The following is a 72,089-nucleotide window of genomic DNA, read 5'->3' as shown; positions in this document are numbered from 1 at the left end:
TTGGATTTAAATGCATATGTGGCGCAGGCATCCAATCTGTTAAGATCAAACATAATATTAGTGTTCCTCTCAGAGGAACTGTAAGTTTAGCTGCTCATTTTAGTCAAAATTTCACATACTTATAAAATATAATTGCATATATTTTTTTCTCCTAATAAGTGACCGTAGTGATTACAATAGAAACCATTACCAAAACCAATAGAAATTGTAATAGTTCAATTTCAAAAATGATGGTTTATTGTGCTAACAATTAATTTTGAACACGCTTTTCATGTCAGTAGATTTAGCGGATTCAAAGTGCATTTAGGTCTCAGGTTTTCAACTGATGGGCTGCATTTCAAAAATGGGGTTTTGGACTGTTATGACAGGGTCATGGAAAATTACCAACTGCTCAAAGTAAAAAAAAAAAGAAAAAATGACCCAGATCAAATATGGGTCCAATTGCAAAAATCTAAATGTGGTTTGTGTCAACCACATGATGTGTATGGTGAATTATAGCCTGCAGAGAGCATAAAAATATTGAAATTCAAGACACATTTGGAAAATAATCATGTAAATTATTTTGAATATCATTGTGTCTGTGCAGTTCATAATGATATATATTCATTTTTGTTGACTTTTGTACCATGAACAATTTGGTGCTGTGTTGGGTAGCCACTTCTCCAAAATTCCAATTACAATCTGGGTCTTGAAACAAAACATGTTGAGAACCACTGGTAAGTGTACACACAACCAACCTCAGTATCCATCTGTTCGTACAGCATGATGGCGGTGAACTTCAGTGATGTGAGCCTCCCTGGTGCTCCCGCTTCCTCAGACAGCTGAAGAGAAACTCTGGTGAAGGACTTTCCCAACCTGACGGCTGGTTTTATGGAGCCCCGGGGTTTAGGCTTTGGCTGATGACTGTAGCAGGCAACCAGGTGGGGCTGAGCCGTGAAGACGGGTAATGAAGTTACATAACTCATCTGTCCTGTGGAATCGGAGAAGTGGTGAAAAAGACATCTGTGTCTTTCTAAAGTGCATGCAATGAAAGTGATATTATAATGTTTAATAGTAGCTTGATTATGTTACAGGCAAAGCTATATGCCAGTTGCAACATCATACTGTATAACATACTTTTAACTATAATACTTTAAAGGTGCAATACAAAATACTTTTTGATTAAAAATGAACAAACAAAGTAATCATGTTCAAAAAAGAGTTTACAAGCAAAGAGGGAAAGTAACATTAAAGTCAGCATGAAATTAAAATTGGCATTTTGTTTTTCTTTTTTTTTTTTTGCAATCACATAATTTTTTAAAAAATCATGTTACCTCATAATCTTTAATCAAAATTACTTCCTCTCCATCTTGCAACGACATCTCTTCTCTGATGATGTGTTTACTGGCGCAAGGGCGGGACAACCTGTCACTCACATGACATCACAGCAATAGCAAACCACAACAATCCAATGATCCAATCAGTTCCCAGTGTACAAAATCAAGTTCCGACCTACATTTTTTCTTGTTCAAGAAGTTTTGCTTGTTCAGTTTTTTTCTAGTTCAATAAGACTTTTTACTTAGACATACATTGCAATAAGGGAAGAAAAGACTATGACAACTTTCACTAAGACTTTAAGGCATTATGGATGTTTTTTTTTTGTTGTTGTTGTTTTTTTTTTTTGGGTGTAAATTAATCACATAATTCTAAACTGCCCATGATGCGGATCCATTGACGGTTGTAATTTATTGTATTGCATTAATAGAAAGTCAGTTAAAATAAAGATGTTTTAATATAAAGTATTTTTACTAGTATTTTCATACTGTGACCGGGGTGTGGAAACCTTAATAACTACAATAAATACAGTAAAAGGTCTGTTTTGTGTACTGTAGCTTTTACTTGTTACTACTCACTGTTGTTTAGCTCTTATTGTTAACAGTCAATTTCATCATATGTCTACATATTATTCAACCCCTCTCATGAGAAAATATCTCATTTGATCATCTATAGTTCAGTATGAGTAGAATAATTTTAACTTCAGCTAATGTTTTCGACAGAACATATAGTGCACTCTATACAAGTTATTTACAATTTCAATAAGGATAAGAACATTTCATCCTGTACTGAACAGACTCCAAACCTCTCCTAAAAAGCTTTTAGCTGAGTCTCAGCAGAAAGAAGCAAATGTTTTGTGGCTTCCACCATCAATTTGGGTAAAAATGTCAAGGAATCCACAATCTACACAACCTACCTGAAAGATAGTTACTTTGTTAAGCATACTTTGTTAAGATAGTTAAACATAGTTACTTTGTACTTTAGAATGACTATTATGCTTTAAAGCTCTGTATAAAAGGGAAGCAATCCCAAACGGTACTGTTGTATGGAACACTAATTAGGAAATTCAATATTTTTTGGTTTGTTTATGATCTTCTGTCAGCATCAGGCTGAGATTTAATTTCTGTGGGTTTATACTGTGCTTTGATATTATGATATTTGAACTATCATTCCAGGCTTAGAGAAGGAAATCTGTTGTTTCAGGACCACCACTAATACCACTGATACCCACTGGAGGGCAGCAAAGTAATACTTATGGCACAAAGTTACTTTATGGCTTGGGCATAATTATACCAAGCAAGTTCTCAGTCAATATATATATATATATATATATATATATATATATATATATATATATATATATATATATATATATATATATAGTATCTGCACCAGATGTGTTTCTAGCTAATGTTTCTACAGTGAGAACACAATGGGCTCAAGAGACACTTAATCTCTCTCAAACTCTCTCATCTGCTGGGGCCAATTGCATAAACATAGCCGCTAAGTTACGACTAGTCCCACCAACTATTAATTACTTTTAGGGCTAATCAGTCTTACTTTTCAGATTCAAATTAGACCAATCCACCTTTTAACTGACTTATAATTATATAAATTGTTGGTAACACTTAAGACAAAACAATGGCACTGACATATTTTGAGATATGTCAGTGCAAGTTGCTTTCAGTTGAAACAGCTCACACATGCATTTCAGGTTATCAGATATTAAGCAGACTACTACAGTCTACTACTATAATGACTGCTAGTTGACACATAGTGGCAACTATGTGGCAACTTACTTAAAGTTAGTAGAATCTCTAAAGTGGACCATCGGAATAAAGTGTTACCAAATTATTATGACCTGTCTTGAAGAAAAAAATTAGATGACCAACTTAAGACTAGTCTGAGCAGTTTATGCAACCAACTGATGACCAATAAAAATATTGACAGCTCAAAATAACTGTTCTAATTTAATAATTTATTCCTATGATGGAAAAGCTGAATTTTCAGCATCATTACACCAGTCTTCAGTGTCACGTGATCCTTCAAAAAATCATTTTAATATGCTGATGTGCTGCTCAGTTATTATCAGGTATTATTGGTACTCAACTATTAATAATATTCATTATTATTATCAGTATTGGAAACCGTATTTGTGGCTCAATTTGTTTGTGGAAACTGTGATACAACATTTGAAATAGAAATCTTTGTAATATTACAAATGTCTTTACTGTCACTTTTGATTAATTTAATGTGTCATGCTGAATAAAAGTATTAAAGGTGCCGAAGAACATGTTTTCAAAAGATGTAATATAAGTCTTACGTGTCCCCTGAATGTGCCTGTGAAGTTTCAGCTCAAAATACCCCATAGTTTTTTTTTTTATTAATTTTTTTAACTGCCTATCATTATAAATGCGCCGATTCAGGGTACGCGGCCCCTTTAAATCTCATGCTCCACGCCCCAAGAGTTCGCGCTTGCCATAAACAGCATAAACAAAGTTCACACAGCTAATATAACCCTCAAAATGGATCTTTACAAAGTGTTCACCATGCAACATGTCTAATCGCGTAAGTATAGTATTTATTTGGATGTTTACATTTGATTCTGAATGAGTTTGATAGTGCTCCGTGGCTAAAGCTAACATTACACACTATTGGAGAGATTTATAAAGAATGAAGTTGTGTTTATGCATTATACAGACTGCAAGTGTTTAAAAAATGAAAATAACGACAGTCTTGTCTCCGTGAATACAGTAAGAAACGATGGTAACTTTAACCACATTTAACAGTACATTAGCAACATGCTAACGAAACATTTAGAAAGACAATTTACAAACATCACTAAAAATATCATGATATCAATGATCATGTCAGTTATTATTGCTCCATCTGCCATTGTTTCGCTGTTGTCCTTGCTTGCTTACCTAGTCTGATGATTCAGCTGTGCACAGATCCAGACGTTAATACTGGCTGCCCTTGTGTAATGCCTTGAACATGGGCTGGCATATGCAAATATTGGGGGGCGTACATATTAATGATCCTGACTGTTACGTAACAGTCGGTGTTTTGTTGAGATTTGCCAGTTCTTCGGAGGACGTTTAAACAAAAGAGATTTATATAAGAAGGAGGAAACAATGGTGTTTGAGACTCACTGTCATTTCCATGTACTGAACTCGTTATTAAACTATGCCGAGGTAAATTCGATTTTTGAATCTAGGGCACCTTTAATTATTAATCTTTCTTACCACAAACATTTGTTTGGTAGAGTAGCAGCTTGTTTTCAACATTGATAATAATAAGAAATGCTTCTTGAGCAGCAAATCAGCATATTAGAATGATTTCTGAAGGATCATGTGACAATGAAGACTGGAGTAATGATGCTGAAAATTCAGCTTTGTATCACAGAAATAAAGTAGTTTTTAAAATATATAAATAAAAGCGTTTTAATTATTTAATTAGATCAAATCAATCACTGACAGGTCATCAATCATCATCCATTACAGCCTGAACTTTCTGTGAAGGGCAGGAGAAAATGTCAATCAGTGTCAATTTCATAACAGGCCACGCATTTGGGACAGATTAATCTGCACACATCCGTTCCTCGCTATTCCCAGCATGTCTGCTTTGGCAAGCAGCGAGAAGGAGGCCGGCCAATGACAAACGAGTTAAATTATCCCCAATGTGAATTGGAGAGATGCTGTGTGTTGCGCTGAGACATGCATTGCTTGTGGGAAGAAGCGATCAATAAGGGAGGCAGCGAGATGGGGTTGTGAATAGTGTGTAGGGGTCCGCCGAGACCAGGGTCTTCATTCAAGTCATACTGTGAAGAATGGCGTCGTTTTATTTCATACATGAACATGAGCTCTATATTGAGAAAAATATATGATAAATGAACAGCATTTATTTGATAAAAAAAAAGCTGAAAATCTGTAGAAGGGTGAGAGAAAACAATTAGTGACACGAGGAGAAGTGAATTAGATGGGAAGATAAAAATCTATTGATATCATTGTTAAGGATAAAGCCAGGAGAATACAGGGTTCAATATTAGATTAACCAGCCTGTCATCAAGCCAAGAAGGTGCATTGATTAGCAAGGGAATTTATAAACCCTGAAGACATTAATAGCAAGGATAGATCAGCTGGAATCTCTGGACTGGTGAAAATAAAATGCAGGAAAAGCAATGAATACAAAACCTCCTGTGTCCTATGGGCTCACTGTAAGCTTTTCATGATCCTTTAGATATTAGCGTCAGCGCCGGTTGGATGTATTAGTGGGTAAAATTGGACAGATGCCACCATAGAAGACACAGCAGGTTGTTTTGAGAATGTATACAAGCAATCTTATTCATCTTTCCATAGCAATGGCAGTTAATGTCTTTCTTCTGCAATTACACTGGGGAAAAACGGACAGCCGGGAAGCAGTCAGTTGATTTGATGGGTTTTGCCCAATGAACATGCATAGCTTTGTGAGCAGATGGAGATCAAGTAAGATCGCTGCTGTCAGTCACATGAAATAGGGACGAAATACAAAGCAAATTAGATGCTGACTGAGTTCTGTTTTTGTGCCCCATATAGTAGAATATTAAGCTCACATCTTTTTTGAAAAAAAAAAAAAAGGATCAATGGGTCCTATAGAGAACCCTAGGTTTCTTGACTCAATTTTAAAGAACCCTTTATGCCAAAACGGTTCTATATAAGGAGAAATATCTAAAATTATACATAATACATAATACTTTCATGTTTAACAGGTTATTTCAATTTTTTCTAGTGATAAAATCTGTTTACGAGCTGTTTAAATCACGAAATTTAATTACAATGAATAATTATTATGTAAATTTTTGCCACTAGAGGTCACTTATTTAAAACAAAGGAGTAGCTTGATGACGCCTTGATTTCGCAAAATCATGGGAGGTGTTGTTTTCACGTCTATAACCGGTGGAAAAAAATCAGGATGGAACTCGGGCAGAAATCATGTTCATGGATGAGATTATTAACGTTACTGTAGTATGAAGCTGAGCAGGACTGAGTGCTGTGAGAGCAGAAATAAGGCCGCTGGAGCGATTGCTAATGAGAGACAAGCGCGACACACATCTCGATGGCAGAAGAACTTTTATTAGGCTGCAGTCGCCGCTTTTGCTTTCATTTCTCCCAGTTAAGCGTATGCAGGGTAACACAATGCTGTTTTATCATATTAGATCAATTTGAGTGTTGAAAGATGTTATAGTGCTACTCTGCGTTCGCTCGGCGGCTACTATGAGACACTTGTTGCACGCTGCAGTAAGCTAGATTGATATTAGGCATGATAAAACATAGTACTCGCTGTAAATCAAGAAAACAAGATTTGAACAATAAGACATACTGTGTTGAGCTATATAACATATAACAGCTATATAACAAGTTAACACAACACTGATGAATGTATCCATCCAAACAGTTGCTCACCTGTCTAATAAAACACATAATATATTAAAGCGTCTTTGGTGTTTCCATGGTTTCTACAAAATAAAACCGGAAACTGAGGGTAACGCGGGTGTGATGTCATTGATAGGTGACGCATGGACACGGTCCGTGTCCTGGTTAAAATTGCTTATTTCTCTGGATTTAAACATTCTTGGAAACATATGGGATAATGTAAATTCAACAAAATATATAACATTGTTCTAGTGGTTTTTGGATATTTTAATCCAAAAATCTTACATATTGTGACTTTAAAACAAAATTATTTAAGATTAAATTAATCAAAAGACCCCATGATGGGAACCCCTAAAAGTTCTATATACATGAAGTGCCTGACGGGACCCTTTAAAGTCGGCATGAAATCAAAATGGACCATATTTACTTTGTTAGTGCATATTACTAGTCTTGAGGTGAACAATTAATCCATGCAGTTTAATACACAGAAAAAATTGTTTGTCGCAGTAATCTTTAATCAAAATCTGAAAAGTTACCGGTCTGGAATAGAGTACCCCAGGGATGACGTGTTTTTGTAGGCCAACCCGGAAGTTACCGGCGCACAGGTTCCCTCGATCGAAAGCCAATGCATTTTTCCCATAGACTTTTGGAAAATCGCAGAAAATAAGCTCTGTGTTTAACAAAGGGTTATGACACTTACACGTTTTGTCTATCAAGATATAATCTTTACAAGTTAACACAACATTTATAGATTTTGAAGCCTAAATAAAGTCGTCAGATATAAAAGGCTAACAGTAGGCTATAAACGGACTACAGCACACCATGGTCGCGGATCAACGTCGTCACCACCAAGCTTCCTCAAACTTTATTTAGAAAACAACTTTATTTATAAACATGTTCGCTGATTATGATCTGTGCTGTTATGAATACTTATCCACTTTTTCATGAGAAATGCTGTCCAAATGTCCCGTTTTTAATGATGACGTCTAAAGTCCCCGCCAAAGGAAGTAGTCCCTTTTAGCAATTTGTTAGCAACCGCCGATTTTAAGACACAGTAAAAGTTTAAAAAAATCACAAGTGGGTTATAACTGGTGTGTTTTATGTCATAGATCAAAACGTGAAAGTATTTAGAGGCTTTGTTAACCACAGACCTTATTTCAGGCGATTTAGCAAAAACCCATTCAAAAAACCCATAGACTTTACGGCGTTGGAACCGGAAGTCCTAAAATGCTAACTCGCTTCCGGGTTTTGCCTACAAAACTGCATCATCCCTGAGGCACTCTATGGCGTTCCTTCTCTGATGACGTCAGTTTGACGGCTTGGGTTGAAAACGCTTAAACCACTCCCCTCCACCCGTTAGTCTGCTATGAGCGAGAGATGGAGAGGAGGAGCACTAAAGTAAAACTCTGCATTCTATTCAATATTCCATTTGATTTGGACATACGTCACAACACTGGAGAAAAGTCCATTTTTTGCAATTTCCGGTTCACGAGGACTTTAAAGTGTTATTTTGACGATTTTAAACCTGCTTTGTATTGTTACAATGTCGGGATGTAAATGAACAATGCTTAGGCCTACTCATTCTTCATGTTACCTGGACTGAGAAATTCCCATATATTTGTCACCAAAAGTCTTTTGACAGCTCCATGGCTTTTGTGAAAACTACACATTATATTTTCGCATTTTTGTATCCCTGCCCACGGACAGTCTAGGCCTAGGCCTACAACGTGCACTGGAAACTGCAAGTAACTCCCTCCGCTAAACATTTATTCTTTGAATTTCTTCACCTGGCTGGACACCATTATGACTAAAAGTTTGCTGGCACTGGAGTACCCAGTACAAATTTACATTTTTATAGTTTATACGTTTTCATAAACTTGCACTTTGAAACCCATTTTCAAAAGTTTGCGTTTGGGCACATTTTCGCGAGTCGCGAAATACGTACCAGTGAGTAGCCTACATATCGCTGCTGTTTCGCTGCGAAATGTCCACTGAGCGGCGCTAAAAGCGTGTTTTTTGTTGTTGTTTTTTCCCCCGGAACAGATAAGGGTGAATGCGGTACGTTTTTATGACGTTGCTTTTTAGACGAATCGCCGCGGTTCTCGATTTGACATTTGCGCTCCGTTTCATTTTAAAATAACGTCCCACCAACGCTACACCTAAACCTACCAGATGGCGTTAACAAAAGCAAATGTGACGTAAGAAGCGTCTGCTATCGTGTATCGTTTTTCAGCTCGTTTAGATTTTTTTTTTGCCCCAGTCAGTCGCCTTTCATGGGATTCGTACCCAGGCAGGGGGAGTCGACGCCTCGTCGTAAGGCCAACTCCGTATCGGCTGAGCTACCGAGCAAGCTTGGTTATGGCCAAAAAAAAAAGCGAAACGCGTAGAGCCGGAAAGTCCAAAGTACGTTCGTTTACAAATCGGGCACTCCGGTAAGAAGCGTTTTGAAGTCGTGACATGATATTGCGCGAGGAGACGTCAAAACGAGGTTTTACGAATCCATAAACCGTGTGTGAAAACGGGCCAAAGCGCTCATTGACGTTTTACCGGCCTCTAGCGTTCGTTTCTGTCGGAAACTGCAGCCAGACGTACGTGCCGGTACGTAATTTTGTGTCTCGCGAAAACGTGCCCACGGGTACGTCTCTCCCACGAGACCTCGGCTGCGTTCCAGTTCGGTTTTTAAATGCCCTTCCCTCGCTAACTTCACTCGGTCTCGTTGACTCGGATGTACGTCATTGCTTACGTTGCACGAGTGCCCACTTCTGGCGGAACCTTTGTATGGGCTGAACTGGAACGTCCTAAGCCCTTGATCACTTGGAATCCGCAATGGAGCTGATTTATTATTTATTTTTTCCCCTTACAAAATTGTTTAATACAGCATTCTATATGTATATATGTGTGTTTTAAATGTTTAAAAAATAATTAATATATCATAGAGTTGTTTGTGGTGGGGTAAATTAAACGCGATATGCGGTGACGTCACAATCGTGCTGCATTGTGGGTAATGGAGCTGCCTGAAGTGTACATATGAAGTAGACTTGCGGTTAAAATCGAGGGAGCGAGGGTCTGTCCATGTAAACTTCCCTCGTCGACTTCACGAAGTGGAACGCACTTCAAAATGGCGGCAGGGATTCCCCCGAGGGGAAGTGTGTAGGGAAGTTCACGAGTGCGTGTCTAAAACTGGAGTGGAACGCAGCCCAGGTTGAAAACGCCATGTATAAATGAACAGCCAAAATGCATAAAAAGTTTTCCATTTTAGTTGAAAACTGTTCTGTAAACACCCCCTAAAGAATCCCCCCCCCCCCCCATTTTCCTAATCAGACACACCTTCAACTCATCAGGTCATTAGTAAAAACTCCAAGACCTCAGATAAGAGAGACATCAAAAATGTGCAGTGTTGAGGGTACCCCAGAGCCAGGGATGAGAACCTTTAGAGGACTTCAAAATTCACGCATTAAATTTGATAAAGTAGTCTTATAGGTTTCAAAGCCTTATGCAATGACGCCATCAAAATCACACTCCACTTGCACCCTTTTACACCAGGCTACGTGAGGACAGTCTCTTTCTCTCTCCCTCTTTTCAATCTTTCCCTTCTGCTTGATGAAACAGACATGAAAGCAATGCTGAGCAAATGGCAACTACAACTGAATCTAGAGATGCTGATCAAAATTGGCACAGCAATCTCAAGGGGGCATTCAAGTCCAGGCATATATGACCAAGGGCATGAAGAGAGTCCACCAAGGGTGCAGTGTGTGCTCTACTGCTGCAGACTAGAGAAAAACAAGAGAAAACCCCGCTGACTGTGTGATTAAATGGTTATTATTGCATCAGATAACTTTACGCAAATCATAAAAAAGTATTATAAATCAAATAACTATCAGAACACCACAAAAACACACTTGTTTTCCTGTGGTTTTCCTGTAGCTCAGTGGTTAGAGCATGGCACTAACAATGCCAAGGTCATGGGTTTGATCCCAGGGATTGCACACACTCAGATACAAATGTATAGTATGATGCAATGTAAACCGCTTTGGATAAAAGCATCTGACAAATGTAAATGTTTTCATTCAACTGTAGAAGAGTCAACATAACTGTAAATGTAAAGATGGTTATAAAATGGTTAAATATATGCTAAGGAAGACAAAAATAAAATCACAAATTAGAATTAAGAAAAAGACAATTAACTTTCCAAAAACAAATATCTTATTTTGTGATTTAAAGATAATCACAATGAAATAATCAATGATAGATGAATGGTTGTCATGTTTACAACCCATATCAAGCAGGATATTGCTATTTGCTAATTATGAGCCTTTGAGAAAACCACAAAGTGCAAAACACATCTTCTTTGCTGATGCTCTGTTTATGTTGAAAAATCTCTCTTTATGACCTCAGCTCCATTATGTGTTATTGGAAGAAGAGTATTTAATGTAAATGTGATGACATTTAAGCGTGAGATGTGTTCAACTCATTATTTCTCATAATGTAAAGTGCTGGAGGTGGACATTATTGAAAGAAGCACTCTCACTCACATTATTTGCTTCACCATCAGAGCCCACAGTAACAACAGGCTGATAAGATGGCAAATCTCCCAGAAGAGCTGTCATAAAGCATGATTGGAAGGAGAATAGAATGAATTGCCCTACTCCAAGCACCTGGGGTCTGTCTGCCTTTTTGGCACTGAGATAATAGGAGAACTGCCTGACGAATGTCCCTCCTGGCTATGAAGAAGGAAGTGTATACTTGAAAGAGTGGTGTGGTCTAAATCGATAGTCTTGCCTGTTCAATTAGTTAATTTACTAATTGTGGAGGTTTTACAGTGATAGTGAGATTTACAGCAAATGTACATGTCTCAGATGAGGTTCAAACGGCACGGTCGAACTGTATTTATGCATGATCCTCAACTAGAACATTTTGGTAACACTTTATTTTGATAGGCTACTAAATAAAAACTACTAAATATAAGTCACTTTGCAACTACTGTACATGCCAACTATTAAAGTATTAGTTGACTGACTGCTTAATATCTGCTAATACTTTATTTTGATTCTCCCCAGACATTCTACTAACTATAAGTAATTTTGCATGTACATGTCAACTTATTTTACCAACCCTAACCTAACAGTCTACTATAATGAGAGTTAGTTGATATGTAGTTGCAAATTAATGAGAATTAGTTGACATGTAGTTGCAAAGTTACTTAGAATGTCTAAAGTGGATTTAGTTTCTTTCTTTATGTTGGTTGCACCACATGACTACAAAAGCCTATATGACCATATGACTGTAAAATATGATTAATTTTAATTTTAACAAATATTATAAATGTCATGCATTACTAGCACAATTGTTCATAAGGTTAGGGATGTGAACTTGCATCTCACTGTTTATGCTACAGACATGATTGATATCTCAAGTAATGCGGCTTGTTTTGGAGCGGTGTGCTATTACTTGTAAGCGTCATCTACTACATATGTAATTCACTTTAATACTTTCTGGCTGCCTTTGTGATGAACGGTTTCTACATGCGCACATGGGTGGAGAGCTGGCAGACAGAGATTGTGGTGGGGAGTGTTGGAGAAGTAATTGTGAATATGCCTTACCGTACAGTCATTCTAAGAAAGGACAAAAGTTCCAGAGCTATAAAAGTACCATAGCTGACAGGTCTCAAGACTGTAAAATGGCCTCATAAGCAGTTATCTTGAAATATGCACACACTTTTCCATTTCCTAACATTTAAAGATGACTAAAAAAAGATTTTTCCTCCAGGAAGATGGAGGATTTCAAGGTCATACAAGTTGGGGAAAGAAAGTGCTTTTAAAATTGAGTCAAATTCGATTTCTCAGAGTAAAACAAAATAAATTTGAAATTCACAAGAACCTATGTTGAGTCCTGTTTGTAACTACATACAATTCACTGCAGCTTCCAGCTCAAATGAACACCAGTAGCAGTAAAGCACCAACGTTTATTCCTTTTCAGATAAATTGTTTACAGGGGTATTTTATTGATTAGACTTACTTCCTTGCACAATACTATGACCTCAAAACACTTTCATCATAGATCTAATACATTTTGACGTTTGCATCACATAACTAGTTCCATAAATATGGCTTTTCTGATAAAGTACCCTTGCTCGTAGCTTACCTGGTACATTATTGCACTTGCGATGCGGAGTACTTGGGTACAACCTGCCTCCGTTTCTCTTGAAGCCAATACATAAGTGACTTAAACTGCAATTCATCAACTGGCCAGTAGAGACAGGCTCCAAAAGATAGCAGAATCTCATTGAGCTCCATGTTAAAATGCCCAACTTTATAGCAGAAAGAAACATGCTTACAGGCTGGTACAAATTGTGGTTTTGGTCTATACAGCTAATTTTACCCTTCATGACAACTGTGAGGGGGGTGAATTTTTTTATAACTCATCCGTTTAAATTATATTAAGCCTTAAAGGTGCCGTAGAACGTGTTTTTAAAAGATGTAATATAAGTCTAAGGTGTCCCCTGAATGTGTCTGTGAAGTTTCAGCTCAAAATACCCCATAGATTTTTTTTTATTCATTTTTTTAACTGCCTATTTTGGGGCATCATTAAATATGAGCCGATTCAGGCTGTGCGGCCCCTTTCAATGCTCACGCTCCCCACCCACGGAGCTCGCGCTTGCCTTTAACAGCATAAACAAAGTTCACACAGCTAATATAACCCTCAAAATTGTTCTTTACAAAGTGTTCGTCATGCAGCATGTTTAATCGCTTAAGTATGGTATTTATTTGGATGTTTACATTTGATTCTGAATGAGTTAAAGGCTAAAGCTAACATTACACACTGTTGGAGAGATTTATAAAGAATAAAGTTGTGTTTATGAATTATATAGACTGCAAGTGTTTAAAAAATGAAAATAACGACAGTCTTGTCTCCGTGAATACAGTAAGAAACGATGGTAACTTTAACAGTACATTAGCAACATGCTAACAAAACATTTAGAAAGACAATTTACAAATATCACTAAAAATATCATGATATCATGGATCATGTCAGTTATTATCGCTCCATCTGCCATTTTTCGCTGTTGTCCTTGCTTGCTTACCTAGTCTGATGATTCAGCTGTGCACATCCAGACGTCCTGCCCCTTTCTAATGCTTGAACATGGGCTGGCATATGCAAATATCGGGGGCGTACATGTTATGGTCCCGACTGTTACGTAACAGTCGGTGTTATTTTGAGACTCACCTGTTCTTCGGGGGTCTTTTAAACAAATTCGATTTATATAAGAAGGAGGAAACAATGGAGTTTGAGACTCACTGTATGTCATTTCCATGTCCTGAACTCTTGTTATTTAACTATGCCAAGATAAATTCAATGTTTAATTCTAGGGCACCTTTAAAGTTCTGCATAATTAAGGGCGCGGCCACTTGAGTGACAGGTTGATTGCCGCTACTGTCACCTCTAGCCGTTTGTCTGCTGCCATCACGTCACCTCAACTCCACTCACGTCCCACCTCTTTGCCCATTTTCTGTTATCCGGGAGTGATGCGCCGTGACGCACTGCCAAGATGGCAACGGCCGGCTTTAGGTTTCAAAACTGCTCTTCAGAAACCTACAGGTGACATCACGGACAATACATCCATATTTTTTTTACAGTCTATGGTACAAATCCTGTGAAACACGAGTCACGATAACAGCTCAAAGAGTTGTAGAAGCAAGCTAAAATGCAAGCCGTTCATCAACGCACTTTTTGAGGGCAAGTGTGTTCACCTAGACTGTTTCCATGGGCCAATGTGAATAAACAGATTTAAATTGAAAGAAGATAGTCTATTTCTATAGTCTACCTGACATTTTATTCTTATCCAAAATGAGGCGATGTGATCGTAAACAATCTAAAACCTCATGCATGTTTCATTCATACTCGAAGCCAGAGGGCGCTCTCATGCAGAAAGATCAAATTGGACTCATAGAGGTAATAACCAGTTCCAGGAAATCCCTTATATGGACAAGGCATCCAGCTATCGCTAGCTGATCGGGATGTGAAAGCAACGGATAATAGCTTTAAACGAAAAACGAATCCTCGTGTTTGCTGGATAATAGGTGAGCCAGTGTATCATAGCACAATATTATAGGCTACATAAACTCTAAAATCACTATGTAAAAAGTGAAGTGAAGTGAGAGTAAACTTTATGAATTAAATTAGCACAGCACAATCACAAATCAAATTGACACCTTGCCATTGTGCGTCTTTCAGAAATCAAAGCTTTGACAAGAGTGATATCAACTAAAATACCACATCTTACACATTTTCTTTTAGCCTTGTAGATTATGATATAATATGTTTTTCTGACTCAATCACTCCAAGAGCATTTATGTATTCTTTATAATTTTGTTCAGATTTGCATTTGTTTGCATAGTAAATGTTGTCTTAGCAATTTTCAACCACTGAATAGGCCTATTTTCTTTCATGTTATTGGTTATTTTTCAGCAATGTATGTGATTCTTCAGCCAATTAAAAGCAAGAGATAAGAAAAAATAAAATCTGATGTTAAAAATGGATATTATTGTTGGCACCCCTCACTTCTGAAATGATGGCTACGTCTCTCCTAAAATGGCATGGTTATTTCAGCAATTACTTTTTATGTCCTTTGTCTGCTTTTGTTAACATAGTCGGTTAGGTTTAGGGTAGGATTTAGTGCAGGTGTGTTATTTACAAGACAGAGCATTATATTTTCAGACATACAACAACCAACATGATACAACAATGCCAGATTCAAATTCAGCTGTTTCAAATAAAACTGAACTCACTTTTACCTCCACTCACTGTTCACAATTCACTTCAAAAGTGCGCAAGAAGCAACCTAATGTCATTTTTCAGAAATGTTGCATCAGACTTTTTTCAGTAAGCCTGGTTGGCTGATTCACTCATAAATATGTCACATTATGGAAGTAAAATGGCTTGCAAATGCCATTCCATGTTCAATCCAACTCACCATTCCACAGACAATAGCAATTTAGTGATTACCATTCAGCATTACAGATGTTAAAAAAGTTTAAAGTTAAAACATGAAACTAATTTGAGTTTGGCAACACATTGGCATTATCTCATCAGATTCATACCCATCCTTTCTTTAGAGCCATTACCATCTAAGATGCCCAATCGCTGTTACTAAATCTGGCTTTTTCTGGATTGTCTTTCTCCACCTCCATTACTTTTTCTTCTAGTGCCCCCTCATCCATCATTCCAGTAGTGGGAGAGGCAGGGGGTGTTTGGATTGACCTTAGAGACTTCTAAATGTGTTTCCTTGTGTTATACCTCCTCATACCCTCCAACTAAAGGTGTGTTTAACTGAGGAGACAGCAGCCAACAACAGCATCATGTAACCCTCCATGTGCACAATCGGATCCATGAGATTAAACTTCATAATTTGAATCCAATCCAACGCATGATGTGTACAGAACACAAACTCTGCATGGTGTCTGTCCTATTACCTTCCAACAATGTGCATCTACATTACCAACATCTGTGAAGTAAGGCTCATTTTGTGGTCTTAATTGTAATGTATGTTGCAGTATGACCATGAGGCTGTAAAAAATAAAATGCAGTTTCTAAACGTAAGTTCGGGAGGAGCCTAAACATTCAGTCCTGCCAATCATCATTACGAGCGTATATAAGCAGCAGTCACTGCGTCAATTCTTCCAGCATCCCTCCTCCTCCTCAACTCCTCCTCTATTTTATTCTCCCTCTGCACAGTACTGTTCTAGGGGGGTTTTGCTCGGAGCTCGAGCTGAGCCTCGGGTTCGAGCCTACTTCGATGACAGCAAGCCAAGTTTGTTTAACATTAACTATTAAGACTGAACGGGCAAGCGAACTTGTGAAATAAAAATAAAATAAAGAAACTACATAAACATTGGTTATCATAAAAGAAGTCTGACTTTGTCTGCTTTGACCCGCCCTCAAACACTCAACATGTCAAGATGACGCTGTTTTCTGTGCTGTGAAAGCAAATTCTTTTTGCACTTCCAAAGGACAAGGATGTGAAGAGTCAGTTTTACAACGATACCACAGCAGTATAACTCCAACCTTTTGTTGTGTTCGACTGCTTCTCAAATCTTGGAGTTCTGCTAATCAGCTGTGGGCCCACTATTACCTATTATTGTGTTGATTCATGCAGAATGTCCTAACTACTGTACCTTGAGTAAGATTTTGGTTTACAAACTGTAGTGTTACATCAGTCATTCACGTTAGCGCTCTGCTGATGTACTGTTATTGTTGGGAAAGTGTTTGCTATTAAGTTGTGGGCCAGTTTTTCTCACATAAGTGTAATACAAAGAGTTCTTTCTCTGAATCTTTATTATTAGAACAGAGTGAAGGACTATCTGAATAATAATAAGATGTCAAAATATGAGTACTCTTTTTGTAAACACCCCAAGTAACGCCCAACTTACCATTAAGAAACATCTTGCTCAAGTTGTGTTTGCAATGGAAGTTTGGGTTGATCAACTACAGTACAGTCCAAAAGTTTGGAACCACTAAGATTTTTCATGTTTTTAAAAGAAGTTTCGTCTGCTCACCAAGGCTACATTTATTTAATTAAAAATACAGTAAAAAACAGTAATATTGTGAAATATTATTACAATTTAAAATAACTGTTTTCTATTTGAATATATTTCACAAAGTAATTTATTCCTGTGATGGCAAAGCTGAATTTTCAGCATCATTACTCCAGTCTTCAGTGTCACATGATCCTTCAGAAATCATTCTAATATGCTGATCTGCTGCTCAAGAAACATTTAATGTGTACAATTGCACAAAATATTTGTGTACAATATTTTTTTCAGGATTATTTGATGAATAGAAAGTTCAAAAGAACAGTGTTTATCTGAAATCTAATCTTTTGTAACATTATAAATGTCTTTACTGCCACTTTTGATTGATTTAATGCATCTTTGCTGAATAAAAGTATTCATTTCTTTAATTTCTTTTCAAAAAAATAAAAATAAAAATTCTTACTGACCCCAAACTTTTGAACGGTAGTGTATAATGCTACAGAAGCTTTGTATTTCAGATAAATGCTGTTCTTTTGAACTTTCTATTCATCAAGGAATCCTGAAAAAAAAAGTACACAACTGTTTTCAACATTGAAAATAATCATAAATGTTTATTGAGCAGCAAATCAGCAAATTAGATTGATTTCTGAAGGATCATGTGACACTGAAGACTGGAGTAACGATGCTGAAAATTCAGCTTTGCATCACAGGAATAAATTACTTTGTCAAATATATTTAAATAGTACACAGTTATTTTAAATTGTAATAATATTTCACAATATTACTGTTTTTTACTGTATTTTTAATTAAATAAATGTAGCCTTGGTGAGCAGACGAAACTTCTTTTAAAAACATAAAAAATCTTAGTGGTTCCAAACTTTTGGACTGTAATGTAGTTCTTCCAATATTTGATCATTGGACTTGGGCTCGAATTGATATGACAAAATCAATGCAATTGTTACTGTCCTTACAGTGTGTACAATTGCTGAGGATTAAGCAAGCCTCCAGAGCTGAACTTATATGGTAATAGGCGCTTTGTTTCCGACATGACATGCGCTGTCAACGGTAGACCAATCACAACTGACTGGGCTATCTCACCAATCAGAGCAGAGTAGGCTCACGGAAAGAAGGGGTTTAGAGAGACCGAATCTTCAAACAAACCATTTCAGACTGTTTAAGAAATGAGGTGATGTGTAATGTGTATTACAAGAAAATTTAAGTGTTTTTGACCTTGGATGAATGTAAACCTACTGTAGAAGACATCTAAAACAAAATTCGGAGCCTTTAAAATATCATAAAGGGGCACTTTAATGAAACCGGAGAGATTTCTGTATTTCTGTAAGTCTAGACACTTTTCTACTGCATGGTACGACTCGGCTTTCCGTTTGCTTTTCCACTGCAGTTTAGTACTGCTTCAAAGTGGGTGGGATTATAGACTGATTGTGTAGTTGCGCTGCCTCTACTGCTGTGGATCCGCTCCTCAGCTACAAAGGAGTCTGCACCTCGTCTACTGACCACGATACAGCCATTTATTTTTTTCAAGTTGCATGTTATTGTCATTTAAACCAAGTTATTTAAAAAAGTCGCACGAACAAATGATACTGGTGGCTGTTTCTGACTATTTAAATCTAGCGGGTTTGGTGCCTCGTGTTTCAAATTCAACTGATGATTCTCTCTGAATAATCAGTGATCTGCAGTGTTTACAGATTGCATTTAGTATCGGTACGGCATGCTTGGAACCTCAACCGAGGTGGTACTATTTAAGCGAGCCTTGTGCAGTGGAAAAGCGCCATAATCCATATGAATCAAGCAGTTTAAACCAAGTTGTCTGAAGAGACATGATTGCTTTATATGATGAACAGATTTAATTTAACCTTTGCTTTTATTCATATAAAAACATTGGTCAATGGCCAAACATAGAACTCATCAAATATGGTAAGCTCAAACGTGCATGCTTGATACACGAGAACCAATGAGAGTTTGTGTTTAGATGAAAAGTCGTGTTTGGAACGAGATGAGGGTGTGTAATCGATAATGGAATTTTCATTTCTGGGTGATCTATCCCTTTAATGTCTATCTAAATATGGGGAGAAAGGAACGTTTAAGAGAGATGACCCATATGCAACACAATGTCTAAATAAAGTTGCCTGTACAAGCCATTTCCTACATTTGCAAGATTTATATTGCTCTTGGAAGAGCTGCAGACACTAAGAAGCAACATGCACTAAATTGCCTGTAGTTTTGAGGAAAGGAAAGAGCCATTCAAGGCTTTCATTCAAATCCCCATAGGGATTCTTAAAAGGTTTAGAATCACAGCTGTTTCTTCTCTCAATCCTTGCTGTGTCCACCAAATTGCTGACCTGTACACAACAGTAAAAGACAACCCATCTGAACTACATGATTTCTGTTTGAGAAGTTTGCCAAACTAAAAGCCATTTTTTGATGTTAAGCTAAAGCTCACTGATACCTTCTGATCTGTTGGTTTAAGGCTTATGCTGCTAGAGACATGTGGTCATCTGTTCACTAACGTCAACATGAAATCAAAATTGACCCTATTTGTTGACATCAAAAATTTTTGTCGATTTCGGCTGACATCAACATTTTTTGTAGATAATACTACACTGTTTACGTATATATATATATATATATATATATATATATATATATATATATATATATATATATATATATATATATATAAAATAGGTAAGTTTAAGTTAAGTTTACAGACATTTCCTATAACCGTAAAACAACACAATGCAATGTGTAATTCAAAACATGGGTAAAACGCCTTATTATCATGGATGGCTTTTCATGTTGCCTTCAAATAAGTTCAAACTTAATCTGCTGAAAAGATCTGTACAGCAGTTAAAGGTGCTAAAGAGGATCTTTTCGTCGACTGAGAAACCAAACTGTTAGTGAGTTTTTGAAATGAGCGCATGCGTAAGAACAACCCCCCTCCTTCACAGCTCATTTCAAGGGAACGCCTCCCAAAACTCGTGCATGAGTATTGGAACACGAGTGTTTACCACCGGCATTCGCTGTGTTGTGTTAGTGGATTCATTATGTCGGACTCACCGCAGGTAACTCATAATCTACAGTTGTTACTCCTGTCTCCTGACAAAAACATTGCATGCGGCGCCTGTAGAGTGTGGAAACTTACTGGAGCGCGCAGCCGCGCTCGTCTCTCACAAGGAACGTCATGGCAGTGATTGACAAGCCAGAGGGCCAATCGTTTACGCGATGATCGCTTGGCTGATGTTTTTAAGGCACTACCTCGTGCACAGATGATATATATTAATATTATTCCTTTCAGTGCACCTAATAAATAGTCTTTTAGCAGTTAGTAAAGACAGTTTCAAGTAATATTGCAAAAATGTATAAAACAAAACATCCTCTTTAGCACCTTTAATATTTTGTATGTTGATCTTCAGATTGGGAGGCTGGTGGGCTAGGGTCCCTTACCATTGTAACCAGCTAAACTAGTAAGACATTCATGGTCAACCAGCTTTGTTAACATGTCTATGCTGAAACAGCAGCTAGACAAAACACAAACAGCAGGGAAATGATCTATGGCATGAGTTATTTTCTCAGTCAAGTAAATTGTCAGATCATTCATGCAGATCTTCACTGTCCATGAAGCAAAGCAACAGTTTTTGATGTCTTTTGAGGATGATTGGCTAAGTTTATGAATAATGTATGATTCTGAGACATTTCTGCAATGTTCCTCAATGTTATTTAAGTGGAGGACCGCATTGGGGCTCTGCATTGAAGAGATACATACAGGAGAGCACTTGTCTTTATGTGCATAATTTAAAGAATCTCGCCCCCTATATTTAATGATTAAACATCCATGAAAGCACACTAAAGGGCATGAGATGGAACTTTGATGCATTAATTGAGTGTAACACAGCATAAAATCAGAATAACTGTTGTAAAAAAACAACACGGATACAGAGGAGAAAGGTGTCTCTTCAATTATAATATTAAGAATTATACATTTATAGGTCACACTTTACTTTCTTTTTACACATTTATGTGTGGGTCAGGGGGCATGATTTTAATGTTATTTTTATGTTAATAATTGTATTTAAATAACAATGACAACCCTTGTATTAAGAAAGAATATAGGGTCAATGCAGACTTTAAAGAAAGCACTGATCATTATAACCCCATCTGATCAGTATTTGGCATTTATTCCTCTTGTTTCACTGCCCTTTATCAGCCATGCATAACTCTTGTCTGAGTGGATCAATACACCCCAAAATACCTGTCTTTTGGCACACCTCGAGGCGTTCTCCCAATGGCTCTTTACAATCACACCACAATGCATTTAATTAAAATTATACATTGCTACTTTCTGTGTGTGCAAGTAGCCACACATATTAAATATTCACCAGCTCATTTTCTAACTGACCTTTGTTGGCTGCCTGGCCATAAAATGAATGCCTTGAGAGGGAAAAAATAAAGAGAACTGGTAAGAGGGTTTGTTCAAATTCCTAACCATATGTGCAGTATTGCTCGCCCTAGCAAAATCTACTAATAAATGTAAAATCTTTCCCTAAAAACCCTCTCATTCTCTCTATAACATCTAAGCGTTATCTTTAGCGCACATGGAATATTTGTTCCAGCTGGAGGTGTCTGAAGACACTGATCGTGAAGGTGACCCATTCAGTCTGGGAAAGAGAGAAGAGACTTCAGGTTACTGCTCTCCTTCAAGCGTCCCTGTACATGAAATGTTCGATAGCCATACTGTATGACAGATATTAAAACCTCATAGTCGATACACGTGACATCAGAGAGCTCTGAAGGCATGCATACATACATTTGGGAATTGAATGTTTAGATATAATAAGGAGCATAGCACCGCATTCATGAATTGTTTGAATATGTAAATACTGTATGTGAGGTCTGACTGATTCATTTGCCTAAAAAGATTGCTTATTCAATACAATGGCCCTGACAGTTCTAAATATAGAGGCTTAACAGCCACCTGCCTCATTAACCATGATAGCCCTGACCGAGGAACATGCTATTGGCTCCTGGAATCAATGAAAGTTGAATTCTAATCTCCTCACGTTAGCGTTTTAGTCAAGTGCAAAAGAAGGTCGTATTTACAGCGGATGGAGCTGTTAATTTGAGCAGAGTCGTGATCTAATGCCAGTACTAGGCCTACCAATCCACCGACTCTCAGAAAAAGAAGGGTCAGCAATATTTTGAAAAGAATCACTGCGGCTTTCAAATACTTTATGCCCTTTTCTGTTGAAAATGGAGGAAAATGACTTATGGTAGAGTATAAAGGGGAGAAAACTGAGAACATTGTGCCAGACTATTTGGGAAAACATGCCTGTGGTGGCATTTCTGCAAAATTATAGACATATGTTGATTCTTGCACATTTCGTGACACTTTCAAAGAAATGTCTAATACTGGCAGCGATAAACGCATGTTCGGGTTTATCCGAAACAGAATGTGAATCTGGCAATGTTTTATTTCATTAGCTGTTGTACGTGTCTCGGCAGTTTGAGTGGCTCTAAAAGGTTAATGCTCTATCACGATTTAAAATAACGCTACATTAAATCCTACCCTAAACCTACTGATATTGTTAACAAAAGCAGATGTGAGTTAACACATTTGTTGACACAACCATGACATTTTATCTTGCTTCTAAAAGTCTTTGAGCCCTTTTTTCGTGACTGATGTTTCACGGGATTCGTACCCAAGTGTTAAGTGCACACCGTGAGCTATAAGATGTCGGAAAAAGTCATACATATGGAGCTGATTATGTGATGCAAATGCCAAAATGTAGGCTATTAATTTTCAAGTTTTGGACAATGATAAAAGATTTTTGAGTTCATAATATTGTGCAAGAAACCAAGTATTTATTAATCGATTAATCTGTGTAAAAGGGAATAAATGTTGTTTTACTGCCACTAGAGTTCATTTCATTTCTGGAAACTGCAGGGAATTGTATATATACATACATTTTTAGAGTTTTGCAAAAATGGTAGAGGCATAGAGCATATATATTGCAAAAGCCATGATAAACGACGCCCACTAAGGACCTTTATGGCCTTAGGGACCCACAGTACTGTACACAGTCAATATTTATTAACTAAACTTTATTAATGTAAGATATTAGCATTTGATTTGCCTGCCTGACAAACCAAGCATCCATCTTCCTTTCAAAGATGGCCTATTGTCTAGTTTGTAATTAGAAAGACTATTTTTCTTTTATAATTACATTTACACTTATGCATTTGCATGTCGCTTACAGTACATTGCGTATACATAAGCAATACTATGCATGCTGAGCTGTTCTGATTGGTTTCTAGATTGTTGCTATGCAGTTGCTGTAGCCAATGTAATCTTCTGTCAGGCAAAATTTGTTTGTTTAAAAAAAAATAATAATAACATTCCTCTACTCAGTAAAAAAAAGTTTAATTTGAGGTATCAGTCATGTCCGTAGCACAAATGGTGCAGGATAATTTACTTGTCAAAATTTAATATTTACAAATCCCTAACCAATAGTATGAGCAATAGTCAGCAAGGCTCTTTACTCAAGATCTGATGGATTAAGAAAAAGAAAGCCAAGAGGCAAAATCAAATTGATAATGTAAGCATAATCTCAGACTTTTTCGTAATTAGTCTCTCTCACTAATTTAGTTGGAATCAATGTCACTTCCGTATCTCATTACAATAGACTCTCTCTCTCTCTCTCTCTCTGACAGAATATCCTTCCTGCGGCAGCTGGACAGACGTCTCAGGCTCCAGTCACGCATTGAATGTCTGTCTGGTCTTTTTCTGATGATGAATTTTTGTTTATCCTCTCTCTCTCTGAGGGCAAATGACAAAAAAAGACATAACAGGAAAAAGAAAGAAAAGTTCAAAATTATACAATATGCTTTACCCATACAGTACATTCACAGGGCATTGGCTGCCTAGCGATTTATTGACTGAACCATGTCTCTTCTCTGGGCAGAGAATCCATGGTAAGTGAAGAGGACAGTCATTTACGGTCCAACCCTTATTATCATGCTGAAGACCTCTTCGCTGAAGCAATCTGTCTGACAGCACTCTTACAAAACAGAGAGAGCAACCAGACAACCACTATTTTTGATTACTGCTGTTACTTTACACCATTACTCTTTGAAGCACGAATGATAAATGTGTGGTTACAGTCTGTGAATACTAAGTAACATTTAATGTCAAGACCCAGAATGTGTTTGACAAAACCAAAAGGGCTTGAAAAATGTTCTTACAGGTGAAATGTATCATTTCTGTACCAAATGAATGATTTTCCCAACACAACAGTACTGCTTCACTGCTTATTAATATTTTAAAATACTTTTTTGAAAAACTTTTGTGGGTTACATTTTATTATAAGGTGGTGTTGTTACAGTGTAATTACACAAATAAGTAAAGTGTAAAATTAATTAATTGCATTTATTTACTATATGGTTAGGGTTTGGTTAGTTGCTTGTAATTATGGACAGTTTACTGTTATTACTATTAAGTGTTTAACGTGTAATTACGTCATGTTAATCAAAGTCATGTGATTTGGCCAATATGCATAAAATATGGCGAAATGAAACAAAAAATTAAATGAGAAAATGAGAGGACCCCTTAATGTCAAAGTCTATAAGAAATTTTAGTTTTTTATGTCAAGGCAAGTTTAGTCTGTAAAATGTCTCCAGAAACGTGGTGATATTTGTGAATTAAATAATTCATGATATTTGTGAACAAAAAAATCCTACTTTGAAAAGTATAATTAAAAATATTTTTAAAGTATTGATTAGACAAACGTTTTCAATGTCTAAGAAAAATATGTTGGTTTTACTCAAAGGTTACACCACATGACAGTTTTAAATGAAGAATTATTAAATATATTTTCATAAAAAGTGATTCAAATGTTTTTGAAACCATATGAAACCAACATGAATACATATTGGCCCTGATTCAATTATTTACATTGAAAATAAATGGTATTATATTGTTTTCTGTTCCAAAATTACAGGTTACACTTTATTGTAAGGTGTCCTTGTTACAGTGCAATTATACAATTAATGAGTAGCATTAATTAGCAGCATGTAGGACACTGTAAAATAGTGTTACCCAAAATAACTTTGTATTTCATTGGCTATGCAAAAAACGAGCTGAGATTGAATGCATTCTGAATGGTGTAGAAAAGTTCTGGGCTTGAGTGTCGTAAGTTGCTGTTGTGGCCACCAAACAACCATAACAAGTGTGAAGAATGGTACGAGAGAGAGATAGCATAGCAGGCTGGAAAGAGAACAAAAGGAAACAAAGCAATGAGCAGAGCAGATTGGTTTAGCCAAGAGTGAGGAAAGCGAAGCTTATAGAGTCTGGCGCTGTAATTGGGCCACATATGAAACTCAGCATGTGTCCTTCTCTCACAGGAAATCCAAGAGCACCGTGAGAAAATTCTCCTTCCTATGCCAGAGATCAATTTCATACAAAGTGCTAAGGATTTGCCGCAGAACCATAGAGGAGTCACTGAAATAGACTTGGCTTGTAATATTGGACTGGGTTTGGGCTGAACCTCAGCACTTTTACTGGATGTTCAAGAATTCATTGGCTTTGAGCGGAGGTGCTTGAGGCTGAGACCAGCAACTTAAAACTTGCATTCAGAGGCACTTTATAGTGCTTTGTTCTAGATTTGAAGTTGTGTTCCTACTTACTGCCATGGGAGAGATCCAAACTATGTGGCTAAATGAAAGTGAAAACACTTTACAACAACAACTGTACCTCTGTGGTATCTCAAACCTGAATTAGCCATTATTGTATCTCTCACATTAACAATCAGGAGTGGAGAAATTACCCTTGAACGCAGATTCCGTGAAGCTAGCTGAATCTAATTTTGTTGGGCAAAATGGCCTTGTGGCACCATCTCAGAGCTACACTCTCACTCTCAAAGCCTCATAAATATTTGAAGAAAAACAATAAATAGAGACACAGCCGCAGGACACTAAAGTATTAAAGTGTAACATATGTGCACTAAAACACAGAGAGAGAAATTCAAGCAAGAAATGGACAAACACTGTCTCTTCACTTTTGCTAATGTGTCCACACTGTTGACACTGTTGAAAAAAAAAACAGCATATGCTGTTTAGGTATGTTTTGATGCATGGAAGCTGGTTTGAGCTGGTTTATGCTGGTCCTTAGCTAGAGCTAGTAGCTTAGGACCAGATAAGGACCAGCACTTGACCAGCTTAAAGGGTTAGTTCACCTAAAAATGAAAATAATGTCATACTCACCCTCATGCCGTTCCACACCCGTAAGACCTTCGTTAATCTTCGGAACGCAAATTAAGATATATTTGTTGAAATCCGATGGCCCAGTGAGGCCTGCATAGCCAGCAATGACATTTCCTCTCTCAAGATCCATTAATGTACTAAAAACATATTTAAATCAGTTCATGTGAGTACAGTGGTTCTACCTAACAAAATAACCACTTATATACTGATGGCCGATTTCAAAACACTGCTTCAGGAAGCTTCCGAGCGTTATGAATCAGCCTGTCGAATCATGATTCAGATCGCGTGTCAAACCGCCAAACTGCTGAAATCACGTGACTTTGGCGCTCCGAACCGCTGATTCGACACGCTGATTCGACACGCTGATTCATAACGCTCCAAAGCTTCATGAAGCAGTGTTTTGAAATCAGCCATCGCTATATAAGTCTTTTTTTTTTTTTTTTTGGTGCACCAAAAATATACTTGCTTTATAATATTAATATTGAACCACTGTACTCACATGAACTGATTTAAATATGTTTTTAGTACATTAATGGATCTTGAGAGAAGAAATGTCATTGCTGGCTATGAAGGCCTCACTGAGCCATCAGATTTCAACAAAAATATCTTAATTTGCGTTCCGAAGATTAACGAAGGTCTTACGGGTGTGGAACGGCATGAGGGTAAGTAATTAATGACATTATTTTCATTTTTGGGTGAACTAACCCTTTAAACCAGCTCATGACCAGATAAGGACCAGTATAAACCAGCTTCCATGCTTCAAAACATACCTAACCAGCACATGCTTTTTTTTTAACAGGTAAAAAAAATCAAAAATCAACCTATCAATCAATCTATCTATCTATGTTTATATGTGCCTGGTCCAAAGCATTTTCCTGAAAACATACTGTTCACTGTCATGTCCACTTTTCATTCCCGCCTTTTCTGTTGAATATTTCAGTGACTCCTTTAGACTTGCATATACCACTAGTTGGCATGCAATACTATAAACTGCATAAGATCATGTTTTGTCACTGCAGTGCCTTGAGCGGCACATAGCAACAATGCATGTTGAAATATTTTAGGGAGAAGCCCAATAGTAGCATGATTACGGCACGACGATAAATATACACTCGTGTCTCCTCTTTTGTAATAACGACAGCACTCCACTGTGTCCACTCTACCGTGATATCAGAATCTCGAGCGAATAGTTCTTTTGAACAGGTTCTTTTTAATGATTCATTCAAACCGAATCGCGCAGCGTTTGTAAATCACAGGAATAAAACTATGAGGTGTCTAATAATATTAACCAAAAAAGTACCACAAAAATAAAACGATGATAAGTGAAAAGATTTGGTGATTCGGTTTTTATGGAGCTGTTCACTGAAACGAACCGATTCGCTAAAACGAATCGGACCTCCCAGTGCTTACTACCATCTGTTCGGAGCAGCGTGACGCCCCCTGCTGTCTGATGCACGAAAGGCGCTGGGCAAGTTTCACACAACCCTGAACGACTCCTCAAAGCAATGTGTGCAGGAATTTGACTCGGGTGATGCTCTCAACAGCGGGTTTCGTATGGTTATTGCTTGTAACCTAAAAGCTGCCGTTTTGCCCGTCTTGAGGTAAAATGAGCAGCACGGATATCCTGGAGTCGGGAGAGGAGCCCTGCTTTCGCCTGGAGCACCTACCGGGCAAGAGTCCGCACCTAGCGGGCAAGGCGTCTCCGCAGGTGAACAACCGCTGGGATGCGCCTCAAGTGACGGCCAACGGGGTCCATGACATTGAGGATCGGATTTTACGAATTACAGGCTATTACGGCTATAACCCCGGGTACTCCAGCCACAGAAGTAAGTGTTTAAAACACACGCAATTACAAATGTAACAGTAATGGTGTCGAGATCAAGTGGTGGCCTTGAACGATGAATCTATACGATGTGAATGTGGAGGAAACGCATGCTGTGCGGGCTGTCTTATTTTGTTTGTATGGTGCTTTGTTCATAAGTTATGTGCTTTCTGCATAAATCTGATCAACAAATGAAATTAGTCTGCAGAACTTTCTGTCCAAGTTTTAGAAAAGGATAAAATGTAGAATTAGATGTAGAATAGGTCAGAATGGGGGTGAAATAACAGAATATGACATAGGATGTATAATATATAATAAATATCATATATAAAAAATAGGGGGAAAATGTAGATTTGAGAAATAAGATTAAAACTATTAAAAATGTAATAGATGGTATAACAATAAATGAAAATACCACTTTGCTTTATAGATAGCTTAAATCCATAATTTATGTCAACAAATATAAATATCTTACAAATGTCTGCAGACAATTGTGTGGTAGGCTAAATACATATGGCTTTTATTGGCTTATGTTTTATGAAACAGATTTGTTTACAAATGATATAGCCTACTTATATATGCAGTGATAATAAGCCATTGTGCAAACAAGAAATCATGAGCAATATATATATAAAGCAAGATGTGTGGACAGAATGCAACAGTAGTAGACACTGATTTACTGCACACATATTAAAATGACAATGTGAATGGAGTAGAGTGATGATTGGCTCCTTATTATAGGTCTCTGTGCCTTTCCTGAATTTCAACATCCTCAGTCTATTGTAATGCAATCGAAAGAGTCTTGACACGGGACAGATTTGAGGATCAGCTTTTGTTAGCAGCATGCATTATTATTGCAGCCAAGTGTAAATGCAAGTACATGGCGAATGCATGAGCGCTGGTGTAGCCTGTGTCTCTGGTGTGCTGTTATTACATTGCTGCAGTATGTAAGTACATGAATCATGTCTTATGAATATCAGTATGTATGTGTTTATGCATTTGTGTGTGTTGAAGTCCCTGAGGATAATGGATACGTTACGTTAACTCTGTACTGTTTTCATCGTTGCCACTTGTTGTATTACATAAGCACATCACACATAACAGGCCGTGCCAGATATGCCAATTAAAGCAAAAAACAATAGGGACAATCATATTGAAATGGATTTTCAAATGAAGAAGGTGATTCACACAAAATGTTCTTTTTTATGAGAGCTTATTTGAAAGCTCAAAGTTACTGTACTCAGCCACATATCAACTGAAAAGGTTTTTCGGAAGATTTTTTTTTAATGCAAAGATGTCACATTGATATGTTTCCTCTGAGACAATGCCTTGCTCATCACTGTTTAAAGACCTGACTCAGCACCAGTGTTGGGGAAAGCCACTTTTAAAAGTAACTGGGCTGGGCTTGCTTGTTTGTTTTTTGAAAACAAATCAAACACTATACTATTTTTGGCAAATGTAAAGGCCCTTTCGTACCAGTGAAATGAATAAGCCTCAGGCTGAAGTCAGTCAATAAATAGGAAAACAAAGTAACTTGCATTGCATTACTTATTTGAAATAGTAACTCAGATATGTTGTAAATTTAAAAGTAATGCATTACTTTACTAGTTACTTGAAAAAGTAATCTAATTATGTAACTCACGTTACTTGTAATGCGTTACCCCCAACACTGCTCAACACTATATGTAGTGAATTAAAGGTTTAGTTCACCCAAAAATGAAAATTCTGTCATTAATTACTCACCCTCATGTCGTTTGTAAGACCTTTGTTCATCTTTGGAACACAAATTAAGATATTTTGATGAAATCCAAGAGGTTTTTTTATCCTTCATTGAAATGACCACATTCAATGTCCAGAAAAGTAGTAAAAACATCGGTAAAATAGTCGACGTGACTACTGTGGTTCAACCTTAATGTTATGAAGTGACGAGAATACTTTTTGTGCGCAAAAACAAAACAAAAATAGTGACTTTATTCAACAAATTCGTCTCTCCCCTGTTATTCTGCTACACTATTTTTATTGCAGCGCTTCCAGGTTCTACGTCCAAACGGCGGCTCAGTATTGGCCAACGCCCGTTCACGTGAGCAGCACGAGGCATGTAATGCTGATGCAGGAGCCAGCCAATAATGAGCCGGCGTTTGGACGTAAACATGGAAACGCAGCACTGCACCAACTGACAGAGAAGAGGTAAAAATGTTGAATTATGTCATTATTTTTGTTTTGTTTTAGTGCACAAAAAGTATCCTCGTCGCTTTATATAATTAAGGTTGAACCACTTTAGTCAAGTTGACAATTTTAACAATGTTTTTACTACTTTTCTGGACATTGAATGTGGCAATTTCGTTGCTTTCAGTGAAGGATAAAAAAACCTCTCGGGGATTCATCAAAATATCTTAATTTGTACGAAGATGAACGAAGGTCTTACGGGTTTGGAACGACATGAGGGTGAGTAATTAATGACAGAAATTTCATTTTTGGGTGAACTAACCCTTTAAAGTGTCAGTCGTAGACAGACAAGGAGAACAATGTGACACTATTATTTAACACAACCAGCTGTTATCACCATCCTGCATCCTTCCCAAAGAACTGTCTGTTTGTACACTTTGTAATTGACGTGTAAGCCCAAAATTGATGCTTTATAATTTATAAACTAATTAAGTGTTGGTTTTGCACAATAACCCTGAGGAAATGGGCAAAGGTAAGTCTTACATATCATGACTGCTGAACGCTACAGTTAAATTTATTAAAGTCAAGATGATGAAAGGGCATTCGCAACCCATTTTACTTTTTTTAATGGTGAATGTTTTGTAAGTGAAACATGGTATTAAATGAGAAAAAATGTAGAGCAGGATTATTTGGATTGTGAAAAGTGTCCATTCCATAGCCAAATCTGCTTTCAATGTGAACCTGAAACACATCTGGCATTTTTAGTGAGGCTATTTGCCTGGGACATGGAGGTCAAGTTCACACTCAAGAGCATCTCAACTAATAACCTGTGGTGCATCTTGAAATTTCCTGTAGAAATTGTGGTCCAGCTTAATTTGATATTTATTGTGTAAAAAAGCAACATATACTATAATATTTTTGTATATTTATCAGATATAATTTATATTTTTTTTTATTAATTTATACCTTTAAGTAGAAATAAACATTTATTAATTAATATAATTATTGTCTGTGGTTAAAGTTCTAACACAGTCAGTTCATTTTAAGGAATGAAAGCTAAATAAAATTCTAAGTATTGGATTGGCCAATTTGTGTGGGTGACACTCATTGTGTAATATATGTGCATAGCTATACACTGCCCTCCAAAATTTTGGAAAGGCCCCAGGCAAAGTGGGGTTTTGGACAACATCAGCATAAACCCTTATCATTTTGTGATGACTTTACATTGATAAGGGACAACACAATCTATATTATTTAATAACCATTTTATTAAATAAAAAATAAATTCACAAAAATACTAAAGCTGTTGATAAATCATCTTTAAACTGTGTTCTGATTGATCTGTTGTGCACTAACTTTAATTGGCAAACAACCAGTAAAGCTATAGGTGACTTAAGAATCCAGAGAAAAGAAGCCTTGGCCCTGTTTAGTCCAGTAATCAGGCATCAAATCTGCAAAAGGGCCATGTCTGACTATGTGCAGCCTATATTTCCATAACTGTATCTCATTAACAAGAAAATCATTTTTCTGGTCTTCAGTGACAATTGCAAGTTACTTGCAGAAATGATAATGGTAATTATCAAAACCAAAACCACACTTTGTCTAGGGCAGGGGTTCCCAAACACATTTCATTTCCCCAACACTGCACATTTTGCATGTCTCCTTTGTCTGACACACCCATTTCAGGTCTTGGAGTCTCGACTAATGAGCTGATGATCTGAATCAGGTCTGATTGATTAAGGAGACATGGAAAACTTGCGGTGTTGGGGAGGCTCCAGGAATATGTTTGGGAACCCCCTGGTCTAGGGTGTTTCCAAAGTTTTGGAGGGAACTGTATACTGTTTAATGGCAATGGACAGAGGCAGATTTATATAATATCACTCGAAAAGTAAATAAGTGTGTGTGTGCAACTTCCAATAACTTTCAGTCTTTATCAAAAAAAAAAAAAAATCATTTTCCCTTAAAGTTTGAGTTTCAATAGTTTGCAAGAGCACGATAATAAACACAATGAGGCATAAAAGTGGACTAGTGAGTAGATGAATTTACCAGTTTGGCCCGATGATGTTCAATATCCCCAGCAACCTCTGTAATTCGATTTAGCCACTTGTTAGCAAAAAGTAAAAGCTTTAAAATCCCAAGGGGTATTACCAGGACTTAATTTGTGCCGGAACAAACACAAAGATATATATATATCTTGAGAGAACTTGTTGTGATGGAGGCCATTGCTTCAGAGAGAGTTATTTGTGTTGTTGGACATTGTTTTATTAAATGCTGCGAGGAGACGCAGAACAACTGATGAAATATGGGGCCTAAATGGCCACTATGCCCATACGCCGGTCTTGTGCCTAATTTCGACTCTTTTTTACATTATTACCCCCTCGTTTAAGACACTCCCTGATTGCCTATTCCTAACCTCACCCCCTAATCTAAACCCCTCCACAACACCTAATCTCACCTATACTCGGGATTTAGGGGGTAATAATCTAGTGGGGGTATGAATTGGGCACAACGCTAATAGCCTCCAAAATTACCTGCAAGTGCCCACACACAAAATGACTATGACTAGAGTTTAAACTTCAGAAATCCATATGTATGCCAAGGGCTATGTTTGTCAGACTTTTGTTGGGCCTAAAGGTGCTGTATGTTCATTTTTTTTTTGGGAGTGAACTAAAGCACAAAAAATACAATAATATGTTTGCAGAGATTTAGGAAACATGCTAAGTTCATATACAAAAACAAATCTACAGCCAGTTACTCTACTTTGAAATGCGTGTTTCATGTCGGAATGTCTGTTTTTGTTTTGGTCTGTGCGATCCCGCCAAAGTCCCTTTCAAGGAAAGTCTGTTCACTCGGCAGCCATATTTGCAATGCCGCTATTTCGGGCATCCAAGACCAAGTCATATCTATTTGAATGGGGGGATCCTGAAATCTCAATAACTGCTTGGCGAACTCACAATTAAGTAACATATTTCAAATCAGCAACAACATCTGACATGAACTGTCCCATAAATGTTGTTTCTTATGCTCAAATAGCGTTAAAAACGCTTATTTTTCAGGCTAGAAAAGCCAATGCGCATGTGCAGTCCTAAGCACGAGTGTCAGGTTTCTATGGGAACAAGAGCTTCTAGCGGCAGCTGCAGTGACGCTATGACTATATCAATCAGCGATTGGCTCTTTTACTTAGAAGGCGGGACATATTCTGCCACATTACAAGTTGCAGTTTCTCTAATAGGAGTGAACCGTCTTTCTATATCTGTAGTCTTTGATCCCGCCACTGCCAATTTACCCAATAGTATTTCGACACCCCGGGTTGCCAGTCATTTGGAAAACAGCAAACAAACTATGTTAGAGTACAGTACCCATTTCAACCACTAGATGACAATATTGCATACTGCACCTTTAATCCATAATGCCATGTGTGCTACGTACACAAATGGTTACAACGCAAGATAATCTGCATCTAGCTCATTAAATTTCTATGTTAATTCTGAGAGTATATGTCCGTTTCCATTCAGGATTTCTTATGCACATTTTCAAACACAGTATGTTGTCCCTTATTGATGTTTAACTTGCCGGATAGACTCTACAAACAGTTTACTTTCTCTCACGAGTTAAATGTTAGGGGAGTATAGCTGATGCCTAAATGTGTAATGGGATGCCAGAGCCGTGTACTGTGAACAAATGAGTCCCTCCAGCACCTAACCAACCCAAGATGATGCTTCTCTACCAGCTGGATGTAACTGCATCAGATCAGACTGGCTGAAATAACCACTGAAGCTTTAGAACATGCTCACGCCTTCTTGCACAGATCCTACAAAGCTTATGCTCCCGAAACTTTTTGCAGCCGTTTGCTAATTGCCCGAAAACCCCCTCTTTCATAAGAGCAAGAAAGAATCATCCAGCATAGCCTTTGCGAGAAACAGTCTGTTGGTGTCATGTCTTCTGACCTCTCAGATGCCAGAGTTAATGTGACCCAATCATCTAAATGTATCTGCAGCGGGTGCTCTGACTTCAGACCACCTTGCCTAGAGAGCTATTTTTAGCTACAGGCCTAATGGGACCCTTCTCATCTACTTAGTCAGAGAGGCGCTGTTAACTGTGGGCTCACATGGGAGCTTTACAGACTTCAGAACAGACAGCTGACGCAAGTAATCATCCTTGAATCGTTAACCCCAAAATAATAATAATAATAATGTTCACACTTTAAGTCAGTGTTATTGTAGGGGCATTTTCATTTTAGTTCTCATTTAGTTTTATTATTATTATTTATTAAAATTTATTAAAATTTCAGTACCGACTTGGTACCCCAGGTGAAAAAAAAGTACACTTCTAAAATGTACTTAAAGTGCTCTATTTTCACGCACTAATTTTGTACTTGATATACTAAAAATTCTTCTTTAGTACTAATTAAGATCATCTTAAGAACATCTTAGTGTACTCAACTGTGCTATTTTGAGACACCATGAAATATGGACTAAAAAGTGCTTTTAATGTACTATGCTTTTTATGTGCTTTTAATATAGCTGTATTTAAAAAATGTATTTAGATAGCCCTTATAGTACATTTGAACCCATAGTGTACTACAAGTGGTAACTAAATACATTTTTTAAATACAGAGATAGTTTATTAAAAGCACATTTTAGTTCATATTTCATGCATATTTCAGAAGAATTTTTAGTATATTAAGTACAAAATTAGTGCGTGAAAATAGAGCACTTTAAGTACATTAGAGAAGTGTACTTTTTTTCACCTGGGACTGAAGTCGGTACTTTTGACAACTCTAGTTTCTGGTATATTTCTTTAAAATAAATGCCACTAAAATAATGCAACTTTAACACATTAAATGTGACTTACTGTAAATGTCCAAATACTTTCGGAGCTACTGTTTATTTGAAACAAATATATTTTTGCACCTTTCTTTGAATAATATACACAGTAGCATGAATGATCCATTTTAAAGTAAATCACTTTAAAAAAAACAAAAAACAGAACTGACACTTTTGCTGCGTCCCAATTCGCCTACTTATACTACGTCCTAAAAGTATGTACTGTTTTTGTAAAGAAAAAGTACATACTTTTGAGTGTGTAGCAGAACAGTATGCAAGCTTTGGGACATACTACCTCGTCATAATTGCGTCTTTAACGGACGTTCTGTCGCTTAGTTACGCAACCTGTAACTGTTTAAACTGTCCTGTCAATCATCTTGTCACAGATAAAATCCTCAACATTCAATTAAATTTAATTTCCTACCATTTCGGTGAGAAATGTAGTTGCACGTTTATCTGCCAGTCATGGGTCTTTCATGCAGAGAACTCTCCCCATCTTCGCATAATGATGCATTTAAAAGTTAATGACCAAACGCATCGTTATAAAAGTTCACAATGCTGTTGCAGATGAAATATAATGTGGATAACATTTAATAAATATCTTTTAGTCCGGTTATACTGATTATTAAACATTCAAGCCCCTTTATCTTAACCGCTCTGCTTAACCGTACGTCGGTCTCGCATATCCGTCATGTTTGTAGTTTTTTGACACTTTTTATTCGTATTTGTAGTTCTAATCGGATCCTCCTCCACACCGCAATGTGTTATGGGCAATATTAGCCGTTAGAAGTGTGCACGAATCTGCACTTCGAATTCTAAACGGAAAAAGTACACCATCCGGGTATCTTTGGAATACTCATTTCAACATACTACGATTTGGGACATACTAATTCTTTTTTCAAATACTATTTAGGACGGATAGTATGCGAATTGGGACGCAGCATTTCATTTTATTAAACAGATCTGTGTCACATGTCAGTCACAACTACAGTGTGAATGTAGCCAGTATCACTCAACAGACAGTGTTGGGGGTAATGCATTACAAGTAACTTGAGTTACGTAATCAGATTACTTTTTCAAGTAACTAGTAAAGTAACGCATTACTTTTTCAATTTACAACCAAAATATCTAAGTTACTTTTTCAAATAAGTAACGCAAGTTACTTTTTCACATTTATTGACTGACATGTTGTCCCCATGTTGAGAGAAATAAAGTGCAGAGGTGTTGTGTGCTCTATGTGAGCATGATGGTTATTGTAGTTTTAGACTAAATGTGAACATGCATTTACTCATCTCACTTGCATGAAAACATTCAGTATTCCTCAAAATGAATAAAAACAGTGAAATGCAATCTCAGAATTTTTGCAAACCTGTAATAATTAACTATATTAAATTAAACAAATATACTTTATGTATTTAATCTCAATTATTAACCGATGTCTTTGCTGCTGACCTTCAGTATACCTAATTCAACCATACTAATAAGCAGAAATACTTTAGATTAGATTTAGAAATAAGAACTAGAACTTCCTTCTTCTGTATCCAATTCTTCTTTGATTCAGAACTGCAGCACAGCTGAAAGGTTTGTTTGAGCTGCGCCCTCTACTGTACAGGTGTCAATATGCTTTTCCTTCAGCCTGAGGCTTGTTCATTTCACTTTTGGTGTGAAAGGGCCTTTTTGCCAAAAATAGAACTTTTTTGTTGTTATTAAAAAACAAACAAGCCCAGCCCCAGTGAGAAAAAGTAACGCAAAAGTAATGTAACGGATTACTTTTCATAAAAAGTAACAAAGTAATGCAATTAGTTACTTTTTTAGGGAGTAACGCAATATTGTAGTGCATTACTTTTAAAAGTAACTTTCCCCAACACTGTCAACAGATATGTGATTTTCAGAGGTCAGAGGTCATGGTGTGGAGGGATTGAATTGAAGCAGGTGGTATTAAACAATGTGCTCCATCAACTAATATGACATGGAAACCAATAACTTTTTATTGACATACAGTGCCCTCCCATTTTGGAAACGCCCTGAAGTAGCGTTTTTGACAATATCAGCATACATACTTATCATTTCTTGTCATAAATGCATTATAATAACTTAAATTATCACTAGATTCACTTATCATTTAATTATCACTAAAGAGCAGCAATAATGATTTTCTTGGTAACACTTTATAATAACATTCCATTAATTAATGCATTAACTAACAAAACATTTGTTACATAATAACAGCAATACATTTGTTACAGTATTTATTAGTCTTTGTGAACATTAGTTAATAAAAGTACAACTTTTCATTGTTAATCATTACTAATTAAACTTATACATAACAGACCAGTCAGAATACAGTTTAGAGATGATTCATGAATAGCTCTAGTGTTTTCAGTGTTGTGAATTCATTTTTTATTGAATAAAATGTTTGCATAATTTGTGTTATCCCTTGTTAATGAAAAGTCATCACAAAATGATAAGGATTTATGCTGATGTTGTCCAACCCCACTTTGCCTGGGCCCTTTCCAAACTTTTTGGACATCTCTAAACTCCTCTTAGAGTCATTGAGATTTTCAGACGTGTTACTAACTTTTCTGATCAGAGATTGTTTATATGCTGCAAGATCAGCACAAAATTGTCTAAATGCTTTATACTTTATGTGCGCTCTTATGCTGCCCCCATCTGGTCATTTGACATGTATCTCTTCACTCGTTCATTGATTAAGGCTGATGTAGTGATGATCCTAATGACAGACATATTGTGAATCATTTTACTGCATATTTTACTTTATATTTTACTTCATATGTGGCTGATTCTGAGAGTAGCTATCAATGCAGATCAAGGCTAGATGGGGTAAATCTTGATCGTGCACATTTGCTGCAACCAAGGTTCAGTTAGTGGTTAGCATTAGGGTTAGGACTATCTGGCCACAGTGAATCATAAGCTTTGAGTTCAGAGAGGAGCTGTAACCCCTTTACCTGGACACAAGATGTCACTCTTCTCTTTTTACAGTGTGTACAGAGGTATAATACTCTTGTAGAAAGCAACTGTTATTCTTATTTGTGCATCCTACAAAAAGTACTAATATACAAGGGGCCTTTTTTACTCATTGGCATTTATATTCTTTTGTTGTGAGCCAGTCTCCTGAGCCATAAATATAATATTTTATTAACAGTTTTTCCCTGTATAGTGCTGTAGTTACACCATCTACCAGCAGTGCTAAACTGCTGAAACTATCCAGCTGAACATTGACCCCCACATCCAATTCACTGGTCCAAACCGCAAGATGTTTTGATAGCTAATTATCTGAAATTCAAGATATATCCTGCTGCAGAACGACAGCACCAGCAGTTTCAGAACAGCAGCCACAGAATAGAAGTGGGGGCGGAGCTCATATAGTCTTAAAGGTATAGTTCAGCTTAAAATGAAAATTATGTCATAATTCACTCACCCTGGTGTTGTTCAAATGCTTCTTTCTTTTATGGACCACAAAAGGGGAATTTTTTTTTTTTTATGTCCCGGTTGCACTCGTCCATATAATGGCAATGAATAGCAACCAGCATCAAGCTTTTTAAAAAAGATGCAAAAGTATCACAGAATACTTTTTTGCGATTTCTAGGCGTTGTGTTTTGTGTTGTGCTTTTGTTAATCTTGATTTATCACAACTTGTGTGTTTTTTCTGGGTGAGATGGAGTGAACTGCGGCACTAACAGAGTCACATGAACACACACGTCACACAGCCATGCACAGAAGACCAACGGCCAAGGTCAGGATTTTTGTTAAATAATACATTAAATTTCTTATCATATACCCCCAGAACACTTGGAATATACGACACGTGTCACATGGGATCATTCTGTGATACTTTTGCATCTTTTTTTAAAAGCTTGATGCTGGTTGCTATTCATTGCCATTATTCGGCTTCCGGGTCCAAACGCTCTATCTCGTACCACAAGAAAACAACAAACGGTGCTAATATACACACATGATGTGGTGTAATACTACCAAAAAATTATAATCATAACCTTTATCTCCATACCAAAATCCCAGATGGCCAGACAATGATTCATCTTATAAATCGTTAAAATATTAATGTTTGTGTGACGCATTAGAACAACACCAGAGTGAGTAATTTATGACTTAATTTTCATTTTAGGGTGAACTTTTAGGTTGAACCCTTTTATAGAGTTGCACAACCTATACATGTACATGTAATTTTTTTTTTTTTTTTACTAAATATGAGATATTTTCACATGGATTTTTGATTTTGATTGGATCGATATCTACAATATTTATTGACTATTTTTAAATGTGGTCACTTTTCAATTCATACAAAGATATCATGATGTACACTGAACATTATTTTAAAATCATGTTAATGTGTAGTACAAACACAATATTGTTTGTTCATACTGCATGATGAACAAATACTTTTAACTGTAACATTTTGAAATATTAATAAATGTGTAACTGCACTGTAAAATGTATCCCTTTTGACTGACTGACTTTGTTTTCATGTTCGTGTGTTGTTACAAATAGTACTTAAAGGTGCCGTAGAACGTCTTTCCAAAAGATGTAATATAAGTCTAAGGTGTCCACTGACTGCACTCAAAAAAATGAATTGTTGGATTTACTTAAAAAAGAAGTGTCAAGTGGTTCCACACAACTAGATTGAGTAATTTGTACAAATAACAATTTAGTTGTATGAACAAAAGAAATTCAAGTAAAGCTGACAAAATTTCTTCGAGTAAATACAAATAATTTGAATGTCACTTACATAATATTTATATGTGCAGTTTACTTAATAATGTTATGTTTATTACGTAAGGTGAACACATATGCAATGTTAAGTTGACTGAACAAACACTTACTAAGTTAAGCTGACAATACTAATTTTTAGTAGAAACAACACAGTTAAATTATGTTCATGTAGTTACATACAGTTTTTTAAGTAATGTGAACGAGGGTGATTTGAGTGAAACTAACAACAGTGAAAGTTCTTTTTTTTTTGAGTGTGTGTCTGTGAAGTTTCAGCTCAAAATAGCCCATACATTTTTTTTATTCATTTTTTTAACTGCCTGTTTTGGGGCATCATTAAATATGAGCCGATTCAGGCTGCGGCCCCTTTAAATTCTCCTGCTCCCTGCCCACGGAGCTCACGCTTGCCTTAAACAGTGCATAAACAAAGTTTACACAGCTAATATAACCCTCAAAATGGATCTTTACAAAGTGTTCATCATGCAAAATGTCTAATCGCGTAAGTATAGTATTTATTTGGATGTTTACATTTGATTCTGAATGAGTTTGATGGTGCTCCGTGGCTAAAGCTAACATTACACACTGTTGGAGAGATTTATAAAGAATGAAGTTGTGTTTATGAATTATACAGACTGCAAGTGTTTAAAAAATGAAAATAACGACGGTCTTGTCTCTGTGAATACAGTAAGAAACGATGGTAACTTTAACCACATTTAACAGTACATTAGCAACATGCTAACGAAACATTTCGAAAGACAAATTACAAATATCACTAAAAATATCAAGATATCATGGATCATGTCAGTTATTATTGCTCCATCTGCCATTTTTCGCTGTTGTCCTTGCTTGCTTACCTAGTCTGATGATTCAGCTGTGCACAGATCCAGACGTTAATACTGGCTTGTGTAATGCTTGAACATGAGCTGGCATATGCAAATGTTGGGTGCGTACATATTAATGATCCCGACTGTTACGTAACAGTCGGTGTTATGTTGAGATTCGCCTGTTCTTCTGAGGTCTTTTAAACAAATGAGATTTATACAAGAAGGAGGAAACAATGGAGTTTGAGACTCACTGTATGTCATTTCCATGTACTGACCTCTTGTTATTCAACTATGCCTAGATAAATTCAATTTTTAATTCTAGGGCACCTTTAAATGCGGTCACTTTTCAATTCATACAAAGATATCATGATGTACACTGAACATTATTTTAAAATCATGTTAATGTGTAGTACAAACACAATATTGTTTGTTCATACTGCATGATGAACTTAGAACAAATACTTTTAACTGTAACATTTTGAAATATTAGTATTTATTCATATAAAATTCAAAATAAACATTTAATGCAAAGCCTCTGGTTTTCAATCAGTAAGACATTTGACAACAGAACAAGCAAATTTCAGCAAATTAATACATTGATTATTAGGGCACGAAAAGTCATAATTATGAAATAAAAAGTAGAAATTATGAGATACTAAGTCTTAATTACAAGATAAACAATTATTACATAAAAAGTCAAATAATATTGTCATAATTATGACTTAGTATCTCATAATTTCGACTTTTTGCGATAATTGTCATTTTATTTCGGAATTCTTTTTATTTCATAATTGACTTAGTATGTCATAATTTTGAGTTTATCACATAATTATGACTTAGTATGTCATAATTTTGACTTTTTATCTTACAATTATGACTCAGTATCTCATAAAATCAATATTTTATGTCATAATTATGACATTCTAATTATAATTCACCAAAGCATGATTTTTTAATGTGGCAGAAATTGGCTTCCATAGTTGTTCACATTTGTTAACAGGAAAGACCAGGTGGCGTCCAAACAGCAGAAGTCTGACCTTTAGAATTTCTTTTTGAATTTTTTAACAGTGAGTATAAAGCGATAAAGATGAGAAAGGTCATATTTATGCAAATCACGCAGCTCCTCAGCTCTTGTAATTCTTTTATGGGGTTTTGACAGATTGGTTATGAAGTGTGTGTAACACTCATAGTGTGTGGGTGCACTATTCCCCTCTCGTCTCATCTTGTCTCGCTCTCGTCTCATAGAACACAGCTAATAGACGTGCATAAAGGACGCAGCAGGTCTGTAGACAATGCTGGAGGATCATGGCACTGATCTAAATGACAAAGGTGCTGAAATGGGGCCGCGGTGGCAATGTCGAAGGTAGAACACAAGGGCCAGGCGTTGCTATGGCAGGGATGTAAGAGGAGGGGGGCATTGGGACAAAACAACAGGCATCTCAAATGGCAGGTGTCCGTTTGAAAAAGAGGGTTGAAAATAAGACTTTACTCAGTATTGGTCCATGTGTGTGCTTTTTATTTTCTGTACAGGAGTGCATGAATTCTGTCGCTTAATGGAAGTAGAATGAGTGACTGCAGTATATTAATAATATATCAGCAAGACAAAAGTTAAGTCATTAAAAAAGCTGTGGTTTAATTTTCTTCTTGGCATCACAAAATATATGCAGCCTTGACACAAAATCCATCATCGATTATGTGTGAATATGTAATATAAGCTTATACTTGAACTGCGGAAATATAATCTCATATTTTATAGTCTCTCTCTGGGTGTGAAGAGCTGTATGCATGTGCTGCAAACACAGGAGAGATATTGATATACATGATTGAATGCAAACTCAATTGACTGGAGGGAAAGGGTTGTACATGCACTTTGTGTGTATGTGTAAAGACACAAGAATGCAGAAGCGGCTCATGGTCCACTAAAACATTTATGTTAAATTGTGTTAAAGTGGCCCTAAAATCTATTTGGACCATAATGATAAAAATAAAAAGTTTGTGTTCAGAAATTAATACTTTTTTTCAGCAAAGATGCATTAAATTTACTAAAAGTGACAGTAAAGACATTTACATTGTTACAAAAAAAAATATTTTTAATAAATGGTGTTCTTTTCTATTCATTAAAGAATTGTAACTTAAGCACCAAATCAGCATATTAGAATGTTTTCTGAAGGATCATGTGACGCTGAAGACTGGAGTAACGATGCTGAAAATTCAGATTTGAATCAATTATATTTTAAAATCAATTATTTTATATTGTAATAATATTTCACAATATTACTGTATTTTTCATCAAATAAATGCAGCCTTGGTGAGCATAACAAATGTAAAAACAAAATCACTACCAACTCAAAACCTTTGAATTCTAGAGTGTTTAGACATTTTATGGTTGTCTAACAATGCAATTGCATATAAAGTGCTCAGCGTACATGAGTACACCCCCTTTGAAAAGTAACATTTTAAACAATATCTCAATGAACACAAAAACAATTTCCTGAATGTTGACAAGACTAAGTTTAATATAACATCTGTTTAACTTGTGACATGAAAGTAAGGTTAATAATATAACTTGGATTACACATTTTTCAGTTTTCCTCAAATTAGGGTGATGCAAAAATGAGTACACCCGACAACAAAAACCACTACATCTAGTACTTTGTATGGCCTCCATGATTTTTAATGACAGCACCAAGTCTTCTAGGCATGGAATGAACAAGTTGGCAACAATTTGCAACATCTATCTTTTTCCATTCTTCAAGAATGACCCCTTTTAGAGACTGGATGCTGGATGAAGAGTGATGCTCAACTTGTCTCTTCAGAATTCCCCATAGGTGTTCAATTGGGTTCAGATAACTGAATCACTTTCACCCTGTTCTTCTTCAGAAATCCAACAGTGGCCTTAGATGTGTGTTTAGGATCATTGTCATGTTGGAAAAGTGCATGACGACCAAGGGCACAGACTGATGGTAGCATCTTCCCTTCCAGTATAGAGCAGTACATCTGTGAATTCATGATGCCATCAATGAAATGCAGCTCGACACCAGCAGCACTCGTGCAGCTCCACATAAAGACACTGCCACCACCATGTTTCACTGTAGGCACCATGCATTTTTCTTTGTATTCCTCACCTTTGCGACACTATCCAGTTTCGAAGCCATCAGTTCCAAAAACATTTATCTTGGTCTCATCACTCCAGAGTATAGAGTCCCAGTAGTCTTCATCTTTGTCAGCATGGGCCCTGTCAAACTCTAGGCGGGCTTTTTTGTGCCTGGGCTTTAGGAGATGCTTCTTTCATGGACGGCACCCATGCATGCCATTCCTCTACAGTGTACGCCGTATTGTGTCACGGGAAATAGTCACCCCAGTTTGGCTTTCTACTGCTTTAGATAACTGCAGTGAACTTGCATGCTGATTTTCTTCAACCCTTCTCATCAGAAGACGCTCCTGTCGAGGTGTTAACTTCCATGGACGACCTGGACGTCTCTGTGAGATGGTTGCAGTTCCATCTTTTTAAAATTTTTGTACAACTTTTCCTACAGTATTCTGACTGATAAGTAAAGCTTTGCTGATCTTCTTGTAGCCTTCACCTTTCTGGTGTAAAGAAATTATTTTCTTTCTCAGGTCTTGTGACAGTTTTCTTCCATGTGGTGCCATTGCTGACAGCATGAAATGGGAAGGGGTTTTAACACCCTTTTATAGTCAACTGTCTGCTGGACACATGTGTAATGAATAATTAGACTTACCTGTGGTTCAATTCTTGTTGAAATTCTTGTTGAAATTTAGCATTGCTCCAGAGACTTTCAGTGGGGTGTACTCTTTTTTGCATCACTGTACCTGTGGTTACTCTAATAGGACATCTGTGTGAACTGAAAGGGAATTTACTTAATACATCCACTTAAAACCACATTGGGAGCAGTTATTACAAAAATAAGAAAAGTGAAGTTAGACCCACTAAAAAGTCTAGCATCATTTGTTTGCAGATGCAATGATGCAGATACAGAATGCAATGAAATCCACACATTTTAATTGTGGCTTAAATGTCCAAATACTCCTGGGGGCCACTGTTTTTTTACGATCAAGTAAAATTTTTTAAGTGTAATTTTTAAATTTTTCATAGTGCCAGATCTTTTTGTCACTAATGGAACCATCTGTTTCAAACTGTTTTCAAATGTGTAATCAATTTCCAAGTCAGATTGTAACAGTAGGTTAAGTGTTTGGAAACAGAACAATCACTTGAATTAACAGTAGTTGTGTGGGTGTACATTGATATGTGTGTGTGCTAGAACCGGGTTGAAACCCCCATTTGCCTTCAGAACTGCCTTAATTCTTCATGGCATAGACTCAACAAGGTGCTGGAAACATTCGTCAGAGATTTTGGTCCATATTGGCATGATAACATCACACAGTTGCTGCACATTTGTCGGCTGCAGATCCAGATCCATGATGCGAATCTCCATTCCACCACATCCCAAAGACGCTCTATTGGATTGATATCTGGTGACTGTGAAGGCCATTTGAGTGTAGTGAACTCATTGTCATGTTCAGGAAACCAGTTTGAGATGATTTGAGCTCTGTGACATGGCATGTTATCCTGCTGGAAGTAGCCGTCAGAAGATGTGGTCATAAAGGAAAATATCCTCCACCCCATTACACCACCATCAGCCTGAACCCTTGATACAAGAAAGGCTGGATCCGTGCTTTCATGTTGTTTATGCCAAATTCTGACCCTACCATCTGATGTCACAGCAGAAATAGAGACTCATCACTCCAGGCAGCATTTTTCCAATCTTCTATTGTGCAATCTCTTGGTGAGCCCGTGTGAATTGTAGCCTCGTTTTCCTGTTCTATAGCTGACAGGAGTGGCACCTGGTGTGTCTTCTGCTGCTGTAGCCCAACTGCTTCAAGGTTCGACGTGTTGTGCATTCAGAGATGCTCTTCTGCAGACCTTGGTTGTAACGAGTTGTTATTTGAGTTACTGTTGTCCTTCTTTCAGCTCAAACCAGTCTGGCCATTCTCCTCTGACCTCTGACCTCAACAAAGCATTTTCGCCCACAAAACTGCCGCTTACTGGAGATTTCGCTTTTTTTGGACCATTCTCTGTAAACCCTAGAGATGGTTGTGTGTGAAAATCCCAGATCAGCAGTTTCTGAAATACTCAGACCAGCCCATCTGGCACCAACAACCATGCCACATTCAAAGTCACTTAAATCAACTTTCTTCTCCATTCTGATGCTCAGTTTGAACTTCAGCAGATCGTCTTGACCATGTCTACATGCCTAAATGCATTAAGTTTCTGCCATGTGATTGGCTGATTAGATATTTGCGTTAATGAGCAGTTGAACAGGTGTACCAAATAAAGTGGCCAGTGAGTGTATTATGTGTTTTAATTGATTTGCAAAAATGTAGGAAACTTTTTGTAACATTAGGATTAGAAGTAGAGGATAGAAAATCAAACTTGTGTGCTCGAGTAGGAAATAAGATCGCTACTCAAACACAATGGCAGCAAAGCACATTTCCTGGAACCGTACAACCAGAGCTGCTGTTTGGTGATGCCCTGAGCTCAGTCGAGAAATATGACTCTTCTTCAAAACTTGCTGCACATCTGCCAGTATAATGAGTGCTGACTATGCAAACAAGCTTCATTGTAGTTCAGGAATATGCCACAGACCTCAATGCAGTACTAGAGGCAGTGCATGCCTGTGTGTGGTGTTAAATAAAGCCAAGAATAATGAATGAATAAGAGGCAGAAAGCTTTTTTTTGTGTGTGTGTATACAGTATGTAAGGTTGTGAGAAATGGGAAGAAACAGATGTAGGTGTATGTGGGTGTATCACTAATCGAGTGAATAGCTTGGGCCACTGGAACAAGCATCATTGAGACATATTAAATGCAAGGCCATGAAAACCGCAGATGGGGGCAGCATTTAATGGACTCCGACCAGGCAGGTCTGCTAAAGGTCTACTCGATACTAAAATCGCTCTCCCTTTAGTATGATAAAATCTCAGCACAGCACAGCTCACAGAATAAAACAACTTTATGGGATAACAAAAAAAAAATTGTTATCATTTACTCACCGTTATGATGTTTCAAACCTTTGTTGAATGTTTAAGCTGCTCTTTGTCATAAAGCAAGAGAATATGGTGACCACAAAGCCAGCACGAATGTTTGGCATTAAAATTCGGTCAGTTTTTAGCATATGATGCATATTCACTCTATGACAGTAGGTGGTGCTTCTGGACAAGCAGAAATACCACAGTTACAGGTACACAAAGCACTACGCAACTTTCAGTTTCTGATACTTTCACTGAGAATAAAGGGATTCAAACAATATTTACATGTTTGAATATACTTATACAATGCTTATTGGTTGGCCAGCATTTTTTGAAGTGGAAAAGAGATTAGCGCACCTCTCTACAAAAAAATCCATCACATTGATGCATGCGAATTTTCATGTCTGTATGAGAAAACGCATTAAAAGCCATTTATTCAAATTAAAATGTTTATCACATTTTCTCACCTAAAATGTATCTTAGTGTGAACAGGTTAACTAAGACTTTGCTAGTTTTATTTTAATTTCAGTGAGCAAAATCATTTTTATTTAGCTTTCAATTTAGTTCCCATTACTGCTTTTTCTGAATGTACAAGAGCAGCCTTTTTTTCCACAGAAAAAAAAAAAGTCGGAGTGGTCACACAGCAAAAAATGCTTTTCTTACTTAGATTTTTTGTCCTGTTTCCAGTCCAAGTATCTAAAAATTCTTAAATCAAGAAGCATTTTCTGGACAAGTAAAAATTATTGTCTTGTTTTCAGAAAAAAAAAAAAAAGAATAAAAAGAGTTTTTCCTTAAAGGTGCCCTAGATTCAGAAATTGAATTTACCTCGGCATAGTTAAATAACAAGAGTTCAGTACATGGAAAAGACATACAGTGAGTCTCAAACCCCATTGTTTCCTCCTTCTTATATAAATCTCATTTGTTTAAACGACCTCCAAAGAACAGGCGAATCTCAACATAACACCGACTGTTACGTAACAGTCGGGGTGTACGCCCCAATATTTGCATAATGCCAGCCCATGTTCCCAACATTATGAAAGGGATTACACAAGGGCAGCCAGTTAACGTCTGGAGCTGCACACAGCCTAATTATCAGACTAGGTAAGCAAGAACAACAGTGAAAAATGGCAGATGGAGCAATAATAACTGACATAATCCATGATAGCATGATATTTTTACTGATATTTGTAAATTGTCTTTCTAAAAGTTTCGTTAGCATGTTGCTAATGTATTGTTAAATGTGGTTAAAGTTACCATCGTTTCTTACTGTATTCACGGAGACAAGAGCCGTCGCTATTTTAATTTTTTAAATACTTGCAGTCTGTATTATGCATAAACACAACTTCATTCTTTATAAATCTCTCCAACAGTGTAGCATTAGCCGTTAGCCACGGAGGACAGCCTCAAATTCACTCAGAATAAAACGTTAACATCCAAATACTTTACTCACATAATTCGAAGCATGCATGACGAACATCTTGTAAAGATCCATTTGAGGGTTATATTAGCTGTGTGAACTTTGTAAATGCGCTGTAATATAATCGACAGCTCGTGTGGCAGGGAGCACGCGATTTAAGGGGGCGGCGCCGAGTGTAAATCAGTGCATTGTTAATGATGCCCCAAAATAGGCAGTTAAAAAAATTAATTTAAAAAATCTATGGGGTATTTTGAGCTGAAACTCCACAGACACATTCAGGAGACACCTTAGACTTATATTACATCTTATGAAAAAGCATTCTTGGGCACCTTTAAAACAAGCAAAATAATCTGCCAATGGGGTAAGCAAAATAATCTTGTTTTTCGGTTTGAAATAAGATTATTTAGCTTGTTTCAAGGGAAAAACTCACTTATTTTGACTTATTTTTTCTGAAAACAAGACAATAATTTTTACTTAACAAGAAAATGCTTCTTGATTTAAGAATGTTTAGATATTTGTACTAGAAACTAGACAAAAACTCAGCATTTTTTGCAGTGTATGGTCAGTGTATCTTTGCTTGGTATGGAAAAGAACAGCATTAACATTCTTCAAAATTCTTTTTTTGTTTTCCACAAGCTATCCCAAATTTAAATCCTGTTTACAGATCCCAGACTCCCACTTTCTGTCACTTCTGGTGATTGATAGGAAAGTTTGGATCATTCCATCTAGGAACGCACAGAATTTTCAGAAACAAGACTTTTTATGGAGTCCCCCAAGGCTATGTACTCGGTTTTATTAGCATAACGCTACAGAGACTCAGACAGCAAGACAAGACCTCTGCTAAACTGAGCAGTGAAGGGCCTTCAAGTGGACCACAAGTGCTGATGAAAAAAGGAAAGAGCGTGATTGGCAAAGGAGAGAAGAAGAAAAAAGCGTCTTTTTTACTCTACGAAATCACTCATCTTCATCATACTGCCTTTATCAAGCCGCTGGATGCTGCAAAGATAGAACTGACTTGAAAAAAGGCAGATTGTAAAAGCAGAAAGAAAAAAGGGTTGAAAGAGAAAAAGGGGAAAGGGGCCAATGCAGCATAATTAGCCCGAGCTGCTTGGTTACCTTCCAAACACAGCAAAGGATACTCTGAGCAGGAGAAGAGGCGGGGACAGAGAGAGAGAGAGAGAGATATGAAGGGGATGATTGCATTCCACACACACTTGAAGCTCAGTCTCCCTAGGAGACGCAGGATAGCAGCATGACACTGCAACAGCTACACTAGAGCAAAACTGTGCGATTTTTTGTGCCACACTGAGAGTGTGTGAGAGCCAGAGAGAAAGAGAAGTTTGCCAGTTAGCAGAGAGAGAAAAGTAACAGCAGGAGAACAGCAAAGTAAAAGATATCAAGAGGAACAAGAAAGAGACTGTGGGAGTGACAGGAGAGATGCGCGTGGGGATGAAGTGGGTTTGTCGGAGGAGTTGAGCCGTGCCGCTCACACGCACACACACGCACACACACTTCCAAAAGCTCAGGAAGGAGGAGAGAATGAAGAAACACTCGGCCCGAGTGGCCCCTCTCAGCTCCTATAGCGCCCAGGTGCTCACCTGCCCCATCTCTGAAGGTAAAACGCAATGCTTGTGTGTTTATCCATTACAAAATTGTCCCCAGAATTGAGAAAACCTTCCTTTGGAGATCTTCAGGGACATCCTTAAAGTTGTTCAAAAATGTTTTTTAAAGTTTGCTTTTAGTACTACTGTTAGAGTTTAAGTTAGTCTAGTAATTATAATTACTTAGCATGAAGTCTATGTATATCTCATTTAGATAACTGTGTGTTTGAGTAAAGAAAGAATGTGTACTTAAGAAAGGAAAAAAAGAGACATACTGTAGGTACAAATTGAAATTTAGCATGGTGTGAAATGTGTCGAGTGTGTGTGTTCATTTTCAGAGGTTTGTGTGTTTGCAACCAAGCAGAAAATGAGCCGTAATCTCACCTCAGCAGTTTATATCACATTTTCAGTATTAAATGACCGTTTATTTAATGATGTACTGTTTGTTTATTTAAGTATAATACAGGTTTCATGGTGCTGTGGTGTTTCAGATGTAACACTTTACATAAAGGTCTCATTTGTTAACATTAGTTAATGTATTAACCAACTTTAACAGTGAGCAATAAATATATTTTTAACAACATTTCATAATCTTTGTCAATGTTAGTTAATAAAAAATACAATTACTCCTGCATTTAGTTTTACTTCTTCATAAATACTTTTAGGTTAAAGGTACAAACAGGAGGCACATTAGCAGCAGTGTTTGTTTTCATTGTTAATCTACATTTATGCTGTACAGAATTTCTGTAAATTATTGTGGTTCATTGAAAATGTGTTTGGCTGTGCTTGTGTTTGGTTAAGCATTAAATAAAACAGTCCAGTCCTCAGAGATACTGTTCTAAAGATGTGGTTTTACCACACAATTAAGTCCATTAGGATGTCTGATTACTTTTCGTTGTGTTTTGGTGTTGACTGTGGTTGTAGCAGCATATAGCATTCAGGACAGTTGCATTATGGGATTGTGATGTTCCTGGTTGCAGTTTTTCCTGGTTATGCTGTTATGCAAATCTGAAGTAGTAGCTCAATTTACAATAACTGACATAGCTATTTGCTAATTTTTTTTTTTATTATTTTATTTATAGGTATTTATTATTTTAATAAATACCTATAAATGACTAATCCTTCTACAACTAGAAGTTCAGATTTAAATTAAAATAGAATGCCATGACACAAGTCATGACATGGTAATAATGAACGTTAGGGCTGCACAACGATTAATCGCGATTAATCGTTTGCAAAATAAAAGTCTGTGTTACGTAATATATGTGTGTGTTCTGTGTATATTAATTATGTATATATAAATACATGCACATACATGTATATATTTAAGAAAAAAAATATATTTATATATAAAATATTTAAATTTATACATGTATGTGCATGTATTTATATATACATAATTATTATACACAGAACGCACACATATATTATGTGAACACAGACTTTTATTTTGCAAACGATTAATCACGATTAATCGTTGTGCAGCCCTAATGAACGTATTTAAAAAAAATATTAAATCATCATGTCATTTTAAACCCAAGTCTTTTCTGAGGCTTTCAAGCATGAAAATGATGCAAAAAGACCATTCAGCTACTATTAATGTGGTAGTTTTTTTTTTTTTTTTTTTTGGACTGACATGAGGGTGAAAAAATTGTGAAATTGTGTTAACTATTCTTTTAAAAGTACAATATAATGAGGTCATATGAATTAATAAAGTAATAATTCTTAAAAAAAAAAAAAAAAAAAAAAAAACTATATTAGTTTTAGAGTCATTACTTGAGATATCATGTCAACAGCCAAACTGCTCATCATAAGTCAGTGTACCAATCCCTCCCCCAAATGCCTTGTTATAAAATTAGGCTTTAGAATCTGTAAAATAGCTGCAAAATAACAATAGTATTTTGTGCCGCGCTGTGGAAATATGTAGGGGTGGTAAACCAGAGATTTACCATTGATGTGACATTTCTGTGCCTCCGCATCTTGGACCTGCGGTTCCCTGGTATTGTTGGTTTCTGCAGGTTGTTAAGCTGTTCAGCCAAGCTATCCGCAGGATATAAAAAGTCTGTCAGTGTGGGTGCACACAGTGGGAGCCCTTTTTTCAGACCAAAATATGTCTAAAAATTTGTCAGGTACATTTTTTTTTTCTCTTTAAAAATGACATCATGTGAGTTAAGTTGTTGTTTAGCTTCAACTATGTCAGAAAACATCTGGAATCGCTCAACATCAGACGGGACAAAGGTGCTCATATCTGAAGTACATCTTAGGTTATATTAAAAGGTTAGTTCACCCAAAACTGAAAATACTGTCATTAATTACTCACCCTCATGTCACCCGTAAGGTGGCCGGCTCCTGTGTCAGCATCACACACATGCGTCGTCCTGCTCACTTGAACAGCCGCCCTCGACCAATACCGAGCCGGCGTTCGGATGTAGAACCTGGAAACGCTGAATGTAAACAAAGTCCCTTTAAAAGTCATTTCTCTCGGCGGCCATCTTTGAAACGCCTCTCGGGCATCCTGGGCATCGTGCCCTATCTCTTTGAATGGGGAAACATCAAATTCTCCAAAACTGTTCGCCAACCTTACAATTACATTTCATATTTGAAATCACCAATGAAATCTGACAACAGCTGTCTTATAAATGTTTTATCCAAACGCTCGAATCATGACAAAAAACTATATTTTTTAGGCTGGATCAAGCTAATGCGCATGCGCAGACCTAAATGCGTGTCTCTTCTGCCATGTTTCAGAGGCGCGCGTCTGACTGTTTCTATAGAAACCGGCGCTTCTAACGGCTGCTGCAGTGACGCGATGACTTTACCAGTCGGCGATTGGCTCTTATTTAGAAGGCGGGACTTATTCCGCCATATTGCGCGTTACACTTTCTCCCATTCAAAACAATACGAGTGACAGGTCTTGTGTTATTCTATAGTCTTTGATGTAAACAGTGTATGAGAATGACAGGAGAGAAGATATTGTTGAATAAAGTTGTTATTTTTGTTTTGTATTTGAGCACAAAAAGTATTCTCGTCGCTTGAACCACTGTAGTCATGTCGACTATTTTCATAACGTTTCGAATAGAGTTAGAACAGAAATTTTTAAAAGTTAAAAATCTTTAAAGTTAAAAACTATTTATATGTATTATTCTTTATATCATCTTTATATGTTTTATTCTAAAACTTTTATATTAAATAATCTTAAACAATTATCTAAATCTAAAACATTTTCAAGTTTTTATTTTCATTTTTGCAAATTTCATAAATGTCATAAAATGTTATTCAAAGAATGTCATTACATTTTCATATTTGATATTTTTATATAGCTTGTAGTTAAGCTGAACTAACCTTGCCTTGTCATTAAAGGTCAAATTCTTTGATATTTTAAGAGGCTTTTAGAGCAATCATGAGGGTCTTTATGATGTAATTTCCTGTTTTGTTCTTTTTTTTTTCTCTCTGCATGTTGTGCCATATGACCGTGATTGGTGGACAAATGTTGGTATATTCAAGTCGTATGCATGAATGACATTTTTTATTTATTTTTGAACATATAGGGCCCTATTTTAACAATCTAAGCACATGGTCTGAAGCGCATGTCCGAATCCTTTTTTGCTAGTTTAACGAACAGGCGCATGGTCCAAAAGGGTTGTACCTAGTCTCTTAATGAGTCATGGGTGTGTTTTGGGCTTAACATGCAATAAATCAGAGTGTCATCTCCCATTCCTTTTAAAAACCAGGTGGACTTGCACCATGGTGGATTGCTATTTACATGGCGGATTTTGCAAGCAGAAAGACTGAACATTCCCCAGAGAGAAATCCTTTTATTTTTAATATTTGTCATGTTTGTGTGCTGCTGCGCACTAACAAGCAGAGTGTCCACGTGTTGTGCACCTGCCTATAGGCGCATATTATTAACATGCCCTTTAAATAACAAAAAATAAATTGACTTTAGACTAGGTTTTTGTTGGTAAATGGCGTAGTCGTTTTCAGTTGCCTCAAAATAGCAACACGCCAACAATGCACCTGAACACACCTAGTTTTCAGACCATGGGTAAACAGATGGGCACGAGTGCATTTGCTATGTAAGTAATGTGACGCTGGACGTGAAAATGATAACTGCGTGGGGCTGAAACTAGCAAAAAACACTTGCGTCGTGTCTGGCGTCGCATTGCGCCAGGTGTATGATAGGGCCCAATATGTCAATGACTTAAACACATTAATGTAATACTTACAAAAGGTCCATTATAAAGGCTTTTCCCCCGTGTTTCAATCAGGGTGAGATCCATGGCTTTATAACAAGATCACAACAACAAAGTGGCTTTGTGTGTGTGTAGACGTGCTTGCTGACCCAGCACACTGCAAGTTAGTGACCATGGGCCAGCGCATGTCATCTTTTATTCCTGGTCTGGTGTAAATTGATCACTCTGAGTCTACAGCGGATCTTGGCTTTGTGATACTAGCATTCTTCCCCTCTGTTCAATCGCACATCACCACCCATTCACCACTGCTTTATGTATCTTTCTATGAAACGTTTTAGGTGGACGTTCATCTAACTTTTTTTTAAATGTTACTAATTGTTTCAGAATATTAAAAAAACATTCAAAAGTAAATGTTTGCAAAATGGTAAAATTAAATCTGTCTGGCTGTTCACCGACAAATAACCTTCAGCATACTGATGTGTAATGTTGTCAGTATGGCTTCTATGAAGGAGGTCATGACTGATGACAGACAGGATGTATTCTGATTGGCTGATGTTTTTGCGGGCACCCTGTGGTGTCGAGTTTCTGTGTATATCTCACTCTATCTGAATGGTCTCTGTGCTTCTCCATGACCCTGTGAAGCTATTTTTGACAGAGGCTTTGACTGTGCGACGAAGGCAGATTTTAAACGCTGTCCAGCATTAGTGCTTCACCTGCAGGTAATTGACACTGACAGCCACTGATCAATACATCCGCGAGTACCACAGAGAAACATCAGGGGCAGCCGCACGAGGAAGTGTTGGTGAATTTCTCATGAATAAAACACGTCAACAAAGCACATAATTAGCATTTCCTAACCCTGTCTAAAAATAGTCTGTAATACTGTGTTCCAATATTTGACCAAATAAATTACAGGAACAGAACATTTTCGCTATACCCCAGGTACAGTAAAAACAGAAAGAAGAAGGAAAGTACAACAAACTTAAAGTATATTTGCATTTCCTGCAGTAAATACCAGTGTTTGTGAAGCAACGAAGGAGTAGTTTTTACATTTTAGGCAAAACATAGTTAGAAACAAAGTAAAATCAAACATGGATCGAGGGAGAGATAGAAACGTCCAATCACAATTCAGTATTAGAGAGACGATTTCAAATTCGGAGTCTAATGCGAGATTTTCAGACTCTAAAAGTGTGCAATTAGAGTTTTTCTTTTCTTTTAAAAAGTTTTATACCTAAAGAAATGTTTACAGCTTTTTTACAATCTCATTTCTCAATACTTAGGTCACTTTTTCAAGACTCTTCACACAGTGAGCACAACAGCAGTCTATGTGAGCTAAACTGTGGATCATTTATCATTGCTTTGGAAAAAAATGCGTTTAATGACATCTGTCAAATTAAATGAATTATTTTCTCACTCAGTGAGAAAACATCACCAAAACTCTATGTACCTACAGGCCAGTTTTGCACATGTTTGCATAATCTTTTCAAAACTGTTTAAACCTAACATAATACAAAAATGAATATGGCAGCAATTTGCTGCATTTCTGCAGGGATACCATATAAAAATATATTCTAAATCTAAAAAATTAAATACTGTCGTAACAATTAGATGTCCTGAACACTTACACAGGTCTTTCAGTTTCATTACCATCTACACAAAAGAAACTTTACAAAAGAAAACATTGTATAACGCTAGTTGTTGTTAGTGTTTTTACCCATTGTTTTACGAGTGACAACCTTTTCTAGTGTTATGGAAGAATGACATGAGACATGTATGAAATGTTTTGGTAGTTTTAGTGCATTTTGAATGTGACATTTACTGCTGTGCCAAGTTGAAAGTTGGTTAGAGTTTTGAAAAAATGACCTAAGTATTGAGAAATGCGTCCTAGTGATTGTAAAAAAACTGTAATATCATGTTAGGGTTGCAAAGGGGCGGAAAGTTTCTGGTAAATTTCCGGAAACTTTCCACGGGAACTTAACCTGCGGAATTTTGGAAATATGCCAATTTGGAAACTTAACAGGAATCTACAGGAATTTATGAGAATTTATGGGAATTAATTGGAAATTTAGGGAAATTTATATAAATGTATAATATTTATATAAAATGTATCATATACAAACATAAATATAAACATTTTGTTTGGTCATAACATGAAATTTCTTTTTCGCATTCAATTAATTCTAATTTAGTAAATATGTAAAATAAATATTTTTGTTTTTACAAAAGATTCCTATTTTAAATAAATGTTGTTGATTAAATTTTTATTCATCAAAGAATCCTGAAAAAAAGTATCACAGGTTATAAAAAATATTAAGCTGCACAACTGTTTCCAACATTGATAATTGAGTATCATATTAGCATATTAGAATAACTTCTGAAGGATCATGTGACACTGAAGACCGGAGTAATGATGCTGAAAATTCAGCTTTGCATTACAGAAATAAATTATATTTTAATCTATATTAAAATAGAAAACCATTATTTTAAATTGTGGTTATATTTGACAATATTACTGTTTTTTCTGTATTTTTGATCAAATGTGCATGTTATGGACTGGGGGAACGCACAGTGCATGCAGGGGGTGTGGCCTCAATAGCCCTGCTGTAAGAAGTGTGCTGTGTGAGTGTCAGGGTAAACCAAAATTATGCTGCAAGATGTTTTTTTACATACATTTAAGTACCCTGTTATAGGCTAACCTGCACTGTAAAAAAAATCCCAGTAAAATTTACGGTAAAAAACCGGCAGCTGTTGTTGCCAGAACTTTACCGTAAAAAATACGGTAGCAACGTAAAAAAAAAATCTGTTACATTTACGGTAAAATAACATATTTCATTAACTGATATTAATTTTAATTTACCAACCTAATGAAGTACTAATATCTGTTTTGCACCTTTATAATACACTGACAGTCACCAAACACAATGGTAATAAGAGTCACATGATTAATCAAAGTTCATCACAAGCAGATTTTCCACAAGCTGAGAAGGACAGCACAAACATATAGAAGGTGCACACAGTGTCATTCACACACACACACTAAACACCATCATGGTAACACACATAACATTTTAAAAATGCAATAAACATTAATTTAACAACATTAGGTGTAACATAAAACCCTAATGTACATAACTGATTAGGAAAAAATGAGAAAAACTAAGAAGAAACAGAGTTATTTCAATGAAAATATATCAAATGTGAAGTGTCATGCAGGGAATTGTGGGAATGTCAATTTACGGTTTTTCACTGTAAATTTTACAATGAATTGTTATTTTCACTTCCAAAAACTGTGAATTTAATGGTATTTTACCGTAAAATTACATTAAATGTACCGTTAGATCTATTACAGTTATTCACCATATAGTACGGGAACTTTCTGTAAACCAATTAACAGTTTTTTACCGCAGCATTTTTACAGTCTTTTACTGTTAAAATCACGGTCATTTTTTACAGTGTGCAATTTTGCAAATTCCCTGTTTATTCCCATATATTCCCGTTAATTCCCATATATTCCCGTTGGAAAGTTTCCAGCTTTGAAAATTCACAGAATTTTGCAACCCTATATGATGTAGACTCGCATGAGGACTCACGTTAGTACTTCTTTTTATATGTGTAAAGGTGCGGTCACATTAGCTAAATTTTGTGGAAAAGATGGTCTAATGTCTATTGTTAATAATAGTGTAGCGACATATGAAGCACAGCTTACGCAGAATTCATTTTCAAACCAAACAGTTTTCGTTTGTTCAGTGCTGTGAATCTGCGTGAACAACTTGATGCCATTGCGGAATCTGTTTTGAAATCTATACCATCACACAAAATTACTAGTTGTGTGGATTACTATTAAAATTATTAGATTTCACTCTTAAAATTTTTGCCGCAACGGAAAAGGTACATTAGCAAAAAACAGAAATCAATTTAAAACCAAGCAGCTTTCTGTTTGTCAACAGGGTGAATTCATGTGACCAACTTGAATGTGTGAAATTTGAGTAGTGAACTTTTTCGCGCTCACGCAAAACTCCCGATCATGCGGGTTTGTATTGAAATGACTAGATATCGCCAATGAAATTTCGCTGAGCAATGCTATTGTAAATGTGACTGCATGTTAAGAGGTGTTGAGTGGTATAGTTTTTGTATAGTGTGCAAAGGGACCCGGGTTAAGATCCCACCTAGTAAAATTACGATTAAACTTGATGGTCTGTCTTTACCATACATTTTCACAATAAAGCATTATAATGTAATGAATTTAGCTAACATGCTGAAATTCATGTGAATGCAAACAGTAAATGACACCGAGTTCTGGTGTATGTAGACACAATTTTATGATCTTATATCCCCGAACCCTGATTTACATCACGCTCTAAAGTGTATACTTTCTTATCACCAGCTAAGTACATACTTGAGACATTTAATTACTTAATACACCATTCGATTTCTAAAAAGACACATTTATAAAAACAAAAATAACTAGATAAATTAAAAGCTGAAACCAGCTAACAAATGTATATTCTAAAAACATTTTGGGAACAGTGATTTGCAATGTTTCTAAAATGTTGAAATGTCCAGTGTTCTTGTTTTGATTAGAATATTATTTATAATGTTAGTGCAACATTCTCCTCCCTTTCTGTACTCAGAATCTAACATTCTTTGAACGTTTATTTGTAATATTCTAATAATGTTAACATTATCATAAGGAATGTTGTTCTAAGAACGTTCATCAAGTAAAAACATCATAAAGACATTCCGAGAATGTTGTTCTTACAGTGTTTTCTCTCAACATCATGAGAATACATATCAAATATTAATGTTATAAGAACGTTCTATAAACATTCTATAAATTTTAAGAACATTTCATCTTAACATTTACATAACCTTCACAAAACATTGTTGGGAATGTTTCCTGTTAGTTGAAAAATTATCTACAAAATAACATTTGAACGGAATACGTATGCTAAGCACTGTTGGAGAAGCAGAACAAAAATAAAACACAAGGGATTTCATAATCCAGTTTTATTACCTGGGATGTAATGAGGCAAGGAAATATAATGTGTGCTGTAATGGTGCAATACTGATCTCTGTGTTGCAGGAGGGGAGGGCTCAGATTCGCATGCAGAGACTCCAGGCAGTGAAACAAGTGGAGATGGCACTGCATATCAGACCTGCGCCAACACAGTGCTCAAGGTGCTGGGGGGCTTGCTGGTGGTGCTGTGCATCTCCTCGTCATGGGTGGGCACCACACAAGTGGTTCAGCTCACGTTCAAATCCTTTTCCTGTCCCTTTTTCATCACATGGTTCAGCACCAACTGGAACATTCTCTTCTTCCCCCTCTACTACTCTGGGCACGTGGCCACCACCAGAGAAAAACAGACGCCTATTCAGAAATTCAGGTGAAGTCAGAATGAATGAAACCACGCTTTTAGAGGAAGTACAATAGTAGCTGACAGGCAACTTACTGTACACCTATTACCGAGACAGTTCCCCTAGAGCAGGTATGGGTAACTCCGGTCCTGCAGAGTTTAGCTCTAGGCCTAACCTAACACACCTGCTTGTAATTTTATAATACTCCTGAAGACTTTGGTTAGATTTTTTAGGTAAGTTTGATTTGGGATGGAGATAAACTCTAAAGCAGGACCAGAATTGCCCATCTCTTCCTTAGAGGAAGGATCAGTAGAAACAATTCAGTCCAATTCATTAAAAAAAATCCACACAAATATATTGTATAACTTTAAAAGTTTTGGAATATATAGCAACAAGTTATATGTAGCACATTTATGATACTTTTATGATCCTTTTTGAAGTATGAATGAGATCGTTTGATTTCATACAAATTCGCCACCAATTCGGCAACATGTAAAAATAAATACTTAATACTTAATAAATACTTATGAATTGCCTTGAGAGTGTGTTGAACAATTCTAGTTTCATTTGCATTTTGGGGTGTCTCTCTGAAGCTTAAAGGTTTAGTTCAGCCAAAAATGAAATTCTGTCATTAATTACTCACCCTCACGTCGTTCCACACCCGTAAGACCTTTGTTCATCTTCGAAATAAAAAAAATGTATCCCCCATATAAAGCAACATAATTACCTTCATTCAAGGTCCAGAAAGGAAGACATTGTTAAAATAGTCAACGTGACTACAGTGGTTCAACCTTAATGTTTTGAAGCGACAAGAATACTTTTTGTGCGCAAAAACAAAACAAAAATAACGACTTTATTCAACAAACAAAAGCGCTGCAACGAAAATAGCATGACAGGGGAGAGGTAAATTTGTTGAATAAAGTCATTATTTTTGTTTTGTTTTTGCACACAAAAACTACTCTCGTCGCTTCATAACATTAAGGTTGAACCACTTTAGTCACATGGACTATTTTAACTAGGGCTGCAACGATTAATCGCGATTAATCGTTTGCAAAATAAAAGTCTGTTAACGTAATATATATGTGTGTGTTCTGTGTATAATAATCATGTATATATAAATACACACACATTCATGTATATATTTAAGAAAAATGTTATATTTATATATAAAATATTTATGTTTATATGTAATATAAAATATATATAAATATATATTTACAATACATGCATATATTTCTAAACTTTATACCTGCATGTGTGTGTATTTATATATACATAATTATTATACACAGAACACATATATTACGTAAACACAGACTTTTATTTTGCAAAATAAATAATCGCGATTAATCGTTGCAGCCCTAATTTTAACATTGTCCTTAATACCTTTCTGGACATTGCTTTCTACTGAGGATTAAAAAACCTCTTGGATTTCATCAAAAATATCTTCGTTTGTGTTTCAAAGATGAACGAATGTCTTACGGGTGTGGAACGACATGAGGGTGAGTAATAAATGACTGAAATTTCATTTTTAGTTTAACTAACCCTTTAATGCCATAAATCTGGAGTTCGGTTCATTTGTACTTCTGCATATTTAAAGTTAGCATGTCTCAACTGGTTACACGACACTTGAGAACCAACATTTGTCATAATTAACATCAAACCTAATTTGAAACTTCAACTACAGATTATCAGAATATGCAAAATATTTTCCTCTCATTTCATGATGTAGGGAATGTAGTCGGTTGTTTGGGGAGGATGGAATGTCTCTGAAGGTGTTTCTGAAGAGAACGGCACCTTTCTCCATCTTGTGGACGCTGACTAACTACCTGTACCTGTTAGCACTGAGAAAACTAACCGCCACAGACGTCTCAGCGCTCTACTGCTGCCACAAGGCTTTCGTCTTCCTCTTGTCATGGATTGTTCTCAAAGATCGCTTCATGGGTGTGCGGGTAGGTGGAATATAACCCTGACAATTTAACTATTATTCGGCTAGTTGGAGAATTTTGTCTGTTTTTAATTAGCGGTCCAAGCATCAACACCATTTTTACCTCAGCAATCGAGGAAGTTGAAATTTAGCAAGAATTTTATTTCATTCAAATGCTAACATTTTGTTTACAAGTAGAGGGTGTCCATAAGAACTTCTAAACCAAAATGTATAAGAATTGGCCATAGAGGGCGATATAATGTTTACATACCCAGGTGAAAAAAAAGTACACTTCTATAATGTACTTAAAGTGCACTAATTTTGTGCTTAATATACTAAAATTATTTTTTAGTACTTCTTAAGATAATCTTAAGAACATCTAAGTGTACTCAACTGTGCTATTTTGAGACACCATGAAATATGAACTAAAATGTGCTTTTAATAAACTATCTCTGCATTAAAAAAATTTATTTAGTTACCACTTGTAGTACACTATGGGTTCAAATGCTAAATATATATATTTTTAAATACAGAGATATTATATTAAAAGCACATTTTAGTTCATATTTCATAGTGTCTCAAAATAGCTTAGATGTTCTTAAGATTATCTTAAGAAGTACTAATTTTTAGTATATTAAGTACAAAATTAGTGCACGAAAATAGAGCACTTTAAGTACATTATAGAAATGTACTTTTTTTCACCTGGGTAGACTTTTTTATTTATATCTCAGGAACTGTGTAGGATAAGATCTAAATTCTTGCCTTTTAATCTTTGAGTCTGCCTGAATATAGTAATTTGGTTTTCATTCTTTGTTATTTCTTTCAATAAAATTGAAACTCAAATTATGAAAACCAACCTCTCATTTAAAAGCTATTTCCTAATTGAACTAAAGACTAATCCTGGCTTAACCTAAGCCCTGTCTGTGAAACCAGGCCTATATTTGCTGTATATCTAGAATTTCAAAAGACAAAAAATTATAACTGATTTGCTTTTTGTGACTGTAATATCTAAAGAAGTACACATGCATTAACTTTGTACACATGGTACAACAGAACAATGTATGTATAGGGTGAATTCAGGGTGATTGGGACACATTTTGCCATTAAGATAACTTGGATAAAGTGTCCCAGTCAACCTGAATTCGCCTCCTTCTTCTGATTTTATGGCCCATATTAACTTAAGAAACTTCTCAAAATTGTGCAACAGTGAACAGGGAATTCAAAAAGGCACAGCAAAACTAATTTAGTTATTTTGATCATGTTATCCAAACATGTGCCTGAATCCCAATAATTGCCGCTTGCTGCTGTACTTTATTTGGTGAGTAGCCATTTAATTAGCAGGATAGTCCTTCTCACAAAATAAACACTTTTGGGTTATACAGGACCTCTATGCTTTGCATTGTGGTCCTGATCACCCTGTCAGGGCTTATTTTGTGAAAGTGACTGGCTGACTTTACATTATCCTTTACATATACTCACGCCCATTATAGGATATATGAATGAATCGCCATGGATGGATAATTATTACAGTGAGTGTGCTGAAATGAGTTACCTGGTGACGTATAAAATGATTCATGAAGTTTAAACAGCAGCTTGATAATTATAGCAAAGGGATAAGTGATGCTGCACTGATTTTTAACAGATACCAGATGCTAATGGTGAGTCAATGAGAAATTTTTCTCATTCAAGTATAAAAAAGCTTTGCTTTGCCAGAAGCTGTTATTATGCTTACGTCAGAATTCTTGACTTTCATTGCACTTAATGTTTTAGATCTGCACTCATGACTTCTTTAGTATATGCTAATTACTCCCAGAAAACATGTTTCTATTTTCAGCTATCAAACTCATATTGAAGTGCACTGATGTTTATTTTAGTATAAACTTCAATTGTTTTTTGAAGGCTTTATTGATTAATAATATCTTCGTAATCTTTTTCTTTTAGATTGTGGCTGCCATTATGGCTATCACAGGCATTGTGATGATGGCGTATGCTGATGGTTTCCATGGGGATTCGTTTATGGGTGTGGCCTTAGCAGTCGGCTCCGCCTCCACTTCTGCTCTCTACAAGGTCAGTGCAGTTCCTGCTCAGCTGAAAATACTGATTCTCAGAAGAGCCTTGATGAGCATTAAGACTCCTTTAGTATTGATATGCTTTTACTGCAAAACCTCTTTGTACCACTCAGGTGCTGTTTAAGATGTTCCTCGGCAGCGCCAATTTGGGAGAGGCTGCTCATTTCTTCTCCACGATGGGCATTTTCAATCTCATCTTCATCTCCTGTGTTCCCCTCATCCTGTACTTTACCAAAGTGGAGCACTGGGGTTCCCTCTCGTCTTTGCCCTGGGGTTACCTCTGCGGGGTAGCCGGCCTTTGGCTAGGTAACATGGAATTATGGAAATAATATATTCTTCACTAAGCCCCACCTTACAAACATTAGTGGCCAATCTGATTTTAGCAACATTTAACCTGCAAAAATACATTGTTCAATACATATGTATTCTACAATTATCTAACGAAATATTTGTGGGTTTTATGTTTCGGATGCTGGTAAACATAATGAAATATAAATGATGCATACTGCTGTTCAAAAGTTTGGGGTCAGTAAGATTTTTTTATTTCAATATATTTTTTATTTCAATATAAAAATATATATTTATATATATATTTTTTTTTATTCATTTTATTTCGTCAGTCGAAAAGAAATGAAGGTTTTTGATGAAAACATTCCAGGATTATTCTCCTTACAGTGGATTTCAGTGGCTACCAACAGATTGAAGGTCCAAACAGCAGTTTCAGTGCAGCTTCAAGGGCTTTAAACGATACCAGATGAGTAATAAGGGTCTTATCTAGCGAAACGATCGGTCATTTTCGACAAAAATACAACCGTTTATGCTTTATAAACAAAATATCGCCTTGAACGTACTTTCCGCTTCCGCATTCTTCATAACGCTTACGCTGTATGTCCTACGCCTTCCCTATTCTACTTACGGAACGAACGCAGCGCCAGTTTCGCTTTTTTCCGTAACTTGAATAGGGAAGGCGTAGGACATTCAGCGTAAGCGTTACGAAGGCGATATTTTGTTTATAAAGCATAAACGGTTGTATTTTTGTCGAAAATGACTGATCGTTTCGCTAGATAAGACCCTTATTCCTCGTCTGGGATCGTTTAAAGCCCTTGAAGCTGCACTGAAACTGCAGTTTGGACCTTTAATCTGTTGGTAGCCATTGAAATCCACTATAAGGAGAATAATCCTGGAATGTTTTCATCAAAAACCTTAATTTCTTTTCGACTGACGAAAGAAAGACATAAACATCTTGGATGACATGGGGGTGAGTAAATTTATCAGGAAAAGTGTATTTAAAAGTGGACTAATCCTTTAAATGGATCAAAAGTGACAGTAAAAAGTATGTTTCAAAAGTCTTTTGAACTTTCTATTCATCAAAGAATCCTGAGAAACATGTATCATGGATTCCTCAAAAATATTAAGCAGCACACTGTTTTCAACATTGATAAAATATAAGAAATATTTCTTGGTCCAGCTAAATCTTGACCCCTTGGTCTGAGCAGGAAACAGTAAATGAGGGATAAAACTTTTTATGCGTTTTGGCCACTGATTTACACGGCAATGGCGTTTTGGGGGCCTGAAAATGCAAACTTTGAAAACGGGTTTCAAAGTGCAAGTTTTTGAAAACAATACTGTCATCGTCTCTATGTAAACTACAAAAACGTGCATTTGCGCATTCATGCACGTGTATTACATGTTCAGTCCATAGACACATAGGGCCCTATTTTAATGATCTAAGCACATGGTCTAAAGCGCAAGGCGCAAGTGCACTTTTGCTAGTTTAATGACAGGAAAAATGGTCGGCGTGCCTGGTGCATGGTCTAAAAGGGTTGTCCCTATTCTCTTAATGAGTAATGGGTGTGTTTTGGGCATAAAGTGCAATAAACCAATCAGAGTCTCATCTCCCATTCCCTTTAAAAGCCAGTTGCGCTTCCACAGTTGCAAATCCATGGCGGATTCGCTATTTACATGGCGGTATTAGCAAGCGGAAAAACTAAAAACTGGCGCAGTCGTTTTCAGTTCCCTCTAAATAGCAACACACCTCGTTTTCAGACCAGCACACCCATGGGCACACAAATGCATTTGCTATTTAAACAACGTTGCCCAGGATGTGAAAATGATAACTGCGTGGGGCTGAAACTAGCAAAAAACACTTATAAGGCCCCTAGTGTTTCTTTACACAGTACCATCGCCAACTACTGGCCTGGCATACATAATACAGCATCTTTAGTCTTTTTTGCGGATCCGTGTGAACGGGGATCGTTTTGACAACGTTGTCATCTGTACACGAAAAACGCAAAGGAAAACAATAATAGTAAGACTATCGCCCATTTCATGCCAACTTTAAGTTTGTACACAGTTACTGGCGTTAAATCCTGCTGATGGTTTACCACTTGATCACTGCTTGTTCAGATGTGAGTTAGTGTTGTAGTGGATCAAATACAACCCTTAAAATACACTTCCAAGAGTGCTTTAAGTGCTTAGTAAGTGAGAGAAATCAGGTTAGAATCATCAGTTTACACCTCGAAGTAGCATTTCTTAGATATCCAATATGTGCTGCATCAGACTGTGTAAAGCTTGATAGTAACAGATCCACTTATATTTACTGTATATTTGAGCTGAAGTGGAGCTCTGTGTCTCTACGGTGTTTTAAAGATAAGATGATATCCATTATCTTTTGTCACTCGTCCAAATCACGTGATGTTATCTGTGTATTTAGACACTTATTTAGAGAGGACTGAATGACAAAAGATAGTATATGAAACAAACAAAGCATTACATAAAGTTCCTGTTTCTTATTTCTCTCTCTCTCTCTTTCTGTGTTTTAGTATTTAACATCCTGGTCAATGTAGGAGTGGTACTCACATATCCTATTCTCATATCCATCGGGACGTTACTCAGTGTTCCAGGCAATGCAGGTGCGTGAGTCTGTGCTGTACGTCACATAAGGCAATACATGATGAAATTTCATTTGAAATATACAGTATATACTGTATGTATTTACCCTCTTACACGCTATTACGGTTTCTGAAAGTGTACAGAACAAATCAAAGTAAGATTTAGCATTAAAGAATGAATCCCACAAAATCTGTCCAGGTCATATTTTATATAATTATATTTTGTAAATGATTTTTTTTTAAAAAGTACAGTAGAGCAAATCTCTCAGCTTTCCCTAAAACAACATATGAAACTCTTATTATAAGTGTCATCCGTCAAAGCAAACAACTGCACCATGACAAAGGGGTGGTGAGGTTGTCAAGGCAACAGTAAATGAAAACATTTCGAGGTCAATGTTAAATTGTGTGTAGCTTTTCTTCTTCTTTCAAAAAAAAAAAGCTCCATGATTCACTAGCAACAAATAGTATGATTCACTGGTTATTTATGCTACATTCCTTATGTTTGTCTGTGTACTACATGATTGTGAATATGAATTTATAGTTGCATTTTATTATTATAAAGCATTTCACATTATTTTCATAGCCAGTAATGAGGAACCAAGGCTATTATAAACTTGCTTCGATTTTTGCCTTCATTAGCACCAAAGTTCATATTTATTTTGAAGTCAGCAAACTGCCACTGGATTGCAATTACTATTCATCTAAAGGGAACTCGCCCTAAAATATCAGCAACTAATGCTGAACATTTCCTTATTAAAGGTAATGAATTTCATTTCACTGGAGTTAATTGGTTGCGTGGCAGAGAGAACTTTGCCAGAATCATTAAGTCTCAAACAGTATTTAGACAGTGTGGGCACAAGGTCACATTTGATTTATAAAACTCACTCTTGTGTAGATAAGTAATTAACAGGAATTGCTAACAAAACACTGCACTGTAAAAAAGGTAGAAATCCTGCCACTGTTAATCACATTAATAATATGTAAAACTATTGCACACGGTTTCATCCAAGTCTGGTTAATCTTTCAGTTCTGCCTAATTAATTTTAGAACTTTCATTGTCCTTCTGTTACTTTTCGAAAAAATCAGCCTGAAAGATCTAAAAATCTGAGACATACTGGGCCTCATTTATCAATCTAGCGTAAAAACAAACACAGAAATCATCTTGTGATTCATGAAGCAGTCATATGCTGCCAGTCCCAATGTACAAATGATCATATGTTGATAAATGTGGCGGCTGAAAACAGTCGTCATTTAAATATGACGCCGCTAAAAATTCACGGTTTAGAAGCCTCGCCCCTAGAGTTTACGACATGGAGAAACGTAACCAGGCCAAGAAGAGGAAGTACTCTCATGAAAGAGAAATTGATATTACTCCAAAAACACCCGTTAACCTCATAATTGCAAACAATTAAAGGGTTAGTTCACCCAAAAATTTCATTAATTACTCAACTTCATGTCATTCAACACCTGTAAGACCTTCCATCATCTTCAGAACACAAATTAAGGTATTTTTGATGAAATCTGACAGGTATATGACTCGTCCATAGACAGCAATATAATCACCACTTTCAAGGTCCAGAAAGGTACTAAAGACATCTTTAAAACAGTCGACGTGACTGCAGTGATTCAACCTTAATTTTATGAAGCGACGAGATTACTTTTTGTGCGCAAAAACAAAAATTATCCTTACGCAGTTGCCGCAGTAAGCAGAATGAATGCTTCCGTGTTTACGTCCGAATGCCGGCTTAGTATTGGCCAAAGCTGCACACGTGAGCAGCACGACACATGCATGTGATGCTGACGCAGGAGCCGGCCAATAATGAGTCGGTGTTCTGACGTAGAACCTGGAAGTGCTGGATGTAAACAACATATGAGAATGACACAGAAGAAAAGATATTGTTGAATAAAGTCGTTATTTTTGTTTTGCTTTTTGCGCACAAAAAGTTTTCTCAGCGCTTCATAAAATAAAGGTTGAACCAAATAAACTGATCAAATATATAGGTGGTAAAAAATGGTAAAAAGATGTTGTAAAGTTGTAAAGAACATTTGTTATTACTTGTTACTTGAATAAATTCAAATGCTATTAAAAAGTTCACCAAAACCATATGAAACTGACAAGAAAAATCTTTTTATTTCTCTATGCGGTGAGCAGCCATTGACGTGCTGAAGCATGAGGTCATCTTCAGCGTGGTGCGTCTGGCTGCCACCTGCATCATCTGCCTGGGCTTCCTGCTGCTGCTGCTCCCCGAGGAGTGGGACACGGTCACCCTGCGCTTCCTCACCACCCTGGCCGACAAGAAGACAGAGGAGCATGGCGAGGAGCTCACAGAATCCAGCGTCCACACGCGCAGCCGGAGTAGAGCCAACGGAGCCGTATCCATCCCGATGGCATGACCTTTGACCTGTGAATGAGTAGCCAGCGATCAGCATTGATCCATCATGTGGCAGCCTTTGAGAAAATAAAAAAAAAGAACAGTTTGATTGTATTTAGGGTTTTGGAAAGAAGACAAAAGAGATTAAGCAAAGTGAAGAGGAAGGAAGGTACACTGCCCTGCCAAAAAATAAATAAAAGTCACTGTTTGGATTTAAATAGGCAAATCCTTAAGAGTCTATGATAGGATTATTATTTCAGTGATTATTATGTTTCTAGCATGTTATGTTTGGCAACAGTTCTTCTAACTCTAACTGATGGAGTGTGTAGCTTTTCATTTCTTAAACAACCATGTCGGAAGAACAACAATGTCAAGATTTATCAGGCTCAAATTGTGAAAGAATTGTTGGGAGGGAGCTTGAAGAATCATTTTCACTCATGAATTGGCCCCTCTGAATCCAGACCTCAAATTCATTGAAAGTCTTTGGGATGTGCTGGAGAAGGACTTTATAGAGTGCTCACCTCTTGCATTGTCAATACAAGATCTTGATGCACCTCTTGATGGAAATAAAGGGTTGTGATGTTATTTCCATCAAGAGGTACATCACGTTTTTGGTTGGGAGCCCCCTTGGTCAAGATCTTTCACAATTTGAACCTGATGAATCTTGATATTGTCATCCTGGAATATGGCCATGATGTGTCTTCCTTACATGGTTGTTTAGGAAATGAAAAGCTACACACTCCATCTATTAGGGTTAGAAGAACTGTTGACAAACACATAAAATAGAATCACAGCAATAATGATCCAATCATAGACTCTTAAAGGATTAGTTCACTTCAGAATTCAAATGTCCTGATAATTTACTCACCCCCATGTCATCCAAGATGTTCATGTCTTTCTTTCTTCAGTCGAAAAGAAATTAAGGTTTTTTTTAGGACAACATTCCTGGATTGTTCTCCATATAGTGATCCAAGACAAGGAATAAGGGTCTTGTCTAGTGAAATGATTGGTCATTTTCTAAAAAAATGTATGTACTTTTTAACTACAAATGCTCATCTTGCACTGCTCTGCGATGTGCCACACATTACGTAATCACGTTGGAAAGGCCACACGTGACGTAGGCGGAAGTACCAATCCAGTGTCTACAAAGCAAACGTGCAAAGACAAACGCCCTTAACAAAACAAAAGGTAAAACAATGATGTCGGATGATTTTGAAGTTGGAGGAGAAAATGAGATGGAGTTTTCTTTTAGAAAATCCTGGAATGTTTTCCTCAAAAACCTTAATTTATTTTCGACTGATGAAAGAAAGACAAACATCTTGGATGACAATGGGGGTGAGTAAATTATCAGGAAATTTTAATTCTGAAGTGAACTAATCCTTTAAGCATTTGCCTATTTAAATCCAAACAGCGACTTTTTTTTTTTTGGCCGGGCAGTGTATTTTCTTTAATAATAACCACAACAGAAAGATAAGAGCATGCTATCCTGCTCTTCAATAGAGTTGACAGTGGAGGCTTGAGTGTTCTGAGAATAGCATCCCACTAAAACAGGGATATTTACTGACAGAATTTTTTTATTTTACCGAAGGGATATAGCATTCTCTTCCCTGCCATTTCTATGGGAAGATACGCATCCATTCCATAGAAATGGACTTTCAGACTTTCGTCTCCCGCTGCACGCCGTTCCTGCACCCCTGCACCCCTCCGCTAGCCCTCCCCATGGAATGTATTCTATGAATATAGACTCTGTCAGGGCCAGTTCGGCTCGCTGTACACATGAATGCATTCAGAGATCAGATATATATGAATATGAAATATGAGGATTATTTGCATTGTATGTAGTAGTGTAATATACGTAGGAGAAAAATATTATGCTGTAATGAATAAGTCTTTCTTTTCCTTTTATAATAAAAGACAAAAATAAAGATTTGCTTTGAAAACTGTCTGTCATGGTATTATTTTGGACACATGGGCATATAGTGCGACAGTCACATTCTACAAAAAGGAATTGATTCAATATTCAAGCATAAAATGTTTTCCCCTGGTTTCACAGACCATGCTTAAGATAATCCTAGACTAAAATGCATGAATGAGCTGTTTTAACTGAAAGCAACTTGCACTGACATATCTTAAAATATGTCACTGTCATTGTTTTGTCTCAAGATGAACACCAGTAATGTTTTTTTCTAGTGAACATTCATAAAAGCTACTTAAAGGTGACCTAGAATTAAATATTGAATTTACCTTGGCATAGTTGAATAACAAGAGTTCAGTACATTGAAAAGACATACACTGAGTTTCAAACTCCATTGTTTCCTCCTTCTTATATAAATCTCATTTGTTTAAAAGACCTCAGAAGAACAGGCGAATCTCAACATAACACACGACTGTTACGTAACAGTCTGGATCATTAATATGTACGCCCCCAATATTTGCATATGCCAGCTCATGTTCAAGGCATTAGACAAGGGCAGAACGTCTGGATCTGTGCACAGCTGAATCATCAGACTAGGTAAGCAAGCAAGAACAATAGCGAAAAATGGCAGATGGAGCAATAATAACTGATGATATTTTTAGTGAAATTTGTGAATTGTCTTTCTAAATGTTTCGTTAGCATGTTGCTAATGTACTGTTAAATGTGGTTAAAGTTACCATCGTTTCTTACTGTATTCACCGAGACAAGAGAGCCGTCGCTATTCTCATTTTTAAACACTTGCAGTCTGTATAATTCATAAACACAACTTCATTCTTTATAAATCTCTCCAACAGTGTGTAATGTTAGCTTTAGCCACGGAGCACCATCAAACTCATTCAGAATCAAATGTAAACATCCAAATAAATACCATACCCACATGATCCCATGTATGCATGCAGCATGCATGATGAACATCTTGTAAAGATCCATTTTGAGGGTTATATTAGCTGTGTGAACTGTGTTTATGTTGTTCAAGGCAAGCGCGAGCTCCGGGGGCAGGGGAGCACGAGAATTAAAGGGGCCGCAACCTATATATCGGTGCATAGTTAATGATGCCCCAAAATAGGCAGTTAAAAAATGAATTTAAAAAAATCTATGGGGTATTTTGAGCTGAAACTTCACAGACACATTCAGGGGACACCTTAGACTTATATTACATCTTTTATAAAGAAGTTCTAGGGCACCTTTAAATATCCAAATTGAACTAAGGCCTACTCCTGGCTTAGGCTAAGCCCTGTTTGTGAAACCAGGCCATAAACATCTCAAGAGACCTAACCTGAGCTTTGAGTATGTTAAGTGATCTTATATATTTTGACAGAAGACGCAAGC

General features: G+C 36.6%; 1 protein-coding gene and 1 long non-coding RNA gene across 3 annotated transcripts; one reads left to right on the top strand and one right to left on the bottom strand.

The window, feature by feature from the left end:
- Positions 1 to 23,674: 23,674 nt before the first annotated feature.
- On the bottom strand, positions 23,675 to 52,480 carry LOC125269006. The gene is made up of 3 exons (XR_007185014.1): positions 52,299 to 52,480; positions 51,928 to 52,018; positions 23,675 to 24,089 (listed from the first exon to the last, which is right to left on the bottom strand). It is a non-coding gene; the product is annotated as an uncharacterized LOC125269006 (long non-coding RNA).
- On the top strand, positions 27,989 to 69,535 carry slc35f4 (solute carrier family 35 member F4). Of its 2 annotated transcripts, none has more exons than XM_048191698.1 (7): positions 27,989 to 28,356; positions 59,255 to 59,555; positions 61,259 to 61,478; positions 63,395 to 63,520; positions 63,636 to 63,828; positions 66,345 to 66,434; positions 68,566 to 69,535. In XM_048191698.1, the coding sequence occupies exons 1-7, from the start codon at positions 28,137 to 28,139 to the stop codon at positions 68,805 to 68,807; spliced, it is 1,392 nt and encodes a 463-aa protein (XP_048047655.1). In that variant the 5' UTR covers positions 27,989 to 28,136; the 3' UTR covers positions 68,808 to 69,535. The 2 variants fall into 2 exon arrangements, with proteins under 2 accessions (XP_048047655.1, XP_048047656.1); XM_048191699.1 differs by lacking the exon at positions 27,989 to 28,356 and adding an exon at positions 49,429 to 49,992.
- The last annotated feature ends 2,554 nt before the right edge of the window (positions 69,536 to 72,089 follow it).

This window comes from Megalobrama amblycephala, linkage group LG5, assembly GCF_018812025.1.
Source record: "Megalobrama amblycephala isolate DHTTF-2021 linkage group LG5, ASM1881202v1, whole genome shotgun sequence".
NCBI classification, from domain to species: Eukaryota; Metazoa; Chordata; class Actinopteri; order Cypriniformes; family Xenocyprididae; genus Megalobrama; species Megalobrama amblycephala.
This window is presented reverse-complemented; position numbering and strand designations above follow the sequence as displayed.

Bases quoted from the DNA above. Each gene is read 5' to 3' on its own strand.
- slc35f4 (XM_048191698.1), top strand. From the start codon at position 28,137: ATGAGCAGCACGGATATCCTGGAGTCGGGAGAGGAGCCCTGCTTTCGC. The intron at 61,479-63,394 runs GTAGGTGGAATA...TTTTTCTTTTAG, and splicing joins ATCGCTTCATGGGTGTGCGG to ATTGTGGCTGCCATTATGGC. The intron at 63,521-63,635 runs GTCAGTGCAGTT...TGTACCACTCAG, and splicing joins CCACTTCTGCTCTCTACAAG to GTGCTGTTTAAGATGTTCCT.